General features: G+C 37.2%; 1 protein-coding gene across 1 annotated transcript; it reads left to right on the top strand.

Moving 5' to 3' along the window:
* Window positions 1-32,256: 32,256 nt before the first annotated feature.
* LOC149259356 (uncharacterized) lies at window positions 32,257-37,633 on the top strand. The gene is made up of 2 exons (XM_089418176.1): window positions 32,257-35,616; window positions 36,684-37,633. Exons 1-2 carry the CDS (start codon window positions 32,994-32,996, stop codon window positions 37,049-37,051), a joined length of 2,991 nt encoding a protein of 996 aa, XP_089274302.1. The 5' UTR covers window positions 32,257-32,993; the 3' UTR covers window positions 37,052-37,633.
* Window positions 37,634-72,089: the final 34,456 nt, after the last annotated feature.

Raw genomic sequence — 72,089 nt, 5'->3', positions numbered from 1 at the left:
CTTTGTGATACCTCAGATTTCTGTGGTGAAATCGAGAAGCTCTGAAGTTTGTGGATAAGAGACTGAACTTCAGGGGATTCAAGACTTAATTGTTCTAGAGTATGATGGGTTTGAGCAGTGGTACTTGATTCCTCTTCTTCTTGTTTGGATACTGGAGAACCAGCATGCAATTGGGAAGTACGAGGAGATACGGAGGGAGAATTACTCTTAGAATGGCCTGCAGATTTAGGTTTGCTTGCCATTCACAGTTGAGGCCCTCCTTCTAGCGCCAAAAATGTTGATGCCCCGAAAATCGTTGTATCAACATTGGGGGATAACCATCCGGTCCGGACCTTAGTACGGCTCCTTTTCCGTTTGGAATGGTGGCTCCGACTGGGGATAATGGGACCAGTTTCCCAAGAAATGGATAAACAGGATGAATGAATGATTGGTTGACTAATCTAATGATAGGCGAATAACTTAATCTATCGGCAAAATAAAAGAACTACTACTAATCCCGGGAACTATTGTATTTTTTAAAGTGTAGCGCTTGATGATCTATGTTTATAAACAGGCATGTGGATGACTCTATTCAATAAACATGGTCTTTTATTCATTCAAGAATTACTCTGCTTAAATCGTTAAACAAAGGGATTAGCGCAATATTGCTACACTTTATATATCATCGATACATATATGATCAAAGGAAAAGCATCCCATAAACATCCAATAGTGGAGGGAATAAAGAAATGTTGTTAAAACACATACATATATTCGATAATAGCAAAGGCAATCAGATAACAATTCATATGAAAAGAATGAATTCAGACATAGATAATAGTACCATATGAGCTGTTAGACACTCCCAATATCAATCGCTATTTGAGATTCTTCTTCCAACGCAGAAATACTTTCAAACAAAGACAGTAGTGCACATTTGCATAAAAGCTTCCTTGTCAAAATTAGAATAACTGGTCCAGTTTTATAAAAGAATATGGCTGAAGCACAATAGTGCGACTTCATTCTTTAAGTCAAGTACAAAACTTTACGACCCTTTCCAAAACAATGAAAGGGTCTATAAATACTTAATTAAGCTAACTATCTATGAAACTGAAATCCTACTTAATTGGTATCAATTGATTTTGATCATATTTTCCTCAGCAACCTGGCAGTCGGCGGCATGAATCATCAAGTAGGTTGTTTGCCTTTAAATCTAAGCTAACTTATCGCAAGCATCGGCTCCACTTCGGGTGGTCTGTTGAGGCGAGAGCTAAGCTGGGCAGCATAGGTGGCATCCTGAATATCGGGGATAATATACCCGATTGCATCTGTAAGGCACTTGAGGGCGGCTCTTTGAGTGTGTGCTTTTACCAAGAAGAACCAATAGGTGTCCCATGTCAAACTGTTAATTCCAGCAATTAATCTCCCCTTTTCCTCTAGATCTGGATAACATGACTGCTCCAATGTTTTCATTGCTGTCAATTTTCCTGGCGTGCATTGGGAAATCATATTTGACAAGTAGAGTGTGTTATTAACTAATTCAACCAAATTGCTTGTAGTTGATTTGCACCTTGAAACTACCCTCTCTGCTTTCATTAACTGGGACTGCCATTCTGTGAATAATATATCTTTATGTGACTCTAAAATTCTTGGTAAATTCGCCGCTTGTCCCTGATCAGTATCTTGCCAGTCAAGAAATGCAGCTATCGTTTCTTCAGCTTGATCCAATTCCGTCCTAGCCTTTTCTATTTTCTCACTTATTGATGCCGTCAATTCACATAGTGGCTCCGCCTGGGCGATTTGTTGACATAGAAGCTTAATTTGGGCTATCAATGTCGTATTTATCTGTAGTGCTTCTACTCTGAATTCAGTTATTTGTGGAACGCCCTTTGTCTTCTCAAGCTGTGCTGATAGTTGAGCAATTTGCTCATCTTTTGTTTTCAGCATTTGCTCATTTGTTGCCTTCAGTGGTGCCAAAGCCTCTGAAAACTCTTTCTGCTTCTGGATTGCGCTGTGGTCAATCCTTTGTTTCTCTGCCTGCAATTGTTGAGTTAGTCGATTGTTTACTTGTTGTTGTGTCAACAATTGTTGTTCTACCTGCTCTGCTTTCTGCTTTGCTTCAGTTAGCTGTGCCTGTAATAAGAAGATTTCCTGGTCTTTTGTTTTCAATAAAAGACTCACCTCCGATGCCTTATCTATTGTTGCTGCCGAATAGGCTCCAGCATATTGTGACAGTTTTTTCAGGTCATCAGAGGGGTCAAATTCCTCCTTCCAAACCACATTGCCCGTGACCGTCTGTTCTGGGAAAAGGGAAGGTTGATCAGTCCTTCTTCTCTTCCTCTGTCGTTTTACTACAGCTTTATGCCTCGGGTTGTAGAAGACATCCAAGGGAGGAATCTCTTCTATCTGCAAAATATTTTGATCGGAGGGGTCTTTTGGTATTATTTCTACTTCTTTTGAAATGGGTGGGCTGTTGGTTCCACTTGGAACCTGTTGTGAAGTGGTTTCCTGTGTGTCTGCTGCTTTCGAAGTTTCGGTGTCCTTTGAACATTCTAGACTGCTGATAATAGAATCAAATTGCTGCCATTCCTGGAGCAATTTTGGATCAATATGAGTATCCACATTTACTTCAATGTTGGTCTGTTTCTGCTCTTTAGTCTGGGTCTCCTCCCGCACTTTCTCCTGCTCTTTAGTCTGAGTTTCCTCCTGTGGTCTTTCTTGTTCTTTTGTTGTAACCGGAGGCTCCTTTGACTGTTCCCGTTCAGGCTCGCTTGACGATGTTGTTGGGGTTGTTGCTAACAGACCTAGAGGCAGAGTTTGCAACCTCTGTTCCCTAAGTATGTTGAAATCAACCAACCCTTCATCTTGATATTTCATTCTGGAAAATGCCTTAACCTGCATTATTGACTCAACTGAGGAGAACAGGTCATCGAACATATCTTCTTTATGATCAAACTCTGCCAATTTGGCCTGTTCAAGTGCATTATAGGCGACTTTGTTGGGATCAAATTGCCTATTAGGGAGAGTTGCTAGAGTTAATGATTTCATCTTTGTGGCTTCTTTCTCTGCATGTTTGAGATCATGCAAGGTGTAGACACCGCATCTCAAAGGAAAAGAGGGCCAGCCCTGCTTCTTATTTTTCTTGAGAGTCTATGTAACACTCTCAGCAATGATCTGATAAGCTATTTCCCTCGCCAGCAGTTTATCAGGTATGTATAAAGGAAGGACATGAGGTTCGGCTTGGCTACCGAAAACTCTTATATAAGTGAACTTTTCCTCCCCGAACCATCTTCCTACTGATGTTAAGTCAATCCCGACTTGGTAGGAAATCTTGGGAGCAGGTTTATCAAAAATAGAGTAATGAATGGGTAACATAAAGCCATTGCAGACTTGGTATAAATGGTGCTTATAAGAGGATTTCCATAATTTCTGATGGTATATGTGAATAGGCATGGGGTCTTGTTGTGTCCACCTCCAGCCGAGCACAGGAAATTCAGAGTTAAAACACAAGGTATCTAAAATATAGGCACTGTAGTAGAATGGGGGAATTAACCTTTCAGTAACACGGGTCTTATTTCTAAACTCAAGAACAGTTGTTGCTAGTTTATCTGAGAGAATAGTGGCCCAATCCATTATTTCACTGTTACACGCCGCTTCCATCAAGGGAACCATTTCTATAGTGAAATTAGAAGAGTCGTGCAACCCCCACAATCTACACATCATTATTCCAGCATAACAATAAGGAGAACATAGGGAATCAACCGAGTACTTACCAGAAGATTCATGTTTGTGTTTTGCCGGATTTTGTCTCCAATCCCGAATGGGTTCGGATTCAACTTCATTCTCTTTTCGGAATTTCTCCAAAAACGCCTTGTTGTACTTCTTCTCTGGCTCAGGCAAATGATACATTTGCCTTAAATCATCAGCCTTGAATGACCCGAAAATTCTCCCGTCTCTGGTGCAGAAGGTTCTGTCCATGATCGGGATTTCCTCAATTGCCCATCGCACTACATCCGTATATGGGAGAATTTGTTCCCGAGCTGCTATCCGATGAAGGAAGGAGTCATCTAAGTCTTTCAAAGTACCATCAGATTTCCGAGTTGAATCCACAGAGGCTTGTACTGTTGTCACTTTAGGTTCTTCGACTTCAATTAGATTGTAGGTAATTTGCCAAGTAGTTCTGCCGAGACTAGAACATGTAGTATCAGATATCAATCCTTTCTTTTTATTTGTTGGATCAGTGACGGCTTGTCCTGTGGCTCACGCAGCGGAAGCGACTGTGGTTTTCTTAGACTTCTTCCCCATTCTGTTTGAGTTCTCTGCTTTGGAAGAATTCTGCACAGGAGTGAAAGTAAACGTAACACAGAGAATTGGTAATGAAAATCCAATATGAGAAAGGTAAATTGGTCAATGCGTGATGAGGGATTAACCTTTAAAGTGGCTGCAGATACAATCTATGAGGAAGATTTCAGGACTTACTATTACATTAAATGGCCGTTTAAAACCTGCCAATCCTTTAAATGCCCATCATATCATTAATCGGCCGAATGATTTGTTTAAGCGTGCCTTAGATGTTTTGGCGGTTGAGCGCAGGTAAATCATTGCTCGACAGATCAAGCTTTTAATATGAATTGATCGTAATATCCCTCTGTTTTAATGGCTTTTTTGAAATTGGCGCTTTATCGCAATCGGGCATCGAGGAAAACTTAACTTCTTAAATTGATACCTTTTGAAATCCCCGATCGCCGATAGCGATATCGCATCGCATCGGGGTGAATTACCTGGGGCGCTTTAAGAACATGCATAGTATATTGCCGATAGCGATATCGCATCGGCAAAAACCAATGGGCCGTTTAAGTATGCTTCCTATGTCATTGCGATATGCGATCTTGCGATCGCTTTATCGCAATGATAAAAGATTGATTATTTGTATTATTAAGATCAAAATGGGTTTATCGAAAAGGTTTTCATAATGTTTTTCATTTTGTTTTCGGACCTTTTTTGAATAATACAATATTGATACCAATCAAAACTAAAGGGACCCATTTCATATGATAGTTTTTCTAAATAAATAATGATATGAAATGGGGGGTTGTTGTAGAGCACAACAGCAGGCAGGGATGATAATTCAGTTGGACATAGCGAAAGCCTATGATAAACTTAGCTGGACGTACATAAGAGCAGTACTAAAAGCATATGGCTTTGACTATAATTGGATTAAGTGGGTCATGGCTCTTGTTACCACTGCTAGCTACTCAATTCTTCTCAATGGCTCTCCCTCAAAAACCTTCAAGCCTATAAGAGGTCTCAGGCAAGGTGATCCTCTTTCCCCTTTCCTTTTCATCTTAATGATGGAAGGGTTAGGTAGAGCAATCAGAATTGCTAAGGAGGAAGGAAGAATTCAAGGTCTGAGACTCACTCGAGGAGGGGACACGGTGACACATCAGCAATTTGTGGATGACACTATGCTTCAAGGCACACCTACAGTCAAGGAATGCAAAGAATTCAAGCTAATTCTACATGAGTTTGCTACGGCAGTAGGTACTGAGGTAAGTCTTACTAAATCAAAGATTTTCTTTTTCAATACTGATATTTCGATTCAAAGAAATCTTTCCAGAATTTTTGGCTTTCAAAGAGATTCATTGCCCTCGAAGTATCTAGGAGTTCCCCTCACTAATAAACCATTGCACAAGGACATCTGGGAGCCTGTTTTAAATAAATTGAAAGACAAAATCAGTGGGTGGACAAATGGAGCCCTAAATCTAGCAGGAAGGATGATTCTCACTAAGGCTATCCTCCAAACCATCTCTATATTTTCAGCACAAACTAGGGTCAGTATTCAAATAAGAAACATTCAAAGAGACTTTCTCTGGGGGAAAGGTGAAGAAAAGAAGAAATGGGCCCTGGTGGCGTGGGAAAGGGTATGCAAACCTAAATCCCATGGAGGCCTAGGTCTACATGACCCAGAAATTCTAAACAAAGTTCTGGGAGCTAAAGTTTGGTGGAGATGGCTAAAGGAAATACAATCCCCCTGGGCAAAACTATGGAAGCAAAAGTATGCAATGAATTGGTAGGACACGAACCTCATAAGAATGACAGGACAAGTAAAAGGTTCTCAAGTTTGGAACAGGGCCTGGGAGAACAGAGCCCTAGTTCAAAAACATAGTTTCTGGGAGATCAGAAGCGGAAATTTGGCCTGGTTCTGGGAGGACAATTGGCAGCAGGAGGGCAATCTCAGTAATGAGGATTTAGCTAGCATCCAAACAGATACCATCAGCAAAGGATTAAGGAGGGTTAGTGACTTTTGGGATCAATCAAGGAACAATGGAAAATGGAGAATTTGGAAACTTCCAGTTTACAATGAGATGAGCATGCTGAATACTCAAGCTACAACCCTCAAAGGTCTTTTGGAAAAAAGGCAAATCTTAATCTCAACCTCGGATGATCAATTAAGATGGGGAAAGAACAAGGCAGGTCTCTTCACCCTTAAAGAGGCCAAAAGAATAGCCACAGGGCTTAACCTTCCAAGCACTGACAAGACTTGGAAAGAACTCTGGGATAACCCTCATTGGATGAAGGTCAAACTGTTCAAGTGGCTGGTTCATCAGGGCAAGATTCTGACATGGGATAATCTAAGAAAAAGAGGCTTTGTTGGCCCCTCAAGATGTCACCTGTGTGGACAATAGGAAGAAACCACAAATCATCTCCTCAACAGATGCTCCTACACTACCACACTATGGAACTGGGTTGGAGATGTCTTTGAGCAAACAGACAGGAATGAAGATGACATCATTGCTACGCTGAAAAACTGGCAGAAATTTTTTTCAGATAATGATACAATAAACTCAGCCTGGGCGTTGACTCCAGGGTTCTTAATCTAGAATGTATGGAAGGAGCGCAACAACAGGATTTTCAAAGACAAAATGGGCCTGGTGAGCAACATCCTAAAGCTAATCCTCAAACAACTCAAGGAGACTGTCCACACCCTAGGGGGGTTCTTCTACTGGAAAACCCATAGGACACAGAGAGGCCAGAATCCTGGAAAAGTTGGAGCTTAAGGTTCATCTCCCCTAGTGTCCTCTGCAGATCAACAAGAATACCTCAGAAGGTAAGGCTTTCTGGCAACCCCCTTCTCAAGGTTTTTTAAAATTTAACATAGATGGAGCCTCAAAAGGAAATCCTGGAGAAGCAGGTTATGGAGGGGTCATGAGAGATGAGGAGGGAAACATACAGGTCATTTTCTATAGTTATCTAGGGAAGGCAACCAACAATATGGCTGAGCTCATGGCGATGGAGCTATGCTTGGAAATATTGCTCAAACACAACATTCATAATGTCATCATTGAGGCTGACTCAGAGTTAGTAATTAATTCGGTCAAGCGGATAAGTGCAGGAGCAGCACCAGAGAAAATCTCAGGTCACTGGTGGCTTCTGCAAGTCTACCAAAGAATTCAATCACACCTAAGAATTCTAAGAACTCTTAGGTTTGTGCATGTTCACAGGGAAGCCAACAAAGTGGCGGATTGGCTTGCCAATGAGGGGGTTAGAAGCAAGTTTACTGACATGTGCTGCTGGTGGGAGGAGGTAACGGATGACAGAATGAGAGATGAATGCTCAGCGCGGGCCCTCAGCGACAGACAACAATATCAGAATAAGCAACGAGACAATATTTCACTTCATGTCAATGAAGCTTAAGTATTTCTCAGAGGCTGAGCAATGTAAGTTCTCACAGGAATCCTGGACAAAGACAGTCATCGGGCCAGAGGATTTCTGCTCAAAAGGAAAAAACTATGAGGAAATGGGCTACCGTGAAGAAGGACATTCCATGCACGAGGTGACCCTTCTGGGCATGTCGTCCTCGCGTAACACATTGGAGGATAGAGGATCTGGGAACCGGAATCAAAAACTGCTCAAGAGAAACCACCCACATCGGGCACCCCTTGACCCGAAAGCGGTTTTCCCGGATGGTAAGTGATGCCACTTAGCAAGCGACGCGTGGCGGGGGAAGAAGAGAGAATACTGCCCTCATCGCGCGGTATTCCTCGGGCTTATTGGCGAAGCGATGTTGATAGTGGTCGTCAGATCTGGAGGGGGGAGATCAATGGCCACAGTTTGTCATGCAAGTTTGTGGGTCTGGAAGGTCAAAACCGCTTATGGTTTACCACCTTCATCAGGCGCCCTCAAAACAAAAGATGGTTTACATGGAAAGCCAGCGATGCCACTCAATGAGCAGCACGTGGCAGGGGACGGGAAAGGAATACCACCCTCATCGCGCGGTATTTATCATGCTTTTAAGCCGCGCGATATGGACACTAGCCGTAGGATCAGAGGGAGAAGATCGACAACCAGCATTGGTCGAGCAATTTAGGGGTTTTTCTGCGGGCTACTGCTCCGCGCGTTTTGGTTTTAGTCCGCCGGATCAAAAGGAGACAGATCAACGGTGGGTCCATGTGCATGCTTAAGGTTCTAGGGCTGTCTTGGCCTTGGTTTTAGTTTTCCTTTGGGCGGGTTTTTCGAGCACGTTGTGTATTTATCCCTCTTCCTTTGTGGGGGTTTGTGCCTCTGCGCTCTGGTTTTAACCTTTGTAATTTATTTTCTTTTCTAAGTCAATAAAAAGACTGTCTCTTGCTTAAGCAAAAAAAATATGTCACTTAAATTACAAATATCATCCATAATAATATGATTCTTTCATTGTGAAAATCAAAATAATTCAATGTCTCTTAAAAATGTTATTTCTGCCTTCACACTTTTGTATCACATAGATAACAAATATCTTAAATAATAATATGCCCCTTTGATATCTTGATTAATAATATGTCACTTAAATTACAAATATCTTCCATAATAATATGATTCTTTCATTGTGAAAATCAAAATAATTCAATGTCTTTTAAAAATGTTCTTTCTTCACACTTTTGTATCACATAGATAACAAATATTCAAAATGTTCTTTCTTCACACTTTTGTATCACATAGATAACAAATATCTTGAATAGTAGTATGCCCCTTTGATTGTGAGAATCACATGTTTCATATCTTTTAAAAATATTATAGAGTGAGATATAAATAAATAAATTTGATTTTTTAAAATATAGTATAGTAAAATAAAATTGTATTTTAAATATTTTTTTTAATTATTAAAATATTTAAAAATAAAATATATTTACCAAAATAAATTAATGTTATGTATTTTTTTGAATTAAATTTATTTAATTTTATTTACTTTGAATGGTTGGTCCTCGGCATGGGAAAGATTCTAAATTCCCTTCATTTGAGTTATGGTGACTATGGTGTGGACCTCGGTGTAATTGGGCTCGAGGAGCTAGTCTGTGGAGCCTTTTCCATGAGGCGTCAGACTAACCTTGGTTTATCTTTGTATATCATCTCAGTTGGGCACGGGATGCTGATACACAGTTCTGTGCATCGATGGTGATTGTTCCATTCCACCCTTAGTTTCTATGGAAGGCTTGAGCCTAACAAAGTCCGCCTCTTGCTTTCATGTTCTGCTATTGTGTCAGGTCCTCAGAACTTTTGTAAACACCCTGATTACGAGAAAATAATTTGGTTCTGGATTTTGGCTCGTTTTGTTTGGTTGATGGCTTGCGGCTCTGTTGTTTGGTTGATAACTCAAACGGCTCGCCCATCCATTGGAGCTAGCTCTTTTGAAAGTGGGGGCCGAGGATGTAGTCGATAGTTGGGGAAATGAGGAGGCAGGGATTCATCCTCAACCAGGAAGTCAAGGAGAAGCAGTAAAAAGAATTATGCTCAAATCGTTAGTGAGGTAGCCTAGGCTTATCATACATGCACTCATGCCCAAGTTAAACAATTGATATCAACATGGTAAGCTGAACTAAATCAACAGGGAAAAGTTGAAGTACAGATTGACAATTGGTGTGACTTGGTTCTAGACCCGAGACATACCCGAGGTCGCACCACTCAATAGAAACAAATTGTCCATCTCTACTGGCTAATAAAAAGTATTGTGGCCAGAGCTATCATGACCTCTCCAGCGGGATATATCAAGTTTTATCCAAGTTTTAGGAAATTCAAAAAATAAATAAATAAATAAAATAAATAAATAAAATATAATAAATAAATATAATAATAATAATAATAAATAAATAATAAATAAAAATAAAAAATAAATAAAAAAAAAATAAAATAAATAAATAAATAAAAACAAAAAATAAAAAATTTCAGCTTATCCAATTCCAAATTCAGCAACAGAATGTTCGTCCGCATCGAGCAACACATTTTGTGTCTTCCCCAATGTGAATTACCAAGTTCTAGTGTAAATGACCCAACTCCCATGGAGTCCTAAGATGAGTAGTAGTTTGCTTGGATATGGCAATACCTATTTTTGCTTAATTTTCTTGGATTCATATGGTGACTAGTAATCTATACTATAGTTATTTAGGTAATAGATGGTTTCCAGATATTCAGTTTTATAAAGCTCAGTTAGAGAGACTTAAACTATTGTGTTTTTGGATGACATATAATGTGGTTCGGTGGCTAACAAACCTAATTTCCCAATAGGCAAATTGAAACCACTAAACATCTTTTTATAGTTGTAACTTGCTTTGATGAAAATGAACAAAAGAAAATGTCATATCAAAAAATTTTATTAAAGATTTCTTTTAAAAATTATAAATTTCATTTATATAATTATAATTTAATTACCAAATTCCAGTGTAAATGACCTAGCTCCGGTGGAGTCTTAATATGAGTAGTAGTTTGCTTGGATATGACAATACCTATTTTTGCTTAATTTTCTTGGATGCATATGCTGACTAGTAATCTATACTATAGTTATTTAGGTAGTAGATGGTTTCCAAATATTCAGTATTATAAAGCTTAGTTAGAGAGACTTAAACTATTGTGTTTTTGGATAACATATAATGTGGTTTGGTGGCTAACAAACCTAATTTCTCAATAAGTAAATTGAAACCACTAAACATCTTTTTATAATTGTAACTTGCTTTGATGAAAATAAATAAAAAAATGTCATATCAAAAAATTTATTAAAGATTTCTTTTAAAAATTATAAATTTCATTTATATAATTTAATTTACAATACCTAATGATGAATTTATTTATATATTGGAAAATATATTTTAAATAATTAAAATTCACAAATTTAATAGCCATTTATGTCACCTACTTCAGGAAAAAATAAATAAAAACGACAAAAATTTAAAACCAATTATATCACCTACTTCAAAATAGAAAAAGAAAAAGGAATACAAGAGAACATCCATCACTTCCACTGCTCCCATTAAAATGATAACTTTTCACCGAATAATGATAACTTTTCACCGAATTCATGAGAAATTCAACAAGAGGACAATAAACTGTTACAAATATTAGTGTTAAAAAAAATAATGAAAACCCCCTTTTAAAAAATAAAAAAAAAAAAATAATCAGTGTCACTGAAATGCCACATATCAGTGTTGCTAGACCCGACCACATCACACATCTCTTCAACGGGGTCCCATTCCCGCTATGCAGATATTAATAATTTAATATAAATTCCATTTTAATCAATGTCATCTTGAAAGAATCAAAGTGAAAAGTAAGCATGGCGTTAGGAAACGGTCAAAGTTGCGTGCGAGTTACGTTACTTCTTGTCTGCGCGCAGCCCTTCCAGTAGACGTTGACGGCGGATAGAAAATGAAGTCAGCGATACTGTTTGAACCGTTGCAAAAGTAGACATTTGATAAATAAATAGGCTGTAGTTTAGCTAATTTGAGGAATTGCTTGGAAAGTTATAAAAATTTTGGTTATATTTAAGAAAATCGGGTAAAGATTTTTGTAAATCCATGTTATAGTTGTTAAACTTCAGAATTTTAAGTGTTTTAGACTTTTTTGATGGTGTTGAATCTATTTCCACCATCAAAAACACGATTCAAACATTGTCAACATTTTTAAAAAAAAATTTTGTCTACATTCCAACCACTTTCGACCATCCAGACAATTCCTCTGCCGCGATAAACTGCTCCAATAAAATAAAGACAAATAAACCATTTGAAACTCGCCATTTTCTTCGTTGACACGTCAGAAATATATATTCGAATTTAGGGGATATTATTTTAAATGGACAAAATCTCCGATGAGTTCTTTTTTATTTCATTCAAGAAAAGTTTTCTTTGTACATTCATTTCTTTTTGACCTTTTATATTTTTTTAAGTGGTCAAAATCCTTGGCAATAAAGTTTCCGCGTGAGAAATTGCTTCTTTTATAAAATGTGAAAGGCCTTTTTTTGTCTTTTTAATCATAATTATATTTGACTGTTGAGGATTTAGATTTTTTATTTAATTTTTAAAAGTCCACGTGGGATAAAATCATCCAATTATTGTCCTTTTTCAATTTTGATAAGAATGAAAACCATCCAATTATTGTCCTTTTTCAGTTTTGATAAGAATTTTTTTGGTAGAAATATAATTACATTTGACTCCTGGGGATTTAGATTTTTCTTTAATCTTTGAAGGTCCAAGTGAGAAAAAACCATCCCATTATTGTCCCTTTTTAAGCAATAAATCGAAAATTTATTATAATTTCTTTAAAAACTAATCAATATTATTGCCTTGCTTAAAATTATTACAATTTATTAAAAAAATCTATTTTCGTTTTAATACATGTCTTAACTAACATATGTATAATAAGAATTTAATGCATAGTTTAACTAACATGTATATAATTTGAATTTTTAGATCTAAAAGTAATTTGGGTCATTTAAAGTTCACACAAAAAAATTTTAGGGGTTAAGTTTATTTATTATTTAAAAATATAATTAATTTGAAAAAAATTGAGATTATTATATTTAAATTAAAAATATATAAAAGAATGATATTTATGGTGTATGGTTTATTTGGTAATAAGGTTTTTAAAATATCTATTCTTAAAAATAAATATATAGATCATCTAGATTTAATAATTTGAGAATAATCTTCATTGTATACACAATTTAATTGATGAAATTAAGGGTTTCTAAATAGTTTTTTCATTTCAAAACTTATGGGATGTGTTTGCGACCTTCACTCTCATCTGGGTTTATAAACTCTCAACATTACATTATTTTTTTTGTAAAATAAGGTTTTTTATTTTTATTTTTTAAATTAAGGTCTTTTATATCAATATTGAGTAAATATAAATAACAAAAGATTTTTTGTTAGTGGTCTATAGCTAGGGAAACTATACTAGTAGCATAAATTCAAAATTTTCTTGTTAACAGTGTTATGGATAATCATATTGTCTTTCAAAATATAAATCAACAGAAAATATAGATTACTAAACACAAACATTATAACTCCCTGAGTTGTGCTCTTCTTCAATTAACAAGTTGGCTTTATCATAATCCAAGAGGGGGAGGCTTCAACATAATCTAGGAGGAGGATCCACCTAAAAGGTGGTCGTTGTTCACTTTCAGTATCAGAGGATGAATTATCATACATCCCCAAAGCCTTTGCCAACCTTGTGATTTCTTGTCCAACTTGTCTACCTTCTCCATTATTTTAGGCATACAAATTATCAACTCCTTATGTGTCAACTTTGTCAATGAGCAGTGTGCCATTAGTATTCTCATGTACCAATATAAGTTGAATATTTCCATATAGGAAGAGGAACAAGCCATGGTTGAGATGCCCACGTCAAGGATCCAATCCCTAATCTCTCTTTCCACATACCTATCAGGAAAAATGATATCTAAAATAAGTATCTATTTTGTGTCACCTATTCTTCCACTTTAGAAATGACTCTATGTACCACTTTAAGGATAATATTTCTATATCTATCCACTGTGCCATGGGAAACTGACTGCGCACAAATTTGACCCATAATGGGAGGTGATTTGGGGGTAGCGGGGACCCAAGTGTGACCTCTTTCGCCACTACGATAAGGTGTTGAAAGGAGATGCCTAACTATCTCTTAGATTCAAATTAAACACCACTCCGGGACAAGAAACATAAGTGTGAGCTGAAAGATATTGATTGACACATAGAGGGAAAAGATTGATTGATATGTAAACTATTGTGGATATTCCACTAGACAGATTGTTATAACAACTCTGATAAATTATGTAAACTATCGTGGATATTCCACTAGACAGATTGTTATAACAACTCTGATAAATTATACTTTAAAAAGCCAAAATCTATGCTAATAGGGTTTATTTCTCTTTATACTTATGGATCTTTATATTAGTGTTTATTGTGCTTGCATGTAAATCAAAATTTATGTGAAATGAAAACTTACAAACCACGATTGATGCAAGATATATCCAGGGAAACCCTTGTGGGAGAAACCGACTAGAAGTTGAGGCCACTCTCCTCTCTTTCTTTGAATAGAAAACGGATGCGAGTACAAAGAAGTATGGTTTGTGGCTCACGGGCTACTACAATGCACAAATCCTCTCTTTGTGCTCTCTCGTTATCCCTTGTGACTATTTTTCTCATCTATGGAACAAGATACACTAAAAAAGAATGGAACCCTTTTTCCTCCTAGTGGCCTGGCTATAACACAGCCTTATAGCCTAGTAGTGGTTAGGTTAGACTCATTCATATCTTAACCAAACTTACTATATTGATTCTTCTAAAGTCTTTTTCATCATAATCACATATTATGGGGGTTGACGTGACATCCTCACGAATTATGGTAGCAAAAATAGGAAGGTCAATTTCCAAGTGGCATAACATTTGCATACGAACTTTGATTTGGGCAATTCTTTTGTTGTTGGAAAAAATCCTTTGTGTAGAATATGAGAAAAAAGTGTCACACTCTAGTGACAAAGTATTGCCCCCAAAAAACGTCGTTTGATGCCTCAAAATGCACCTGGAAGGTTTCAAACCCCAATTTTCCAAATTGGTTCTTGCTAGTAAAAATGGTCCTATGAGCTAATTCCTCTATTGTTTCCTCTCTAAGAGTATCGATATGGATGACAAATAATATAATGATCCAATCTGGATCATCGACTATAAGTGGGGTTGGGGGAACACTAATTGCAATGGGAAAACAATGGATGAAACTCCTGAAGGAAAATACAAACCCCAAAAGCGAGTTCCCAACAAAAATATGAAGGTAATAATCCAAGAATGGAGGTCAAGTGAAAATGAGTTCAACACCTAAACTCAAGAGCCAACATTGATTTGTAGAAATTATGATGTAGATTTGCAGTTGCTCATAAAATTTTAACCAAGATCACAAGACACAAATCTACTCTACTGCCATATGGAAAGTAATTCACAATCTAGAATAAAAATTTTAGACATGCAACAAGTATTTTTCCCGGGGAAAGCAAACCGTTAAAAACCTCAATGCCTATTTGCATGTAAATCATAATAATAGAGATGTATTATAATTGCTTTGCTCAATTGAGCACAACCTGCAAGTGCGTAACCTATCTCTCTGCTCACTGAAAGGCTCTGACCCAGACTAAGTCAAATCTTGCCTCCGCTTGAGCTCCTATTTCCTTGTGTTGTTCCTTGAGGAATTAGGCCCCTATTATTTAGGAAATTCCTCAAATTTATTGCACACTCAAGACTAGTCTACAACTAATGTTACAATTCCTTAGAATCTCCACCAAGCCTGGGGAACTCAAATTCTCTGCATGCACTAGCTATTTTGGTTCGATTGATCAATTAACTGGATGATCACTAAGTTTGACTGAAATCCCACTATTTAACTGACGTTCCACTAGTTCCTCCAAAAGTTGGGACCAGTTTAACTGAAAACAGCTAGAGATAGCTGACCTTGATTGCTACAAATTAGGAATCACACATGCAGAACTAAACTCTAACTCCTCCAACTCAAATTTACTGAGTAAACTGGGTGACACAAGACATGCCAGACAAGTTCACATCATCCAAGTTGTCTGCTAATGTGGAAATTCGATTTTTTTCTCAATTTAACCAAAGCAAAATCAAATTGAGAATTTCTTGTTGCATTTTTCAACGTTCTATATAATGAAACCACACTAGATAACAAGCCTAGAGCGGGCATATAAAAAACAAAATACTAGGAAACTAAAATTTTGTGATAACACTCATGTCATCACATTGCTAACTATAGAAGTGCTCAGGGTTATCACGCCCCCATGGCCAACACACGAGTCCAAGCCCATCGATTCACTGAGCTGTGAGGCACCAACGAGGTTCATTGTAAAGGCAAGACCTACTTACAACTACTTTCTCCCTGACTACGCCTACAAGCTCACACACTCAACATGTGGTAGCTACTTTGCTTGCAAAATTAAACATTTCATCTACTTACACAAGTGTACAACTTCTTCATTTAACATTATGTTTGTAGCAATTATAACAACAACATAAATAAACCATGCATAGTGCGGTCACAAATAAACCAACAATAATAACCAACAAGGCGTGCAACAAGATTCACACTTGTAAAACTTCTCTTTATATTATCTACATAATTATGTTACGATGGGAAGGTTGGGCCGAGTTCCCCAATGAACTCCTAGCCACAACGTTCAAAACTTTAATAAAAACAATCCCACAACTAAAATAGGGCATCCGAAGGATTTTCCCTTTACAAGCCAACAAAAAATGCAAACTCACACAATTTTTCCACCTTAGCTTGCCCAACGTGAGTGCATCTTTGATTTGGCCCATTTACTTTTGCTCCTTGACTCTTTTATTGCCTCAAATTTGCCTCAGACTTCGCTTTTATTATGACTTGTGATTCTATGATATGCCTTCCTCCATCACATAACTTCTTATACTTGTCTTTGCAACTTCAGTTGGCGGCGGTCGCGCCTTTGGTTGATGCCCATTCCATCTCTTAAGCCAACATACTGACTCGTTCTATCTTTTCCCTTTGGTTTTCTTCATGCACATGACACGCATGTCACATGGGAATGCCACCCAACACCTCGTCTTCATGCGGGTGCGTCTTGGGCACATTAATACTTGGTTTTTCCTTTGGTCACATGCAATCGTACTAAGGTGTTCCAAATGATTTCGTCACATTTAAACACATTGTTTCGCTCGCCACACTTGGTCCATTGACCCAATGTACAACCCTAGTGCGCACCTGTCACGTTACACGAATTGGGTGTGCACAATCATGTTTCCATCAAGGGCACTCTCAAATTCCCAATTGGGCACTCAACTCACCATGGGGCTCGGGTTCCTAACATCCTCCCCCACCTCAAGCCATTACCATCCTTGACAATTTGACGCTTATGGCAACGTTTGCATCAAATTATGTGATTTTCTTTCTTCCACCTCCATAGCGAATCTTTTATTTCCCAACTGTCTTCCTCTGGTGCATCCTTCCAACGCACGAAGTACTCCGTCTTCATGCTACTCTCAACTTTGGTAGTTCTAAAATCCAAAATATTCTCCAAAATTGTGTTCCGTCACTCTACGATCAGGTTTGGTCCACGCGGTGGTTCTACTCTCTCAGGGTCACCTGTGTCTAATTGACACTTATTCAATTTACTTACATGGAACATAGGATGCTTGGAACACATGTGATGAGGCAACTCCAACTTGTATGAGACCTCCCCATTCTTCCTCTTCACCCGATATAGACCCTTGAACTTCCTTTTCAAAGATTTTGAAGTCCCCGTTGGTGGTGAAAACTGATATTTCAACATCCTCAGAAAAACCATATCTTCGACTTCAAATTGGGTGTCTCTTCTATCCTTATCTACCCATTTCTTAATTCTGTTTATTGCATTTGTCAAGTGCACTTGTGCTAATTCCAAGGAATCCTTCCGGTTATCAAGAAATTATTTGCATGCAGACTCTTCATATATCCTTGCGGTAACACGATGTGTGGTACGATTCACATTTTCCCATTGAATAACTCAAACAGACTGTACGATGTCCAAAACTCTTTTGTAGGTTATAACTAAATTGTGCTCTATCTAGCAAATCCGTCCAATTCTTTTGATCAACCCTCACAAAGGGTCTTAAGTAGTCCTCCAACAACGATTTGATGCATTATGTCTACCCATTTGTATGTGGATGGTAACTCGCACTATGAAACAACTCCGTTCTGACCAACTTGAACAACCTGGTCCAAAACTTCCTTGTGAACCCCATATGTCTATCAGAAACTATACTCAACAACATTCCCCAATACTTCACAACTTTCTTACAGAACAACTCCATTGTCTTGTTTGCTCCACATGGAATCTTTGTTGGAATGAAGACAACAAACTTGGAAAAACGATATACAATGGCCTCTCTAGAATTGACAAAAGCTCCAATAACCCTCCCTGTCGTCTGGTGTCTGATTTTTCCTATTGAAAAATGATGCAATTTTGCACATATTCCTCCACATCCTCTCTCATCCTCCCCTAGAACTATCCTCTCTCTAGTAACACCAAAGTTTGATGCTACCCTAGGTGGCCAAACCAAGAAGAATCATAACATTCCTTCAAGAGTTGTCTCCTAATTCCTAATGACTTCATAATGTAGAGACAGACACCATATAACAAGATTCCATCTCACACAAAAAACTTTCTTATCTTTCCTTCCTTTACCTACTTCATGGCATTCTTCACTTGAGCATCTATCTCTAGACTTGCACGAAGTCTGCTTTGCAACTCATCATTCATACGAATCTAACTCTCACTTGGTTTAGAACGGTCTTATTCATCCTTAGCCAACTATGCCTTTCTACTGAGGGCATCTACCACGACATTGAGTCTACTCAACTTGTACTCAAGTTCTACCAAGAAATCTTTCCAACAAGCCTACTTCGTTAGCAACTTCAGCTGAAATTCAAAGTAACTCGTTGCAACATTGTCAGCATTTGACAACAAACAATTTTCCAATCAAATATTGTCTCTACACTTGAAGACAATGGATGATCGCCGTCATCTCTTTCTCATGAACTAGATATTGTCGCTTTCTTTCTTGTAATTTCTAACTCTCATATGCCACCATATGTTCATCCTGCATGAGCACTCCCCTGATCACAAAGTCAGAAGCATTTGTGTGCACCTCAAATGGTTTTCAAATTTACGCAACTTTAGTATCAGTGTTGTCACCATCCTCTTCCTCAATTCTTCAAAGGATTCACGACATCTCTTTCTCTAATTCCATCGATTGTCTTTCTTCAACAAGTTTGTTAGTGTAAAGGTGATCTTGGAATAACCCTCGATAAATTCTCCCTGATAGTTTTCCATCCCCAAGAAAACTCTCACATCATGGAAATTATTCGGTTCCTTTAATCACACAAACCTTCTCCGGGTCCATCTGTATGAACCCTTGGCCTATCCAATGTCCAAGGAATGAAATCTCTAATTGGGAACGCATGCACTTCGACTACTTCAAGTACAAATGATTCTACCTCAGTTCCTCGAATACCAAAGCCAAGTGCCTCTTATGATCCTCCATGTTATTTGACACTGTACACCACTATGTTGTCTAGGTATACCATCATGAACGAATCTAAGTATGGACGTAATACATCGTTCATCAAAGTGTGAAACATTGTAGGAGTGTTACATAATCCAAATGGTATGACAAGGAACTCAAAACTACCATACCTCGTCACTATCATTGTCTTCTTCTTGTCACTCTCTGTTATTTGCACTTGATAATATCCATGCCTCAAGTCTAGCTTTGAAAACATTCTATCCTTTGCAAGATTGTCAAAACAATCTGTTGTGAGTGGAAGGGGATATTGGTTCTTTATCATCTTCTTATTCAAAGCACGATAGTTGCAACACATTCGTAACTCACTCATATCCTTCTTCTTTTGAAAAAGCATTGGGGCACCATATGGAGACAGTGAAGGATGGATGAAGCTTGCATCCATCAATTCTTTCAATTGACACTTCAACTCCTCCAAGTCTAGCTCAAATAGTCTATAATGACCTTTTGCTGGAAGTTACTTCCCTAACTCTATCTCAATATGATGGTCCACTACACGTCTCAGTGGAAGTAATTTCAACAATTCCTCAATTATTAGATCTGTGTCCAACACATTAGAAATATCGTTTGGAACAGGCGTCCACATCCCATCATCTTCCCCAATATCTTTTATGATTGTTGCATACGCCTCATCATTTGATTTCGACATCGCCCTACTCATACTTAGTGCAGAAACGAGTTGCACCTTTATCTTCATTCTCTATTGATGGGTAGGTAAAGTTCACATCCATTCTTTACAAACCAGAATTATCACATATCTGTGTGGTATGACCACAGCTTTATGACCTTGCAAGAAGTCTTGCCCCAGTATCACATCGAAGTCATTCATCTTTATCATAGTCAATTCTAAACATCCCTTCCAATCTGCAATTCGAACTAACACATCACTTACCAATCCCAAAACTCTAGCCTTGGAGTTCACTGCCTTGACCTCCACCTTCTTGTAGAAATTTCACCTGTAGAACAAACTGATATATGCAATGTCCTAAAGCATAATACTTGTTCTACTTCTACAAAACATTAAGCGGAAGCATAATCGAATTCATGAGCAACATCAAGTAGAAACATGCATAACTGATCAAGAGAAATCAATCACACATAACATATAATATATCACTGGGGAAAGCACCAGCATAAAACCCCAACACTGTATTATCAATCAAGTGGAAATCCTCTTCAACATGCAATAAGAATAAGCTCAATAGCTATCCTGCGCTCTCTGTACTCTGATGATCCTCAATCAGAAGATGAAAATCATGGACTACCTAGGCCTCAATATATAGGCCACAAGTCCTCCAATCTCCTATAATAGATCCTTCTCCATGCAAGGAATACTTACTAGAAATATCTAAGCATCTAATAGTACACTGTCCCACATCTGATCTCAACTAGGTCTCTGATAGAACTAACATGCAACAGTTATCCATGAGTGAATTCTCAGTTATCTAAAATAATAGTTGTCACATGCATGCAAGAATTAACAAACTATATTTTATTATTTTAACAACTTGTTAAAATAATCTAACTGGACTTGACTAGTAAGAATTAAGTCAACTGATTCTCTCATTATAGAACTCATACTTATTCCCTCAATCAGTGGAGGAAATTAAGGATAAATTCCTCAATCAGTGGGACAACTCATGTGCATGCTCACAAAGACTTCAAATTAGAATTTCCTTAACTAATTAACTCAACTGAATTAATTAATTAATATTTCCAACTGTTGTTAAGACCAAAATTAATTTTACTTCCTATATGTTGGGTTGTGTTATATTCTTTCCACGACTAACCTACGTAGTGAACGGGGGGGTTAGATGGGGGGGGCCCCCCCTTCGTTGTGCCGATTGCGAGCGGTGGGGTCACAAGGGGGTTTGAGGGGGGCGAGTAGCCCCCCTCTACGGGGTCCGGGGCAACGCCCTGGGAAAAATTTTTTTTGGACCCTATATTAGGTTGGGAAAATCTACCTATGGTTTTCGGTCCATGGTTTTGGATGCGATGGTTTTCGGTCCATGGTATTGGATGCTTCAGCGTGTATAAATATGTATTGTAACATTGAAAGGAATATAATGAAAAATCAAGCTGGTAGTCCCGGTTTTGGGATCCAGGGGAAAATCTCTGTGTATATGTGTTATGCTCTCGCATTGTTTATTTTCTGTGTTTTAGAATTCATATGCAGGCAATTTCTGTACAGGGTTAAAACCTACATTTGGTATCAGAGCTGTTTTGGCTTCAAGGGGATGCCTTTGTTGCTGAGGGGTTTCGCTCGGGCCTGTGGTAGACCCTGTTCAGTGGGAGATCTGCGAGATCGATTCTGGTGGTGAAAGAAGATGGCGAGCAGCGGAAAGATAGAGATCGAGAAGTTCAATGGTCAGAGCTTTGAGTTGTGGAAACTCAAGATGGAGGATCTGTTGGTGGATAAAGATCAGTGGATCGCGGTAGATCCAGGTACTAAACCAACGGGAGTGACTGATGAAGAATGGAAGAAGTTTGATCGGAATGCAAAGAGCACAATACGATTGTGTGTCTTAGATTCAGTATTGCTGAATGTATCAGAAGCTACGGCGAAGGCTTTGTGGGACAAGTTAGGGACTTTCTACCAATCTAAGTCTTGGTGAATAAACTGTTCCTGCGGAAAGAACTGTATAACCTGAGGATGAAACATGGAGACTCGGTGACAGAGCATCTGAACGCATTTAATACTATGGTAAGTCAGTTAGCGACTGTTGATATTAAAATTTCAGATGAAGATAAGTGCATCGGTTTCTTGTGTTCTCTACCAGATTCGTGGGATAGTCTGGTTATTGCAATAGGTAGCAATGCAACTGCTTTGCAGTTTGATGAAATAGTCTCAGCCTTGCTGATGGAGGAGATGAGACGGAAAAATATGGAGAGCCAGAATGGTGATGCCTTGTCTGTACAAGGACGGTCCTAGATTAGAAACAAAAATAAGTCATCGAGTGGGAGATCTAAATCTATAGGAAAACATGTAAAGGTGGTGTGCTGGAAATGCGAAAAGGAAGGGCACTTCAAAAGGGATTGTAAATCTAAAGCTCCTGATAAAGGAAAGGGATCTGATGATGCTCCTTCTGCAGAGGCGAAAACCACCTCACATGAAGGTGGGGATGTGTACTTGGCTTCTTCAAGTACACATGTAGATCATGAGGCATGGTTGATTGACTCAGGTGCATCCTTTCACTTCACTCCCCATAGAGAGTGGTTCTGTGAGTATGAGAAATACGATGGTGGTGATGTCTTCTTAGGAGATGATAGGAAGGCTAGAATCATTGGTCGCGGAAAAGTAAAGTTGAAGTTGCAAGGTGGAAGGGTTAGAACACTTCTGGGTGTTCTGCATATTCCTGCATTGGCCAGAAATCTGATTTCTGTAAGCAACTTGGATGATGCAGGTGTAAAAATAGTGTTCGAGAAGGATACCTGCAAGATGGTTCGGGGAGCACTGGTATTGATGCGGGGAGTTCGGACTGGAACTCTGTACAAACTGCAAGGTAGCACTGTTGTTGATGGGTGCAACAGTTCTGCGGTTCCTGAAAGTGGAGCTGAAAATCTAGTGGTCTCTGGAGAGAAGACCATGCTATGGCATCAAAGGCTTGGACATATTGGAGAGACGGGCCTTCGAATACTTCATGGTAAAGGTATGGTAGAAGGTATGAGTAATAGCTCTCTGGGTTTTGATTTCTGTGAAAATTGTGTATATGGGAAGCAGAATCGGGTGAGTTTCCCCTCTGGTGCTAAGAGGGCGAAACATATATTAGAGCTTGTGCACAGTGATGTGTTTGGACCTATGAAGGTTCCATCACTGGGTAAGTTTGTGTACTATGTATCATTTACAGATGAATTCTCAAGGAATAGATGGATATATTTCCTTAAGAAGAAATCCGAAGTCTTTGACAGGTTTAAAGAATTTAAGACTCTGGTGGAAAATCAGACAGAGAAGAAGATAAAGGTGTTGAGGACGCAGAAAGAATGAACAAGACGTTGATGGAAAGGGCAAGAAGCATGCTCAGTGGTGCCAGGTTAGGACAGAATTCTGGGCAGAGGCGATGGATACTGCATGTTACTTGGTCAACAGGTCACCTTCATCAGCGTTGGAGGATAAGACTCCACAAGAAGTATGGACTGGTAAGAAACCCTCTCTTTCACATCTGAGGGTATTTGGATGTGATGCATATGTACATGTTCCAAAGGAGAAACGAACCAAGTTGGATAGTAAATCTGAAAAGTGCATCTTTATTGGGTATAAGGATGTTTTAAAGGGTTATAAGCTTTGGAACCCAGTAACAAGGAAGGTTGTGTACAACCGAGATGTGGTGTTCAGAGAGGTGAAAGATGTTATTAAACATGAATTCCAACCAAAGGAACCTGAGAAGATAGAGTTTGAGCTAAAGGAGGAAGAATCAGACTCTACAACAGAGGAGGAATCAGAAGATGAAGAGCCACAAACTCCGGCTCTGAGAAGATCAATTCGAGAAAGAAGGCAGCCAGAAAGGTATAGTCCATCTGCTTTCTGTTCAAATTTTGTTTTGTCTATTACTGATGATGATCCCAGAACTGTGAAGGAAGCAGTAGATTCAGAGGACGAAAAACTCTGGAAAGAGGCCATGGTTGATGAAATGGCATCTTTGCACAAAAATGAGGCTTGGGATCTGGTGGAGTTGCCGGCTGGAAGGAAACCCATTGGCAGCAAATGGGTGTTCAAAAAGAAGACAAATGCAGAAGGGAAGGTGGAGAAATACAAAGCTCGGTTGGTAGCAAAAGGTTATTCCCAGGTGCCGGGAATTGATTTTGGCGATATTTTTTCTCTTTTTGCCGAGGTAACTTCTATTAGGTTACTTTTATCTGTTGCTGTTGCTTTTGATTTTGAGGTAGAGCAGATGGATGTGAAGACAACATTTCTTCATGGGGATTTGGAAGAGGAAATCTACATGAAGCAACCTGAAGGCTTTGCGGTGAAGGGTAAGAAAGAACTGGTATGCAAGTTAAAGAAGTCTTTGTATGGGTTAAAACAGTCACCAAGGATGTGGTATCAGAAATTTGATACATTTATACGGGGACTTGGCTTCACCAGAAGCAAAGCAGATCACTGTGTGTATTTTAAATTAATTGGTGACCATGTTATTTATCTGGTCTTGTATGTGGATGATATGTTGCTGGTTGTAAATGACAAAGAAATTATCCAGGATTTGAAGACCCAATTGTCCTCCAAATTCAACATGAAAGATCTTGGTGCTGCAAACTATATTTTGGGCATGGAAATTAAAAGAGATCAGGCAAAGAGGAAGCTCTGGTTAAACCAGAGGAAGTATGTCGAGACAATACTGTAGAGGTTTAATATGCAGGATAGTAAACCGGTGAAGGTTCCTATTCCTCTAGGTGTGAGGTTATCTGCTGAACAGTGTCCCAAGGCACAAGAAGAGGAAGAGGACATGTCCCATGTTCCATATGCGAGTGCAGTCGGTAGCCTGATGTATGCAATGGTCTGTACTAGACCAGACATTGCACATGCAGTGGGAGCATTGAGCATGTTTATGTCAAAACCAGGAAGGAGCACTGGACAGCAGTGAAGCGGGTTTTCAAGTATTTTCGTGGCACCAGTGATTATGGTTTGTGCTACCAAGGAAGACCAGGATTGAACAGAGTGTTGGATATTCGTGGCTTTGTTGATGCAGACTAGGTTGGAGATCTGGATCAGAGAAGATCTACAAGTGGGTATGTGTTTAACCTATTTGGAGGTGCAGTCAGTTGGATGATTTTAAGAAACAATCTGTAGTGGCACTATCAACTACAGAGGCAGAATACATGGCAGCCACTCATGCAAGCAAGGATCAGTTTGGTTGCAGAGATTGTGTTCAAGTATGGGGTTAGTACAGGGAGCTATAAGAATAGACTGTGACAGCCAAAGTGCAATTTTCTTGGCAAAGAACCCTGCTTATCATTCAAAGACAAAGCACATTGATGTTCAGTATCACTTTGTTATGGATATGATAGAAGACAGAAAGGTGTTGCTGGTAAAGGTGGACACTTTGAAGAATACTGCAGATGCATTGACAAAATCTGTGAGCTCTGAGAAGTTCTCTTGGTGTAGAGAAACAATGGGCATTTTCAGGGCTGGAAAAATGACTAAGCTCTCCTGTGGCCCCCTGTGGAAAGAAAACAACAAGTGGGAGATTGTTGGGTTGTGTTATATTCTTTCCACGACTAACCTACGTAGTGAACCAGGGGGTTAGAGGGGGTGCGGTAGCCCCCCCCCCCGTCCGGGGGGTTTGAGGGGGGCGGGTAGCCCCCCTCTCCGGGGTCCGGGGGAGCACCCCGGGAAATTTTTTTTGGGACCCTATATTAGGTTGGGCGAACCTACCTATGGTTTTTGGTCCATGGTTTTAGACGCGATGGTTTTCGGTCCATGGTATTGGATGCTTCGGCATGTATAAATATGTATTGTAACATTGAAAGGAATATAATGAAAAATCAAGCTGGTAGTCCCGGTTTTGGGATCCAGGGGAAAATCTCTGTGTATATGTGTTTTATGTGTTATGCTCTCGCATTGTTTATTTTTTGTGTTTTAGAATTTGTATGCAGGTAATTTCTGTACAGGGATAAAACCTACACTATAGATAGACTAGGGACTGCTATAAATAGGAAGGGACCAAGAAATGCTATTTTTAGAACTTTCTATTTTTAGCAGTTTCACCTCTCACCCAATGTGGCCAATGACCTCACTTGCCAAACTGCTATTTTTAGACATGTTATTTTTAGCATGTCTATTTTTAGCACATTCTAAATTTAGCATTTCTTGTTGCACATTTTTCAACACTCCCTCTCAACAAGAAATGCTTTCTCTCAAACCCGATCTTGTAACTCTGGAATGTTCTGCATGCAACACATCTACCCAGTCTAGTTGCTCCAACAAAACTTGGAACAAAAACACTCCCAATTGACCACTCTGTTGGGCTAGGAACATACTCTGATGCTGAAGCTCTACTTGTTGATGACAAGTGCTCCCTCTCTGAACATCTGCGCTACTACAACATCTCCATGCATCTCGCACCATTGCACACCTCTCTGTGCCACCTAGCACTATGCAAAACACTTGTGCCTCTCGCATTGCTACAACCTGCTAGCTATCCACTGTCTTGGGATTCCCTGCACTGTCACTCTCTCTGCCGCTCCATACACATTTGTCTCTACCCAATTAGTCAGTTCCTACTACTCCACATCGGGGCTCCTGTAGCAAGGTCTCATCGAAGAGATTGGGTACCTCAAGGATCCTGCCCCTCCTCCTTGGGACGATCACTCTATATCGCCCCACCTCCTACCTGGAGGTATGGCTGCATGTGATCCCTCTGCCCACCTGGCTCGAAGTTTCCCCCTACTGGAGGTCTCTGCATGTGTAGATGTCTCTACTCGATATCCACTCAGCTTCCCCTGTTGTGGCTGCTCCAAAACCTCCTGAAGCTGCTGCACCAATCGTGGCTCCTCCACAATTGTCTGAGACTTTTTCTAGCTCTGCATGTTGAGAGGTAATATACCCTCCCTCTCAACCACCAAATCTCCATCAGTTGCCTTGCTGCTCAAGGCTTTGCATGCATCTTGAACCTCAAGAGCATATAGGTTCTTGACCCGTGAACCAATCTGCTTCACCTATCTAGTGATGATGTGTCTAAGGAAAACCTTTCCCTTACTAAAGACTACATCATAGCCTCTGTCTTCCAGCATCGCGATCAACACCAAGTTTCTCTTCAGTCCTGGTACATACTTGACATCAGTCAAGGTAAGGCGAGCTCCATGCTCCCTCTGAAAAATAACCATGCCTACACCTGAGACACTATACTTCTCATCATTACCCATCACTATGAGTATCTAGAGATCTTTCTCCTCCAAAGTACTGAACAAACTCTTGTCACTGGTCATGTGGAAAGAAGCTCCACTGTGAAGAAACCAACCACTTCCCACCATGGATGAAACCATGCATGCGAAGAGTGTGAAATCCAACTCAAACTGTGAAGCAAGTGCCTCACCTTTAGATCCTTCCTCGGATCCCTTCTTGGATTTCCTCCGTGGACAATTTACAGCATAATGGCCCACCTCATGACAACGAAAGCATCGCACTTTCGATTTGTCAACCTTCTTCCCATCATTGGAAGAACTGGATTCAGAAAGAGAAACCTTCTCCTTCCCCTTCTTCACCTTACTTGCTATGGCACAGTTCTCCTCATCATGCATGGATGAAGAACTATCTCTAGTGCTCCATCTGATCTCCTCCTGCATCAAATCTGACTATAGTTGTTCCCAATCTGGCAGTTTCTCCCTTCCATTCACCAAGTCTTGGTAGCTATGCCAGCTCTTAGGAAGGCCAAGGAGTGCTAGGCACACCATATCCTCATCCGATGTCATGACCCCTACACTTGCAAGCTCATCCTTGCATGTGATGAGCTTGGTCAGATACATAGAGATCGTCTCATCCCTTTCACACTTGATCTTTCGAAGTTTGTCCTTCAGTGCCAACTTCCTATGATCACTGTTATTTTGATATAAATCTTTCAATGTTTTCCACATTGCATGCAAAGTCTCCTTCCCATGGAGGCTAGAGACAATGTGATCTCGCACTCCCTCCAAGAGAATTCTCCTAGCTCTAGCCACACACTTCCTCCATTCCACCTACTCAGTCTTGTCAGTAGGCTTAGGAATTTCTTGATCAATGAAATCCTTAAGGTCATTATCTTCCAAAACTGCCTCCATGTGATCCTTCCAAGCTATATAGTTTGAGCTGCCATTAAGGGCATACTCAAGCTTCAAACCGTAGAGCGCCATCGATGAAATAGATGTGATAAGAACTTGAGATGTATATCCCGAATAATAAACTTTGAATTTCTCCTACTAGTATATTGTTCTTGCTTGATCACCTGTGCTCCGATACCATGTAGAAATTTCACCTGTAGAACAAATCGATATATGCAATGTCCTAAAGCATAATACTTGTTCTACTTCTACAAAACATTAAGCAGAAGGATAATCGAATTCATGAGCAACATCAAGTAGAAACATGCATAACTGATCAAGAGAAATCAATCACACATAACACAGAATATATCACTGGGGAAAGCACCAGCATAAAACCCAAACACTGTATTATCAATCAAGTGGAAATCCTCTTCAACATACAAAAAGAATCAACTCAATAGCTATCCCACTCTCTCTGTACTCTGATGATCTTCAATCAGAAAGATGAAAATCATGGACTACCTAGGCCTCAATATATAGGCCACAAGTCCTCCAATCTCCTATAATAGATCCTTCTCCATGCAAGGAATACTTACTAGAAATATCCAAGCATCTGATAGTACACTGTCCCACATCTGATCTTAACTAGGTCTCTGACATAATTGACATGCAACAATTATCCATGAGTGAATTCTCAATTATCTAAAATAATAGTTGTCACATGCATGCAAGCATTAACAAACTATATCTTATTATTTTAACAACTTGTTAAAATAATCTAACTGGACCTGACTAGTAAGAACTAAGTCAACTGATTCTCTCATTATAGAACTCATACTTATTCCCTCAATCAGTGGAGGAAATTAAGGATAAATTCCTCAATCAGTGGGACAACTCATGTGCATGCTCACAAAGACTTCAAATTTGAATTTCCTTAACTAATTAACTCAACTGAATTAATTAATTAATATTTCCAACTTCTGTTAAGACCAAAATTAATTTTACTTCCTATAGATAGACTAGGGACTGCTATAAATAAGAAGGGACCCAAAAATGCTCTTTTTAGAACTTTCTATTTTTAGTAGTTTCACCTCTCACCCAATGTGGCCAATGACCTCATTGGCCAAACTGCTATTTTTAGACATGCTATTTTTAGCAGGTCTATTTTTAGCACATTCTAAATTTAGCATTTTTTGTTGCACATTTTTCAACACTTCTTAGAAGTAAGTTGCATCCCAACTTCTTTTGCTAGACTTGTCTTCATAAAGTTATGCGTGGCTCTTGTGTCCACCAGAGCTTAGACAACCTTCCCTTGGGTATCCAAGTCAACAAAACATAGACTATGAAACTGACCATCCTTCTTCCCAAGAACACCAATCTGCATAGAATCAAAACATACCTCACATCTGTTGCACATCCTCACACCTGCATCTTCATAATCTTTGATACCATCTGTCATGCCCCCATGGACGACACATGAGTCCAAGCCCTTTGAGTCACCGAGGCATGCAATGCTGACGAGGTTCATTGTAAAGGCAATACTTACTTATAACTACTTTCTCTCAAACTATGCCTACAAGCTCATACACTCTTTAGTGTGGTAGCTACTATGCTTGCGGAATTAAACATTTCATCTACTTACACAAGTGTACAACTTCTTCATTTAACATCATGTTGCAACAATTATAACAACAACATAAATAAGCCATGCACAATGCGATCAAGAATAAACCAACAACAATAACCAACAAGGTGTGCAACAAGATTTACATTTGTAAAGCTTCTCTTTATATTATATTACAGAAATATGTTACAATGGGATGGCTAGGCCAAATTCCCCAACAAACTCCTAGTTGCAACCTTCAAAACTTCAATAAAAATAGTCCCACAGTGGAAATAGGGTAGCCCAAGGCTTCGCCCTTTACAAGGCAACTAAAAATACAAACTGGCACAATCCGTCCGCCTTAGCTTGCTTAGGGCGAGCACATCTCTAATTTGTGCTCCTTTAATTTTGTTCCTTGCCTCTTTCACTCCCTTAGATTTGCCTCAAACTTTGCTTGTCTTATGACTTGCGATTCTACAATGTGCCTTCCTCCATCGCACAACTTCTTATACTTGTCTTTGTAACTTTGATTGGACAGTCACGCCTTTGTTCGATGCCAGTTCCGTCTCTTAAGCCAATATACCAACTACTGTGCCCTTTGGTTTGCTTAGTGTGCATAATAGGCTCATCGCATGGGCATGTCGCCCAATCCCTACCTTCATGTAGGCATGCCTTGGGCACACACCACTTGGTTTTGCTTATGTTGCACACAATTGCCCTAAGGCATTCTAATTGATTTCGTCACATCTAAGCATATCGTTTCTCTTGTTGCACTTGGTCCATTCGCCCAATGCACGACTCTCGTGCATATCTATTGTCTTGCATGACTTGGGTGTGCACAATCTTGTTTTCGTCAAAGGCGCTCTCGGGCACCTAGCTGGGCGCACAACTCGCCATGGGGCTCGGGGTCTTGACAAGGGTGAAGACAAGAGAAATTGCAAGCCTACAATGCCTTCTTTGCAATTGCAGTGCCCTGGTTGAAGCAAATTCCAAGCTGCCTAACTTCCAACTAAGGATGAGTACCAACCCTGAATGCAAGGCTATGCCCATTCCCTAGTAGACATTGATTCACCTTTTTTCTTAGTTTTTCATTTTAAGGAATACTAAGTTCACAAATGATGGAAACTTCCCACAATGTCTACGCAAGGACAGGTCCTCGAACTGGTATATAAGCTATAGGATGCCCTTCCTTATCATCCTTCTCCCAACCAATGTCATCTTCCTCCATTTTCCAACCCTATTCATATACAATTGTTGTTCATTAACACCTTAGGTTGGAGCTTAGAGTAAGTTGTTGTTCCCGTGACTCCATGCATCTTAGAAACCTCACTTCCATCCTTTCCCATGCTTCCTCCTATACCATACACCATTTATATTAATTAATAAAATTAACCTCATCCTTTCAACACCTTATAAAAAATTCTCAATATTTATTGATAATTTAATTTATATCAGTGTTTATATCCATGTTAAATGGTAATTGAAATTACTCAATTATGATTTACAAACGAAACAAATTCTAAATAGCGAGAGTACGTATAACTTACGAAGAACATGATAGGTTGTAATTTAACTGAAACGATTCTACGGAAAAAAGATAAACTGGAACGATTAAATATTGAGAATATGCCCTCATGCACTCCATTTTATATGGTTCGGACAGTACACATTTCGAAAAAATAAATTTAGGTATTCATTTGTGGTGGAAAAAAAACTGGAAGAATTAAAGATTGAGAATATGCCATCATGCACTCCATTTTAAATAGTTCGGACTAGTTTAATGAGGTTGTTTTTTTTGCGGAAAGTTATAAAAATTTTGGTAATGAGGTTTTTTTTTTCTCGGAAAGTTATGGAAATTTTGATCATATTTTAAGAAAATTTGGCAAAGATTTTTGTAAATCCAGGCAATGCTTCTGCCTTCACAGATGACTAAAAACAACATATCTTGCTATTTAAACTAAAATGATTTAAATTTCAAAATTTTGAATGTTTAAAAGATTTTCAATCTATTTTTACCATTAAAAAAATTAGTTCAAACAATTTTTTTTCGTAGTGTTATTAAAGAATTAATTCAAACTCAGTTGTCTATAATGCGACTTTTTGAAACCCTTTCCGGCGGGTTTTTCCGGTCGTAATCCGGCAGGAATTTATTGGAATCGCAAGTTTGATAGCTAGTTTCTACACAATGAAAACGTCGCAGGGGTTTTCGAGGGTGCTGAATCCAAATATGCAGTTAAAAAACCATTTTAACTGCAACAAATCAAGATCTAACCTCAATTTCTTCCGCCGGATTCCGTCACCAAAATCTCTAAAAAATCGCATTATAGACAACTCCAATTCAAACACTCTTTTACTCTTATGATTAAATTAAAAAAAAAACCATCTAAGTAAACAAAATAGAAACAAAAATATTTTCAGAAATCATTTGTGGATTTAGCTGCCTAAAAGACAAAAATATTCCCAGCTTAGCCCACGTAGATTTTAATTACAGACACTATATCGAATTTAGCACCGGGTCTCAAAGTCTTTCTTTCTGTACATATTATATCGATGATGGTACTGTGTGTGTCGCTACCTTCAAACTTTACCGTGCAGCGCAATTGACGACGGCATTGAGTGGAGGGAGCGAGCCAATCCTGGGCGTACCTACCTCCAATGACCATGGTGGGTCTGCCTGTCCACTGTCCGATCGACTATTTGTCCATGGCCAAATCCCACATACTCTCTGAGACAGCGTACGATTGCAGTATCGTATTTATCCAGTCCCACCAAATTTGAGAGCAGCTACGTTTGTCGCCGTTATATCCTCGTTCTGAGATGATTCCCATTCAAATCGCCAGATTTGAGACATCAGGATAAAGGCTTCTGTCTCATGAATTTGCCACATGTTAGTGGGCAAATGTGCGTTGATTCGATCGAGGACATGTTGTTAGTATCTTGGTGGACGGATTCTTTTACAGGTGAAATTGGGAGCATGATCCGGGCGTATAGATTGTACTCTCTGATGAAAGGGGGTGTTTGTGAATCGTAATCGGTTACATTGCTAAAGCCTACTCTGCAGCAGATTATACCCAAAAAATCATTGGGGTTTAATGTTGTTGTATGGGCCCTCTGAAACTCCATGGCCTTGGAACAACTAATGCTAAGGATCATTGATGTGGGGACGAAATAATGGAACTCCTGAGCATTTTCTGCTTTTGTGAGGTACTAAAATTCTGTATGATTCCGTTGCGCTGAAACCAAGAACTCTGTCTGTCTGATCAGGCTGTATCATGGCCTACAAGCTTTTGAGATTTTGGCTTGAATTTCAGGCCTTACTAGTCCTCTTTCCACTGGCTCTGAGTGTCTCTCAGGAGGGCTTGGTTTTGCTGGAAGTGAAGAAAGAACTGAGTGACCCCAATGGATTTCTTGGTAACTGGAAGGCAGAGGACGATTCTCCCTGCAAATGGAGGGGTATCTCATGTGACCAGAGCTCAAAATCGGTGGTGGGGATTGACCTAAGCAGCGGAGGTTTAGTTGGGGTTTTTCCTAGTGTCGTTTGCAATCTTCCACAGCTGAGAAATCTGTCGTTGGGGAATAACAATATTGGTTCAATATTACCTCGCAACCTTTCCATGTGCAAGCAGCTTCAGCGCTTGAATTTATCGCAGAATTTTTTTGTGGGGAACCTTCAGGACTTTATTTCAGAGCTCGCAGAGCTGGAATACTTGGATCTCTCGAGTAACAATTTCTCTGGTTCGATTCCTGCAGGCATTGGGAAACTGCCAAGGCTTCAAGTACTGAACCTGTGCTGCAATCTGCTAAACGAGACAATCCCAACATTTCTGGGAAATCTCAGCAATCTGCAGCAATTATTGCTGGCATACAATCCCTTTGCCCCTGGTGTGATTCCTCCGGAGTTGGGGAAGCTAGCAAAGTTACAGAATCTATGGGTTACTTCTTGTAATCTTGTGGGTAATATTCCGGATGCTATTGGCAATCTGCTGTCTTTGACGAATCTGGATCTGTCTTGGAATCAGCTCTCGGGAATTATTCCAGAGGCCATCACAAAGTTGAATCAAATAGTACAGATTGAGCTCTATCATAACAACTTAACAGGAAGGATTCCTGAGAACTGGGCTAATCTTGTTTCTCTCAGACATTTTGATGCCTCAACAAATATGCTTAACGGGACCATACCTGAGCAGCTGGCAAGTTTGCCACTTTCGTCCTTGAACCTGTTCGAGAATAATTTGGTAGGCACCATTCCGGAGGCTATTGGGTATTCTCCAACTCTGTCTGAGCTCAAGCTGTTTACCAATAACTTGAATGGTAGCTTGCCTTCGAATTTGGGGAAATTTTCCGGCCTACAAACGCTAGATATTGCAGGAAATCGACTGAGTGGCGCTCTTCCGCCGGATCTTTGCAAGTATGGGAAGCTGCAAACTTTGAATATCTTTAACAACAACTTCACTGGGCAGTTGCCTTTGGAATACGGTTCATGTTTGAGCCTTCAAAGGGTGAGAATAAGCCACAATGAGCTCATGGGACAAGTGCCTAGTTCATTCTGGGGTCTCCCTCACGTTTATTATCTCGAACTCAGTAACAACAAGTTCGAAGGCTCGATTTCTTCTGAAATTAGGAATGCCAAGAATCTATCAGCGCTCTTGATATCCGGTAACCGTTTCTCCGGCACCTTGCCTTCTGAGATAGGGCTCGTGGGTAATCTTTCTGTAATTGATGGTAGCAACAATCAATTCACAGGTGCTCTTCCAGTCACTTTGGGTTCGCTGAACAAATTGAGTAAGTTGCATCTCTTCCAGAATCAGTTCTCCGGTAGCCTTCTCACTGACATACTGTCATGGAATGAGCTTGCAGACCTAAATCTGTCAAATAACAGATTCTCGGGCCCTATTCCTAAAGAGCTAGGGGAGCTGCCAGTTCTGACATATCTGGATCTTTCTGTTAATGCCTTGACAGGAGAAATCCCTCCTGAATTGGGCAATTTGAAGCTTAATAGTTTCAATCTTTCGGATAATCAGCTAACTGGCATTGTTCCTTCTGCTTTCAGTCTCAGTTTTTACAAGTCAAGTTTAATGGGCAATCCTGGGCTTTGCAGCAATGATGGTCTTAAAGGGTTTAAATCCTGTTCTGACATGGAGAATAGCGGGAGAAAAAAGTGTTACAGTTGGGCATGGCTGCTCCCTGCACTGTTTGCTTTGGCTGGGGTCATTTTTGTTTTAGGACTGGCCTTGTTTTATAGACAATACCGTCAATACAATAAAGCTAAAGTTAAAGATGTGTGGCGAAGCAGTAAGTCTCCCTGGATGCTGACCACGTTTCACCGATTAGGTTTCAGAGAATATGAAATTCTGGATTGCATAGACGAGGAAAATGTGATTGGAAGTGGTGGATCAGGAAAAGTGTACAAGGCCACACTCGGGAATGGAGAAACTGTGGCCATCAAGAGGCTGTGGAACAATGGAAACGCTGAAGGCTCCACCTCCTGCAATGATAATGGATTCAAGGCAGAAGTTGAAACTTTGGGAAATATTAGGCATAAAAACATAGTGAAACTCTGGTGTTGCTGTGTCAATGATGATTCTAATCTTTTGGTATACGAGTACATGCCTAATGGCAGTTTGGGGGATCTCCTTCATGGCCCCAAAGCTGGTGACCTTAATTGGCCTACACGTTACAAAATTGCAGTTGGAGCAGCTCAGGGTTTGGCTTATTTGCATCATGATTGTGTTCCTCCTATCATCCATCGCGATGTGAAGTCCAACAATATTCTGCTAGATGCTGATTTTGGTGCTCGTGTGGCCGATTTTGGACTTGCCAAGGTCCTTCAGAGCTATGAGAAGGGAATCGATTTCATGTCTGCAATTGCTGGATCCTATGGTTATATAGCTCCAGGTACATAAATAAATACATATGCACAACTTTCTTTCCATTACAGACACAGTTTTAATTGAAAATAAAATTTACTGTCCTTGTCTCACCCCTGTCTAAAAATTATAATTTGGGTTTAATAACTCCAGATTAACATTTTGAGGGATAAAACACCAGGTGCAAGCTTTGGCAGCATACAAAATTTAGGATCAAGATATATCTTTGTTTATTTATTTACTTAGTTCATTACCTTGGTTCTGTATGCCCAATAAATTTTTCGTCGCACACTTGAATGGCATGAATTTCAAAAATTGAAGTACAAGTCCCAGGTGCTCCTGTGTTACTAGAAGCATTATCAACAACCCAAAAAGAATACTAAGAAGTACCAAGATCTAAAATTCTCTTATGATTTAGAGTGGCGATTGCATTTGAGATGTGTGGCTTCCATTGCTCCTTTGACTCTTAGAGTGTAACTTACCCAGATGTCAAGGTAGTATATTTTCACGACCGTTTAGTTATTTGATTTTTTTCAATATGATTTTAAGCTGGCCAAGCTCAGGGTTCAAAGGTAATCCTGTGCTTATCAAGCACACATTCTCACCATGACTTGAGAATCCTTACACAGGCTTTTAACAGTTCATGAAAAGTTAATATCGACAACTTCTAATGTTACCCTTTGAAAGACATTGAAGTCTGGGCCTGAAACTTAGGTAGTTTAGTATTACAGATTGCATATTTCAAATCAAGTATATTTTGAGAACCATGAATTTGTTTTGTTAGAAGTTGTAATCATGACGTAATAGGGTGCTTTTTAGAACTTAGACGGAGGCTTCGAAGCCATAAAGGAATTCACCTGGGTATCTATCTTCAGTAAGCAGGCCTGCATTGTGAATTTTCATTTGTTCCCTTATGATGCATAGGAGCTAGACAGGGTTTGGACATACAAAATTTGGAAAACCAGATCTCTTGTGTAAAATCTCTAGTATCCTGAAGCAACTTAGAGTTGTGAAGTCTTTCAAATGAAATAAAGAATTTATAATCAGGATTGTAATCTCAGAACTCAAAATTAATCACTTTGTCGTTTGGTTCAGAATATGCATACACTCTCAAGGTGAATGAGAAAAGTGACATCTACAGTTTTGGAGTGGTGCTTCTGGAGCTAGTGACGGGCAAGCAGCCGGTAATTCAGGATTTTGAGGAGAGTAAAGACCTTGTAATGTGGGTGCGCACTAGAATTGAGAAGCAAAATGATGGGTTACAGGACATACTGGATTCTAGAGTAATGGTAGATTGCTTCAGGGAAGAAATGGCTGCAGTCCTCAAAGTGGCTCTTCTCTGTACCAGTGCTTTGCCCATCAATCGGCCATCTATGAGGAGAGTGTTGGAGTTGCTGCATGAGGCTGGCCAACTGCACAATGTTAAGGATGTTGTTACTAAGGATCTAAATCTATTTCCATAAGCTTTTTTTAGGCATAACTATTAATGGACACCAAGTATTAAGATCCAACGACATGTTCTGGCTCTTCTGGCTCTGAATGAGAAGCTGGGCATGAGTTGATCTCTAGTAGATCCCTGCAATTTTCTTTTCTTTTCATTGTGTGCATTTTAGAAGTTCCTATGAATATAAAACTCCTCTTTACACACTCTCTCTTCTCAGAGTGTGCATCTTGAAATAATTTCTGCTTCTTTCAAAGTTCCTCTTCCCTCTTTTTTCTTGTTATGGTATGGATCTTGAATTGCTTTCTACCACTATGAGAGCACATCTCCCTTTTTTCACCGTAGAAGTTCTATATATTCTGTCTTAAACGTGAGCTGTTGCTTAGTTCTCTACTTTTGCCAAGTGAGAAGTACTTGGCTTTTGTAAAACAAATTAGAGAAAGGTGCAGCTGTAGTTCTCTAGTTTTGCCAAGTGAGAAGTACTTGGCTTTTGTAAAACAAATTAGAGAAAGATGCAGCTGTTTAATTCTGTGCCTATTTGACTGTGAAAAATGTAAGCTAATGTGCTTCAATGGCAGAAAGACAATTATGTTGTACATCATCATATAGCTTTGTATTATGTTGAAGGTTTTATGCTTGAGAATCAAGTTATTTCCTGAACAACATTAGATTTCTTATGTCAAATGAAATAGTTATAATTCTTATAGCAAATGAAAATAAGTTGTTATTTCAATATGAAATGAAAAATGATGGTCACAAATTTCAAATGTCTTATAAATTTGAAGTTTTGTAACAAGTTTTGCTCTTGATTTAAAAAGTATTTAAGCATTTCCGAAAAAATAAATACACAAATAATTTATTTAAACTTAGTTTAATCTATAACGAAGCATAACAGATTGAAAGTTCAGTGTGGTGATTGTTTACAAGGATGTATTTTGCGAATCGAGTAGTATTACATTTCTAGCGTTTTCTCTTAAACAAGACTCTTAAAATGGTGTTGAATATCAATAATAAGTAGTGCAGTTATTTTCAGAAGTTTCAAATAACGGTGAAGACCACACAGTTACATATCTTACACTAGAAAATAATGTCATGCTGCCATTTATATTAAACAGAAGGCTAGGAGAAATTATATTGATATTATATTGGACTGTGGAGATATTTGACTATTTCAAGTTACTATACAGTATAATTTTCACAATTTTTATATCTTGTAAAAAAAGAATTTAAAAAATGATCATTTACCGTGATATTTTAAAATTTTAAAATTTAATTAATATTGATAAATTTGGAAGAAAATGAATTAAAATAAATCCCCGTCAAATAAGAATTTATTTTATATTATTATAACTTTTTAAATAATATTATTGATAAAGAGGATTGAAATAACACATAATTAGGAAAAATTTTGATATCTATGAATTTTTGTTTTAATATTGAATACTAAATTTTTATTCACTTAACTTTAGTCGGATTTTATTGATGTTATCTTAGTATGTAATATACCATTGGTAAAATAATTAATTAAATATTAAAAAATCAATTTTTTATTAAATATTTATTTATTTAATATTTTTGGTTGAAATCTGGTGAAATTGTGATTTTTTATTATTTAAAATGATTCTTTCACTGCATAAATGGATTCAACACTCTGAAACTTTTTGGAGCACTTGAATTGTGGAGCGTTTACATCTCAAATTTGTGATTCCAACAAATCTCTCGGACTTTGGGCAAATTCCACAAGGAAGTTGAATTGTGGAGAGTTTTTACATCTCAAATTTGTGATTCCAACAAATCTCTGTCGACTTTGGGCAAATTCCACAAAAAAATATACCCGTAAAAGCTCCAAAATATAACAGGTAGACTAAGAAAACACTTTGGGCAAATTCCACAAAAAAATATACCCATAAAAGCTCCAAAATATAACAGGTAGACTAAGAAAACTTTAAAGATGATAGTTAATGTTCACTTAAATTAGATTTAGTCTCATTGGAGCATAAAAAAAATTAAAATATTGCTTGAATTTTTCTAGAATTTCATTTTTGTGCTTTAAAAGTTAAAAAAAAAATATACACAAGTCACTATGGTTTTGATGAGTTAAAAAAGTTAGAAACCGTACAATGCTTTGTTTCATATAGAGATTGTGAGGGTGTTCTATTGTCACCAATATCGATTTTCTTCTTGCTGGTAGCAAAAAGAGAGATACTTTTGATTATCTAGATTGCAGTTGATCACTTCTTCATAGTGTCTCAATTTTCCTTTGTCCTCTAATTTTTTATTACACTCCAATTTCTCCTTATAAACGCAACCAACCTAGATCCATCTTAACCTCAGATCTATCAAGCATCAAGAGAGATCAAATCTCTCGAGGTGAAAATCTTTTTTTCAAGTGCAAAACTTGACGAAAGGTTTGCACCTCGAAAGATTTGATACTTCTCGGTATTTGATAGATCTGGGTTTAAGATGGATCTCGGTTGGTTTCAATCGTGTGCGATCACATAAAATTTGTTGAAAATCTAATTATTCTGATAATTTTAAATATGTTAAATATGTCTAAGATTAATTTGGTCATTTTTAATTTTTAATTTGCTAAGTTACCTTAGTTTGTTGAAATGATAGAGGATGTTAATAACTTGAATGATGAAAAAATAATGCATTAAAATTTTTGAATGCAAAATGACAATCTAAAAGTGTTGAATGATAGAAAATGAAAATAATAAGAATGTAGTCAATTACAAATAGTTTTCATTGTGATCAATCTCAAACTATTTGTTTCTATTGTTCTTATTTTCACATTTGTTAGTTTTTCCATCTTTTCATATCGATCATATGAAAAAGGTGTTTGAAATCATAGACCATTTAAATCTTTAACTCGACGATCCATTGTAGTAAATGTCATACTTTGTTTCTCTTTCTCTTCAATATTAGTAGTAGCTTTCTCCAATTTCAACTATTGTGGCTTATGGAATGTTAAAACCTAAGTGCGTGCCAAATGATAGTTGTTTTCTATTAACTCGTTTGAATGCAAAGTGAATAATAATATTGAATGATGGAAAATTGGAAAAATACGATTGTAGTCAAATTACAGATAGTTTACGATTTCAAGAAGCAAACTTTTCAGGTAAATGAACATTTTATTTAAGATGAAAATTCAAGTATTTTTTTGATGGTTGAATTACTATAACACAAATGCATGTCATCAATAATTTTTTTTTTTTTGCTTACACTGAAATCAATGTATATTAAGAATCTAATTACTTTGAAATTAATGTAAATCATACATCTAGTTACATCAAATAGAAATCAACATCTACATTGAAATGAATGCATCTAGTGCAAGTAATCAAATAGGATTAGAAAGCAACATTTACATTGAAATCAAGGCATCTACTACAAGAAATCAAATAGTATTAGAAATCACACTTACACTAAAGTCAATGCATCTATTGTAAGCAATCAAATGTGATTAGGAATCAATATCCACATTGATATAAATGCATCTAGTGCAAGCAATCAAATATGATTAGAAATCAACAACTAAATTGAAATAAATGCATTTAATGCAATAAATCAAATAGTATTAGAAATCAACATCTACACTGAAATCCATGCATCTATTTCAGTGAAAAATAAAATCATATCTTTCTAAATCCAACGGCTTATACCTTTTGTAAAAGCCTTACTTCATTTTCCTTTATGGTTAATAATGTTCAATATGATATAATATCGTATAATATCTATATTTTCCTCTGTGTATCTCTTTCTTCTTCCGTCTCTCTCTCCCTTCCACCTCTATGTCTATCTCCCTTCCTCTCTCCTTCTCTCTCTTTGTCTCTCTCTTCTTGCCCTTCTTTCCCCCCACGATCTATGTCTATATCTATATTTCCCTCCATCTCTCCTTCTTTGCCTCTCTATCTCACCCTCCTAAACGTACACATTCTCTGCATATCTATCTATCACTCCTTCCCTCCCTCTCTCTTCTTTCCTCTCTCCCCTCTCCATCTATATTTCTATCTCACTTTGTATCTCCTTCTTTGTCTCTCTATCTCACCCCCTAAACATACACACTCTCTTTCCATATCTATTTCTCTCTATTTCCCTTCCTCTTCCTCTCTTCCCCTTCTCTCTCTCTACCCCCTTCTACCCCTCTCTCCTTGTGTCCCTCTTCCCTCCTCTCCTCTTTCCCTCACTCTCTTTCCATCTCTGCCTTGTCATTCCCTGCCTCTCCACCTTTCTCTCTCTATGTCTTTCTTCTTCCCTCCCTCTCTCTCCCCCTCTAACTCCATCCTTCTCTCACTCCCTCTCTCCTTCTCTCTCTCAAGTCCCCTCTCCCTTCCTTCTTGTATGTCCCTTTCTCTTTCACCTCCCTCCATCTCCCCCCCCCATATCTCTCTCTCTCTACCCTCCAACTTTGTCACTATCTCCCTCCCTCTCTCCTTCTCTCTCTCACTTTCCCCACCCTCCATCTCTGTCTCCCTCTCTCTCTCTTTCTCCTCCTCCTCTCTCTCTCCACCCTCTCTCTCTCTCTCTCTCTCTCTCTCTGTCCCTTTCTCTTTCACCTGTCTCCAGCTCTCCCCCGCATCTCTCTCTCCTTCCCTCTCTCATTCTCTCTCTCAAGTCCCCTCTCCCTTCCTTCCTCTCTGTCCCTTTCTCTTTTACCTCCCTCCATCTCTCCCCCCCATCTCTCTCTCTCTCTCTCCACCCTCCAACTTTGTCACTATCTCCCTCCCTCTCTCCTTCTCTCTCTCACTTTCTCCACCCTCCATCTCTGTCTCCCTCCTCTGCCTCCCTCTCTCCGCCCTCCATCTCTCTTCATCTCTCTCTCTCTCTTCCCTCCTCTCCTCTCTCCATCTCCCCTTTGTCATTCCCTCTTTCCTCTCCACCTTTATCTCTCTATGTATTTGTTCTTCCCTCCCTCTCTCCCCCCCTCCAACTCCATATCTCTCTCCCTCCCTCTCTCAAGTCCACTCTCTTCCTTTCTCTCCCACCTCTCTCTCTCTCTCTCCATCTTGTGTCTCCCTCTTTTTCTCTTCCCTTTCTCTCCTCTCATCCTCTCTCTCTTCTCTTCTCTCCTCTCTCCCTCACCCTCTCTCTATCTCTTCCTTGTCACTTCCTCTCTCTCTCCCCACCTTTATCTCTTTATGTCTTTGTTCTTCACTCCTTCACTCTTCACCTCCAACTCCATCTTTCTCTCCCTTCCTCTCTCCCCTCCCCATTACTATCTCTGTCTCTTTGCCCTCCAACTTTGTCACTATCTCCCTCCCTCTCTCCTCTCTACTCCCCCCACTCTTTGCCTCCCCCCCTCTCTATGTCTTTCTCTTTTCCCCTCCCCCCCTCCATCCATATAATTAAGAATCGTCACTTTTGTGTAATCAATAATATATGTAAGGCCTAATAAATAATTATAATAGAGATGATTATTCTTATAATATATTTGAACAATAATAATCAATAGTATTTATTACTATACCGATAATAATATAAATAAAAAAATAACCTATTAAAAAAACAATAGCATGTGAATTTTACATTATAGATAGACCAATTTCTTCTCATCGAATTGGTAGCTCTTTGCATTACATTTTACACGTTTTACATTTTCGTTATATTTTACATTTTAATTTTTTATTGTGAAACTAGTTATGGTTTTTGGGCCTTGGTATTGATAAGCCATGGTATTGTAACAAAGACTATTTACAAGTTAATCATATCCATGGTAAAGTGGGGGTAAATATCCATGGTTAATAATATTGTTATATCGTAAGTATTAAGTTTTTATATGCTTATTAATTAAATTTAAATATGGTTACATAATCATTATTTCTCCTGGCCAAGGCAAGACTTGTAATTGACCTTTGCACAAAGTAATAACATGTGAATATCTACATTACATATTTTATGCTATAATTTATGGATATTGTTGCAATATTCATACATGATTTTTATATATTTGTTTAATGATTTTTTATGCTTTGCAAGAAAATTATCCAAAAATAAAATCCTTGAAAATAACTCATACTCAAGTAAATAACATATTGACCATCAATTACTTCCCACCATAATTTAAGCAAGCCTTTCAGGGAAAATTTTAAGAACCCCCCCTAAATTTATAAATATAATAAATGGGCGAATCTGCATGGTATATAGGAAAAATGGAAGGCGATTTTATCAATAATATAATATGTATGTATAATTTTTTGGCGAATCTCTCAGCAGGCATGGCGAATATTTTACTCAATTATAAAATCTTGTAAGATCTTGGCGAGTCTTTCACTAAATAATAAAACTTTGTAAAGTCCTAGTGAATCTTAGCATAGGCTACATGCTGGTTTAATTCCCCCATTTAAATAGGCTACATTCTAGGTGAATACCATGGGTCAATACCATGTGCCATTTTGGTGAATACCATGGGTCAATACCATGTGCCATTTTTGTTTTTATTAATTCTAATATTAGGGTTAATAGTGGTTTTGTGCATGGTATTAATAACAATCTAGTCCATGGTATTTGTCCCATAGTATTTTGGCCATAGGTTTCACCTAAATATAACCCATTTTTTGAGTGTTCGTAAATATAAGGTGACTTATGGAGTAAATATAAAAAAATGTTTTATTTGTTTACCATACCTCTCGTTTATTTATATTTTTATTAATTTACCATACCTCTTTTACAAATATGGTATTTGGCCCGTAGGATTCACTTAAATAAAACCTCTTTCTTGAGCCTTCATAAATAGAACGAGGGTTATGGACTAAATATAAAAAGAGGTTTTATTTATTTACGATACGTCTAGTTTATTTATATTTTTATTTATTTACCATACCTATTTGGCCCATAGGATTCACTTAAATAAAACCTCTTTCTTGAGCCTTCATAAATAGAACGAGGGTTATGGACTAAATATAAAAAAAGGTTTATTTATTTACGACACTTCTAATTTATTTATATTTTTATTTATTTACCATACCTTTTGAGTAAGTATAAAAAGACGTTTTATTTATTTACCATACCTCCACTTTACTTATATTTTTATTTGTTTACACCCTTACATGTATATAAGGTGACTTATGGAGTAAATATAAAAAACCTTTTATTTATTTACCATACCACCACTTTATTTATATTTTTATTTGTTTACACCCTTACATGTATATAAGGTGACTTATGGAGTAAATATAAAAAATGTTTCATTTATTTACCATACCTCTCATTTATTTATATTTTTATTAATTTACCATACCTCTTTTATAAATATGGTATTTGGCCCATAGGATTCACTTAAATAAAACCTGTTCTTGAAAATGGGCGAATGGATTCACTTAAATAAAACCTATTCTTGAAAATGGGCGAATGGAAGGTTGTAAGTCCTAATTTCAAGGGCTAAATTTGCCTTTTTTACCCTCTCCCTTAAAATAAGGTGGGCTATTTGAGGTGATTTGTAAAAATTTACTATGATACAAAATATTCGCCCACTAAAAATTTAAAACCCCTTAATTTCGCCAAAGGGCGAACATTCGCCCCTAAAATTATCCTTGAAGCCTTTGCATAAAAATGGATAGGAATAATATGTAAATAAATATACTTATGACAAGTTACTTCCCACCATTATCTATGCTTAACTCAACACTTGTGTATTAGTTATCCACTTCACAACTCAATTTATTAGTTCCTGCCAAAGCAAGACTATAGGATGATTTGCATATCAACCACTATTATTTTAGCATTAACCAACGTAAGTTATAATTATTTACGCAATTGTTCCAAAAGCATAATTTCTAACTTAAGTTGGAGGACTAAGTTGCCTTGCAAAACAAAATTACAATATAACAAATTGAATTTTATTATTTTTATTACTTTTAACTTTTTATTATTAAATGAGCCAACATTTAAATGTTTACCATTGTTTACAAAGACTACAACATCCCCCCATAATGGGCTCTATATCACTCTTAACCTTTTTTTTTTTTTTAATTGAGCAGACATATAAATGTTAAATGTTTACAAACATTTATGCCTAGACATCTCTCCCTAGCACAATAATATTTTTTATATTATAGATATTTTGCAAAGTAATTTTTTCCTTCCCTAATGTTTTAGCCAAGTTTTACATCTTTATTCCAACCTTGTTTGAGTAGTATGTGGTTTTAGTTGGAGTTTAAAGCAATTTTAGGAAGCATCTTGCTTTCCATGTTGTTTGATTTGTTCTTGTGTAATTGTTTTCAAGTTTTTGTAGCTGGAATTTGTAGATTGGAGGTTCAGATTCACCACAGTGGTCATGTTTGATCTATAGAATTTTCTGCAAATTCTCTACAAATCTACCTCCGAGATCTATGTAGAAAATCTAGTTGTAGATTAACTCGATAATGCAATATACCAAAGAAAAATACTATAATCTACTTCTACTATCAAAATTGCTTTGTGGAAGCTTAAAGATCTAGCTGAATCAGAGCTGAACACATATAACCAGAAGAAGAAGAATCAATGCACATGAAACACAAAAGAATACTCTAGGGAAGCCTCAGCTAAAAGCCCTGCTATTTGTATTATCATACAAGGTGGAAATACATCAATATTACACAAAGCTTTAGCTCCCACAGCTAAGTACAATCCTCCTGGATGTTCACAGGAAATCAAGGCTTCTCACAAACCTTCTCCTCTGCCCTCCAAGCCTCCTATTTCCTTGCGCTATTTCTCCTGGGTGATCCTACTGTTACCAAGTGTAACACTAATCACTCACACTGATCTCACACCCTATAAAACTGCACAATCCTCAAGGAACCTTGTTCCTCTGCATGGATGAGTTTCCTTTATAGGAAAATTCCTCCAACTGATAGTACAATGTCCCTGTCTTTAATCTCAATCGGGTCTTTCTCTGAATAGACATGCATGAGTTATTTATGAGAGAATCCTCAGTTATCTGGAGTACACTAGTTGCATGCATGCATGCATTAACTGACTGAACTCACAATTAGTTCCTCAAACTATTTGGAACTAATTTAATTGGACTTTACTCAATTAACTGAGCTAAATAATTACAACCCAAATACAACTCATCCTTATCTCCTTAATTAAGGGATAACTTCTTTAATTTAAGGGATAACTGTTGCATGACTTCATAAAGACTTCTAGCTTGAATTTCTCCAACTAATTAATCCAAGATGAATTAATAATTATTTTTCAAGCAGCTGGTGAGACTAAATTCGAATTTTAATTCAAGGACAAATTAAAATTGGAATATACTGAATGCTATTTTTAGCATTTCTTTTTGCTATTTTCAACATGATCATCTACATTTCAGATCCGAAAGAGGTTCCATCATCATGACACAAAAGCCCGGGGGAAATAATATATATATATATATATATATATATATCTATATATGAAATGAAACGAGGTAAGGAAAGCGTGTTGACACTATATATATATATATATATGAAATGAAACGAGGTGAGGAAAGCGTGTTGACACTAAAACCTAAATGTAAAACCTAAGATAAAAACCCTAAAGGAGAATTATAAATGTAAGTATTATCTTATATTAATATAATAATCATAATATTATTAACATTACAATTACTAGCCCATGTGATGTAGAACAAAAGATGATAGGGTGTTCTATTAAGGCATTCTGTGGGGAAAATGTCATTGGTTTGAAACCCCATCGGAAAAAATATAGCCATGCTATGGGCTTGTGTGGCCCACACTAGGGGCGATCCCCTGTGATTTGATGACTTTGATGCCCTTGGGTCATGTCTACTCATGCCATAGGTTAGGCATGTCAATCATATTAGAACTCATATGACCTGACAAAGAAAAAAAAGTATTGCAATTACTATAATAAAATTATTATTATATAGTATAATAATAGATTATCCTTATTCTATATATATGTATAAAAGAAAAGGAGGGGAAACATAATAAAAAAAGAAAAGGAAGAAAGGAAAGGACATGGAAAATACGGAAGAAGGGGTTGGGAGGGTTGGATTGAGAAGGGAAATGGGGGAGAATACGAAAGTCAAGGAGTAAGGGAGGATAGGAGATAGGGGGAGGATAGGAGATAAACGAAGTGGAATATGAGAGTGAAAAAAAGGGAACAAGAAGCAAAAAATTAAGGTTTCCTAGGAAGGTTTATTATTGTGCATCAAGTACCTAGGTACAGTGGTACTGTTAATGGAGAAGAAACTTTCATCTATGAGGATAAGATAGGGTGTATTTCCTTTCTCCATGAACTTCTAGAGATGCTATATACCCAAATTTGACAATTATATAACATAACAAGGGTGATGAAAGCCTCAAAGAGAATTTTCTTCTCATCTCATAAGCAAAGGTTTTTTGACTTACCTTTTTTTTTCCCAAATCCATAATAAACTTTTGACCCATTATTTATTCTTTTCTCAATGCCATAATTCTAATTAATTTTATGATGAAGATCAATTTCAAGATGTTTGTATAAACTCATTTCCTCCAAGTTGTTGTTGCCATACACAAAATTAGTGTAAGTAAACTTTTTTGGATTTAATTATCATATTTTTTGTTTTGCCAATGCTAACAGCCATACCTATACTAGAGCATAAATCCTTAAAATATTTTAGTTTCTTGTCAAGTTAATAAAAAATCTTCACCATAAAACATTATCCTCCATATAAAGAAAAATGATACTATTAAGAATCAAAATAACACAACTTACTTTGTTCAAAAAACCCTTTAACTTATTAATATATATGCCCAAAAAAAACAAAAAAACAAAACAACTACTATACTTAAATCATATAATACAATTAAATTCTTTTATTCCTAAACTTAACAATAATTTTCTTATACAATTTTATTATACCAACTCTCAATTCAAAATGAAATATTAACTCTTTATTCTATTCCAAAGTCCTACGGACCCTGTCAAAAGCATTTCCCAAAAATAAATACACAAATAATTTATTTAAACTTGATCATAATCTTACTCTATAGCAAAGCACAATAGATACAAAGTTCAACATGGTGATTGTGTCAAAAGCATTTCCCAAAAATAAATACACAAATAATTTATTTAAACATTACCATAAGCTTACTCTATCAGAAAGCACAATATATACAAAGTTCAACATGGTGATTGTTTGCAAGGATGTATTTCGCGAATCGAATAGTATTACATTTCTAGCATCTTCTCCTAAAGGAGACACTTAAAATGTGTTAGAATGTGCATTTATCTTTAAAAAGTACAGTTATCTCTAAAATTCCAAATAATGATGAAGGCCACATAGTTATATATCTTACACTGTATAAAACAATATTACTTTGGCATTTATATTAAATAGAAGGCTAGAGAAGCTATATTTATATGATATTAAATATAAGGCTAGGAGAAGTTATATTGATATGATATTAAATAGAACGCTAGGAGAAGTTTTATATATATGATATTGGACCGTGGAGATATTTAACTATTTTAAGGTACTATATATTATAGTTTTTATGATTTATATTTAATAAAACAATAAAATAATTAATCACGATTTTATAATTATAAATATATTTATTTATTTCTTAATGGTCATTTTTTAAAGTTATTTATATTGTTTTAAAATATCATATTACAATATATCATTTATTACAAATAAGTACAATACGATAAATTACATTTATTACATTTCTGGTATTGATCAAGGATTTTCCTTTTCCTTTTTCTTTTGCAGATGTTAATACATATTGCAGAATTATTAGAAACGACTATAAGGGAGAATTGACATCATTTTTTTAGGATGATTCCATTCTTGAAGGCTTTTCCATATTTGTCATTTCCTTGTTGTTATCCAATTGATCTAGCTCGCAAGTACATTTTTTTCTCTCTCATTATAGAAGCCACAATTATGGTTGAGTCTTTTTCCTTTCCATTTAAAGGATGGGTCTCCTCTATTAAGGGATGAGATGGCGATCTTGTGGCTGAGCTGAGTCTGGAGGATTTGATTTGGCAATAGATGTCTTATGTTGCTAAAGGTCGTCTTGATTTTGACCTGATGTATTCTTGGAACCTTTTTCTCCCTTTTGACCTTTCTCTCCACAACTCATTTTCCTCGAATACGAGGGGGAAAAGGCCATTGCAAAAAGGGGCATACATTTTGAAGATGGTAGTGGAAAGTGGTATTTTCATAATCCAACGGTTGTGTAAAATCCTAGTCACTCCACTTGAGTAGGATTTTATTCGACAACCCTTTACTGAGGTTCACTTTGACACATATGCAAACAAACGTGAGAATTCCTTTTGAAAGCCTTTCAATGTTTATTTTGATGAAGCGGTTTATTAAATTTCCCACATCTTTTAAGATATATGAATGTGTCAAATGGATGGGAATGTTAGAAATCCTTACCCATACTGGAGTTGTCAAATACATCATGGAAATAGAATTAAAGTCAGGAAACCATGGCTACAAACAACCCAAAAACTAGGGTCCCTAGTAAGAAAACTTCTATCGATCCTCTAAATTTTTGAAGAACACCACACATGTTCGTCATAATTTGCAACCACGAAGTTGGTTAAAACATTTTTCACTTCAAGAGATGGGGTATCCGTTGTCTTATCCACAACAAATGTTAGACCTGATAGATATTTGGGGTTCGAAGATGAATTTACTGGATTGAGGAATTCATTAAAAGTCTTGGGTTAGAAGGAACAAGTTTCCCCCCATCCTTTGGCTCCACCTCTCAATATGCTGATTAGAGAAATAGAGGTATACTTGGCTATTCCATATTCTCTAGGGGATTTTAGGTTCTTAAGCCACCTTTTGCCATATATGAGCTGAAAACTACTATAAGAGATTCACAACTAATCCTAGATTTTGGCAACGAGTGAAGAGATGAGATCTGAGGCTTTGACCAATATGCAGAAATAACCTCCTGAGAATGGTCATACAAATATTGGAAAATTCACCAAATTTGGGATAAAATCCTCATCTAAACTCTTGGAAAGATTTTGAAGAGAATAAGAACTCCTATGATTGGCCATACCTTGAAGTTGGATGGATTTCTTCAGACCCTCATGAGAAAGAAAACTAATTCCCACTAAAGGTGCAACTTCGTCGATTTGAAACCCAACAATGAGATTCTCATTCACATATATTATAAATATAATTAATTATGATATAATTAATTTAAAATTGATTTAATATTGATAAATTTTCAAGAAAACGAAAATAAAATAAATGCATGTCAAAATACCGAAGTTAAGTAATTTTATGCAAATTTATTTTATAATATTATGATAAAAAGGGTAGAAATAACAAAGAATTTATGTAAAATTATTATTAATATCGATGTTAGCCTTAGTATGCAATCTGCAATAGATAAACTAATTAATTAAACATTACAAAGTTCTAGTTTATTTATTAAATATTTAATTAAATCTAATTTTCATATTGGATTATCTGCAGGTGGTAGCACAATTGGCAAAAAACATGTTGGGAAACCCTTGTGTATTGAAGTAATCGGAAGTTTAATCCCCCCAGACATGTCTCACCAATTGAACTTAAAAAAACAAAATAATATTAGATTCGTTTAATTATTATATGTTTTGAAGTTTTTGATAGAAACATATTTTTGTGAAATCGCCATTTTTTGTTGTTTAAAATGTATTTTTGATTGCATATCAACACCCTAAAATACCCCGAGGCGCTAGGATTATGGAAAGCTTACAACTCAAATTTGTGATTCCAACAAATCTCTATCGGATTTTGGGCAGATTCGAATGGAAAAAAAGCCAAAAAAAACTCCAAAACATATAACAAGCAGGCTAAGGCTTACAGATTTAATTTTAATGATGATAATTAATGTTCACTTAAATTAAATTCTGTTTTATTGGAGCATAATAAAGTTAAGTTATTGATTGATTTGTTTAGAATTTTAATTTTGTGCTTTAAAAGTTTTTAAAAAAGTATTCATAAGTCATTATGGTTTTGATGAGTTTAAAGGTTTGAAATTGTACAATGCTTTGTTTCTTATAGAGATTGTTAGAGTGTTCTTATCTCACCAACATTGATTTTCTTCTTTCTGTTAGCCAAAAGATAGCCACTTCTGATCTTCTAGTTTGCACTTGATCACTTTTTTTTTAAGTGTCTCAATTTTCTTTTACCCTCTAATTCTTTATCACACCCGAGTTTTTCCTTATAAATGTAAAATTTTTATTTTTTATTTATTTATTATTATTTTTTTTTTTTTTTTGTAGAGTGATTTTCCCCTTTATTTCCCAATGTTTTATCCAAGAGTTGGCATCTTTATTCTAACCTTGTTTGAGTAGTGTGTGGTTTTAGTTGAAGTTTGAAGCAGTTTTAAGAAGCATCTTGTCTTTTATGTTTAATTTGTTCTTGTACATCAAGTACCTTGTTATAGTTGTGCTCTCAATGGGTAAGAAACTCTCATCCATTATAATAAGATAGGGTGTATTGCCTTTGATTTCGAAATTATAGGTTGTAATCGTTTATGGATTTTCTCTTTCTCCATGATTTTATAGAGATGTTGCAAACCCATATTTGACAATTATATAACATAACAAAAGTGACAAGTGCTAGATAATTCCATCATTTGAAAATTTGGTTACATTTAAATCATCAATTCAAGTTTGTGAACTTACGAAGTCTAATGTAAAATATATGTAAGACCTAGTTTCTAACTTACCTACTGAAAATCACTTTGTAAACTATCTATCATTAACTAAAAAACAAAGTTTAACTATAAAAAAAATGTAATTTAAAAAATTCAATCGAGCACTAGCTCTAAATGACTTTAAACCATCAGCCTATAAAGATTTCTTGTCATAAATTACATAATCATTCAAACAAGTAATTCATTTAATCATAGTTTTTGCAATCAAATCAAAGAATTCTTTAATCACTTTAATAGTTCATGCAAATAGCCTTCACTATGCATTTCTACACAAACCTTAAACAATGAGAATTTAAAATAACTAAAGTAACAAACATTCTGTTATCTCAAAATCAGGCCCTAGAACGTTGCAGACCAGGAAGACTTCAAGTAACTGTTTCAAACCTACTTTAGGCTGAGGTTTAGCCTCCCCAACCTGAGAGGGCTCTCTCAAAGGATGAAAGGTTTTTTGATTATGATCAAGATGGTTCACTCTTGTGAAACAAATAAAAAATGAAAATGGTGGAAACACAACTAACAAGTATCCATTAGGCTTATGGAGTCATATACAATTCAGTATTAACAGTAGGGTTGGCTTTGCATAGAAGTCAAGGGATTCAGATTTCATCACACCAAATATATAGAAGGCAGTTTACGAGTATATGAAGGAAATTAGAGCACTGTTAATGATTTCTAAGTAATCACATACTCATAACACTGTAGATAACATGAAAAGACAACAAAAGAAACTATTTACATTGAACTCTTTATGATTCTTGAGAAGCATAAGCCAGTATTGTATTACCAAAAAACAAAGTCTTTACATAAGCCAAATATCAGAGCTTTTTTCCATAAATTTCAAACCCCTGGTACATTGCTCTTTCTCCTATATATAGAATTCTTTTACAAGGCTCAGATTCCTCCTCCAACATGAGGGGAACTCGAATTCTACTTCTTATGACACCTATTCAAATTTTAACTACCTATTAAATGTAACAAACTGCTAACTAGACTTTTTAGAGATCTAAGTCAAATAGGAGTCTAACTCCATATCATGCTAATAATAGCCTTAATTACAATCAATTCTCGTTCTTTGACAAGTGGTATTTTTTAGTTTGGCTGTGGTAGGTGTTTGTAGCTGCCTGCTAGCCCTTAATGTCACATATTCTCCATTGCTCCTGAAAAGTAGGAAACTGCCCCTGTTTACCTGCTTTTGGTTTTCCTCAAAGATACTCGAAACCAATGAACCATGCCCTTCTTCTTTGATTATACAAAAATATATTAGGATGCCACATCCTTGATGTGTTGTCAACCTTTTCCATGTGTGAAGACAAGACCTCCTCCAAGCTGTCTGATATATCATGAAATATAGTAACTCTGATCACTTTATAACAAAAAGTTTAGAGTTTGAATATAGGTCTCTTCCACCTGTTTCTTCCTTTGTTGAATGTTGACACCTATTACATGATCCTTTGAAAAGATTCCTTTTTCAAAAATTTCCCCTCGGTCCCTCAAAATTGGTTGACTGGGTTTTAATTATGTAGCTACAGCAGTTTCGTAGTGCGCTATGAAACTGTTGTGCGTTAGGCATCATTTTCAGCAGTTTCGTAGCATGCTACGAAACTGCTGTGTAATCACCAAAACACAACCTAATACCAAAAATATGCTATCTTGAGCTTCTTTCTTTCTGCTGGCTTAACTGTATCTTTAAGTCCTCAATTTGTTTCTTCATGACTCTGATCCCAGCTCTCAGGTTTGTATTGACCTTTCTGATGAATTGTGCTTCCTTTATTGCAGGGACAGTCCAGCTACGGAATTGAACATTACAATCAACCACCTCGGGTATTTGAAATGTTTTGTCCTCCCATCGAGCTTGCATTTGGTTAAAATAAGCCTCCTTGATTGCAAGTTCCTGGAGGCTTTCTTCAGTCTAGCAATTTCAAAGTTTTCCAATTCCAACCTCCTTTTCAACTCTTCCACACTATCTTCTTCTTGAAGGGTAACTGCTTTGCCTTTATCTTTTCCTTCATGAGGCTGTGTTACCTCCCCTGTTTCATCTACTCTTGGCAGTACCTCCTGTATGTGTTTAAAATTCCTCGTTATGGGTCTTCTTGGCTTAAAGACAAATTGATCAACCTGATCATCAAACTTGAGTTTTTTCGAGGCTTTGACTCTCTTAGCCTTGTCTTTTCCTGACTCTATCAAATCTGCTTGAACCAGGGGAGATTCTTCAATATCGATGACTTGCAGTAAGTCATTCAAGTCTCCCTTTGAAACAGGACTTTCCTCAATAATCACTGACTTGCCTTTTTCCTTAGCTACCTGGCTTCTAGTCCTTCTTCTTTGGACTCCTTCACCTGTGTTTGATTCATGTGCACCTTCTTTGACCTGAGTTTTCTCTTTAAGGGACTGCTGGGGTGTATCTTGGATAGTCAGTGGCTTGGTGGATTCCCTTACTTGTTTCCTAGCCTTCAACTTTGCAAACCTCCTGGATCTTGTTTATGCCTGATGACCAGTTGCTGTCAGAAGATATTTTGCAGCTTGAGGACTGAGACCAGTCTCGTTCTTGAAACCAGACATGAATATGAATGTGGGCCAGTCCCTACCTACTCTTTGGAGTTCATGCAGAATGATCAACTTAATTAAACCGTGGTGAAACAATGAGGTCTCACAGGCTTCTTTCCTTAGCTGCACCTTATCACACATTTTGCTTAAGCTACGAAATAAGTAAAAAGGTAAATCAAGGGATATCTTTCCTATAAAATGTAGCAGAAGCTTGAAATGATATGAATACACCTTATTATATCTCCCTTCATAGGTAAGGTACCTCTGTATACAGGTAAGCAGATTGGCATATGAGTCCTTGACATAATTTCTAGGCACAGACTTGTTTAAATCTGAGTCAATGTACTCTGGCTTCAGAAATTCTTTGTAGGGGGTCATATCAAATTTGAAATTCTTAAACCAAGTTTCTTGTCCCCTTGGAATCTCAGTAACTGTGGATATTACCTCTGGTGAGACTTGCAATTCGAGCATCCCGACCTTTGAATTCAGCCCTGTGAAATTCAAAGCAAATTACTTGGTGATTTGTGCATGACCTCCTTGGAGTTTCTCACAAAAATTCCAACATCCAACCTACTTGAATGCATGCTCAACTTCTTTGTTTTTCAAGATAATGTCCACACCTTCAGGTTCATTTCTCAAACATCTGCCTGATCTGTGGTCTTTTCTTTCTGCAGATCCCTCCATGAGACTTCAGCGTAATGAAGGTTTGAAATACTAGCGCTGCTCAATCTTCAATCTCTGCCTTGCTTGATAACAATGCATTCAAATTGAAAACTTGCAGACTTGTTCCTCATGCAACGAATACAATCATAATTAAGATTGTGAATACCTGGCTTCTCTTGGAACTTGCAATCCGAGCGTACCAAGGTATCTAGCGGCTGTAATGATGGAGATAAGCGGTTGGACATGATATGTGGAGTGTATAAGCTGACAATGAATGATGCAACCATAACTGAACTTGACAGATTTGACAGTTAGGAAAGATTTGCTACGGATTGCACGAATCTCTGATTTTGTAGTGCAACCAATGTAAAATCTGAATTATGCGCTACGAAATCACCTAAAACATGTTGCACTGCGAAACTTCTTAAAAGGATTTATGCGCTGAGAAAACACTTCAAAATGATTTATGCGCTACAAAATCACCTAAAGAGCTTTGTGGCACATAGTAACCTTTGAACAAAGTTGACACATGGTTATGAGACCGGTGATGAATGAGAATGCATAGTTGACCTTTATTTAAGTATACCATCAAGACTCCTAAGACTCAAACTCTAAGGCAAACAAAAATCAAACTTAGACTAGCACCGACCTTTACTATCAAACTAATGTGAGAAATTTGGGCATTTGAATTCTTAAGTGATAACAGTGGCTCCACTTGGGATAGTGTGCTCCTGTAGTACATTAAGAACTCGCAGGTCCAGTGCTTTATCCATTTTATGACAAACATAGATTTTCTTGACGAGCATCTTTTTCCAGCTTCTTGGGCCTTCACCTCAGGCTTAAGCTTTCTGTTAAGCTTGTCATTATTTGCACCAAAAGAAAAACTGATAAAACGGGTATATACAATGTTGTGAGAAACTGGTAGGATTTTGATCAATAATAATGCTTTAGGAACCTGCCATTGATAGGTCCTCCAGCATATGATTTTCCATTAATTTCTTGCAAAATGTAAGTGTTGTTTCCATGAAAATCAGAAATTTGATATGGGCCTTTCCACAAATTTTCAAATTTACCGTGCTTACCTTTTTCTTCAATTCTAGCTTCCCATTTCAACACTCTATCATGGATCTGAAAAGTAACTTCTTTGATCTTCTTATCAAATGTTCTCTTGATTCTGTTCTGACTTTGTTGATGACTGTCATACACCTCATTTCTTTTCTCTTGCAAGGCTATCAGCTGATTGGTCCTTCTTTGTACAGCGTTTGGTTCCTCCTCTAATCCTTGAATCAGCTTCATTACAGGTACTCCAAGAGATGTTGGAAATATGGCTTCAGCACCGTATACTAACTCATATGGCGATGTTCCAATGGATCTCTTTGTACACATCCGATCAGCCCACAAAGCATATTTCAATTTTAAATGCCAAGCTTTCTTATTTTCCTGCAGCAGCTTCTTGATGATCCTCACAAGGCTTTTGTTTGATGATTCGGCAAGGCCATTTCCTTGCGGATAATAAGCAGTAGAGTGTCCAAGAGAAATGTGATACTGATGGCAAAAATTAATCATCTTCTTGGACTTAAAAGCTTGAGCATTGTCAGTTATAATCTTCATTGGGCAACCAAATCTTGATAATATATTATTTTCTAAGAAAGAGATAATCACTGAATCATTTGCTTGCCTTGTTGGGACCGCTTCTATCCATTTGGTAAAGTAATCAGTGGCTGTGAGAATCCAGCGATGCTGACCTGATGAAGGAGGATGAATTTCCCCTATAAAATCCAATCCCCATTACTGGAAGGGCGCTTCAACATATATAGGAACCAAAGGCAATGGCACAAGCTTCCTCTTTCCTTCAAACACTTGACATTCATGACATGTAGCTACCTTTTTATAGATATCTTTGAACATAGTTGGCCAAAAATATCCAGCCCTCAAGACCTTGTTTGCAGTAGCTTTCCAATAGTGATGTCCTCCACAATCTCCCTTATGGAATTCATCAATTACTTTATCAGCTTCTTCTTCAAGGAGACAATTTAACAATATCCCTCCTGCATCTTTCCAAAACAAATTTTGGTCATACACAAAATATCTTAAAGATTTCAGCTTGACAAACCGGGCTTTGGATTTTGAAAGATTAGCAAGGGCTTTATTATGCTGCAAAACAAATGCTACGTCCTTGTACCATTCTGAAACCAATATTTTTTCATTTATGTGGACCAACTCCTCTTCATTTCAGAAATTTCTGAGATCTCTGTACTCAAGTTAATATCAAGACAGTCCAAATTTTATTGTGTCAGTAGCTTGGCTAAGCCTTGACCCTTTACCAACTCATGGGTTTAATCTCAATGTCATACTCTAACAATTTTGCTATCCACTTGCCCCTTTTTCCATCTGGATCAGCCTGTGTTAGAATATCTTTTGTAACAGCATTTGGAACATAGGCAACAATGTGAGAATGCAAAACATAGATTCTGAAATCCTTTATTGCTTTCACCAAGGCATAAGCTTGCTTCTCTAGGATATTATACTTCAGTTCAACATTTGCTAATGTCTTGCTAAAGAAAGAAATAGGTTGTTCAGTACCTTGACTTCCCTTTTGCAGCAGAACTCCAACAATTGTATCCTCAGAAGCAAATGTAAAAATAAGGAATTCCTTGGTAAAATCTGGGCTGATAAGTAATAGTACTTGTGTGAGTGCCTTCTTGATCTCCTCAAAAGACTTCTTTGCTTCAGCTGTCCACTTAAATTCCACTCCATTTTTCAACATCTTTGTTATACTCTTGACAACTTCAGCAAAGTTAGGAATGAATCGTCTAACAAAGTTGACTTTCCCAAGGAAGGATTGAATCTCTTTCCTACTTCTTGGCAGATCTAACTTTTGAATTGCACTAACTCTATTAGGATCAATCCTAATTCCTTCTTCAGAAATGATATGACCAAGAAGTTTGCCAGAGGTTAAAGCAAAAATGCTTTTGGTTGGATTAAGAGAAATACCAAACCTTCTACATTTCAACAAAACTCTTTCAAGGTGATTCAAATGATCTTCTTCTCTCTTTGAAAAAATTGTGATGTCATCAAGATAAACCACCACTGATTTATCCTTTTCTTCAGCAAAAGCAATATCCATTGCTCTCTGGAAAGTGGCTCCTGCATTCATGAGACCAAAAGGCATCTTGGCATACATGAATGTTCCCCATGGCGTTGTGAAGGTTGTTTTCTCTTGATCATCTGGATGAACAAGAATCTGATTGTACCCTGAGAAACCATCAAGCATAGACATCCTTTGTGAACCAACAATGTTTTGCAGAATCAGATCCATCTTGGGAAGAGGATAATTATCTTTCAATGAAGCTTTATTCAGATTTTTGAAGTCTATACAAATCCTGATCTCTCCATTCTTTTTCCTAACTGGGACCAAATTAGCAAGCCAATTTGAGAATCTGATTGGAACAATAATCTTAGCATCAAAAAGTTTTTTCACTTCCTTTTCAATCAATGGCATAAGAAGAGGATTAATTCTTCTTAACTTTTGCTTGAAAGGTTTTTCATTCTCCTTAATAGGAATGGTATGCTGTATAATTGAGGAATCATATTGTTTCAAGTCAGCATAGCTCCATGCAAAAACATCAATGAACCTTTTCATCATCTCAACATATTTAGTCTTCATATCAGCTGAAAGAAATTTCGAAATCTTGACCATCTTAGGTACAACTGAATCTCCTAAATTGCATCTTTCCACCTCTTCCTCATCAGCTTGTAATTTTGGGGCTTTGAATACATCGTTTTGATCAAACAATTTCTCAAGGGGAATGAGACCTTTTGGAATTAAGTTGTTTTTTAATTGTAAGACTTCAGACTTTTCCTTTGATTCCACAAACATGTTTTGTTGATCCATTTGAGTGCTCACAAATTCTTCCTTTAACTCAATGAAATTCTTTACCTGCTGATCATCCTCAAAGACCTGCTAAAAAAGGCACTAACTGCGGACTGGACCTTCCTTTAGGAGAGGAGCAGCATACTTCAAAACACCCGGATGTTATCTGGTATAACTGGTCGGTGACGAACCTCCACCTCATACTTTTCAGAAGAGTGCATAGGAATAATAAAAAGACTGGCAGAAACAACAAGAGAGTCTGCAATAGAGTTTTGGTCTCTGGTTTTGATACTAAAAGTATGAGCCTGAAACTTTTCCAACATACCCAACACTAAGTTTCTATATGCCCTCATCCTTACATCCTTGGTTTGATAAGCACCTTCCACTTGTTTTATTATCAATTCAAAATCTCCACAAACATCAATGTTTCTAGCCTTCAACTTTAACAAAGCTTCTAAGCCCAAAATTAGAGATTCATACTCGGCCATATTGTTAGTGCAATCAAAATTTAGCTTATAGGAGAGAAACTTACTTTCTTTATCAGGACTTGTGATCCAAATCCCAGCTCCTGCCCCTTCTCTTCCTGCTGATCCATCAAAATATAATGACCACCAACCTATTGTCTCATTTTCATCTTCTTGCTGATCTCCTTGGCACTGGTTTCCTGAAAGCTTATCCTCTGATTACTCTCTAGCTGACTCATTGAAAAGGATGGTCGATCCGAGACCAGTGTCAAATGAATAAATGGGAAAGCTTTGAGGTTTATCTTTGCTTCTTACCATATAATCCATTCTGGTCTCTCAATACAACCTCCTTTGCTCACCAAAAACAAGGATAGTAGCATAGGTAAGGTCCATCTACATCGTGCCCTTGACTTTTGCTGCCCACGATCTTGAAAGAAGCATCCCAAAATTAGGTGGAATGTCAGCCACAACAATGTCCATGACAATTGTTTTCGCTGGAATTTGTGTGAGACCCACAACAACATCTTTAATCAAACCAATGCATTGAACTCTTTTTGAATCAAAGGAAAATAAATCCTTATATGGTCTAGTTACCTCTAATCCCAATCTTTCCATGATCACCTTGGGCATAAGATTATGAGATGCCCCTGAATCTAACATAGCATTATGTAAGGTCATATCATGAATGCTAATGCTTATGTAGAAAGGAGGAAACTCTTCATTTTGTTCATCTTCAAGTCTTGGACCCAAGTAAATAATAGGATTATCTTCTTGTACATTTAAGATATCAGCTACTCCTGGTTGTGAATTGAGCATTTCAACAATCTTACTTCTGTATTTGTCTACCTTGAGGATTTCACTAAAGGGGACTGATATCTTGATTTTTGCAATCTCATTCTCAAGGTTAAAAACAGAAATAGTCTTCTCAATTTCTTTAGTAGGGGATGGAGCTTGAATATCCTTTTTGCCAGGTGGAGAATCATTTTTACCTTCAGCAACCTTTGAGTTGTCCTTCTTATCTTCAACAGCCTTTGAGGCATCCTTCTTGGGCTGTGCTTTGCTTGCTGTAATGGGCACGTTTCTATTCCTGAGATTGTACTGCTTTTGCATCTCAAAGATAGCATGCTGATAGCCCCTTAAATAGGCTGAAGGTTCTTCTCCTGGTTTGGTCATACTGGACTCATAATGTTCTTCCTTAGTCAAGAAAATCCCTGACACTTCTTCATGAAGACAATGGATGGACTCCTTAGGAATTTCAGGTTCATCTTCTTCATCCACCAAATTTTGCTAGAAAGGAGGTCTTACTGGAGGATCTGGCTGTTGATTTCTGTTTTCTCTTGGCCTTTGCTGATTTTGAGGTCTTCTGAACTGAGGATTCCTAAATTGAGGTTCTTGCTATGCTGGAGGAGCAGAGGTATTCCCAAGAGCCAACCAATCCATCAATTTTTCCATGGTCTTCATCATTGAGTGAAACTTATCTTCTAGAGCTGAAATGGAAGGTTTCTCTTCTTCTTTCAGTTTAGATTTTGCCATCTTTGATTTCTTAGCAGTAATCATGTTTACTTCCACTTTAGTTGCATCATTTTGCATGTTAGCAAGAGTAGCAGAATCCCTTTCTCTGAGTAACAGAGAGAAGTCAGAGTCAAATGCTTCAGCATATCTCAGTTGTGCCAAGGCCCCAGGAGGTTTCAAATGGACTGGGATGGAATTGTATATTTTATTAAACCTCTTGGAGAAGTTTTGGACGGTTTCATCAGGAGCTCTTCTAAGATTGTTGTATTCAATAAGAGCTTGGACAGGGTTAGTTCTGTTTCCCCATTTCCTTAGAAAACTATCTTCAAACTCTGCCCAACTGTGAATGCTTCCAGCTGTAAGAGCCTTAAACCATTTTCTAACCTCTCCAATGAAGGTTTGTGCAAACAATCTTAGCTTCACATCCTCATCATCAACTTCCTCTCTGTCAACAAAATCATTGAATCTGTCTACATGTTCTTCTGCTGTGATTTCTTCATCCCCACCCCATGTTGGAATTCTAGCAGCATATTTGCTGGGAAGGTCATGTAAAACAACAAGGAGGGCTAGTGGAGCATACCTAGCAGGTACGACCATAATTAATGGAGGAGTAGTGATGACAGGTACTGTAGGCACAAAGGAACCAGAACTGATATGAGGTGGATTTCCTAGTGTCTGAGAGCTACTAGGACTAGCAGAGGCAGAGGATAAAGTGCTGATACGAAAATGACTATTTGGAATTTGCAAACCACTGACAAATGTACTCCAATTTGGAAGGGGTAGACCAGTTTTAGATTTGAGTAAGACTTCAAAAGGATCAAGCTCTTTGAGTTTATTTAAATCTTCCTCTTCTAGCAACAATTCAGAAGTAACAACCTCCCAAAATTCCTCATCTTTTTGTGACACTAAGGACGAAGTATCAATACCTATTTTTTGTAAATATAGAATAATTCCAATAAGTTCTTCTTCGTTTTCAGATCTCAACAACACCTCATGAATCTTATCATCAACATTTTTGTCCTCAGGACTTCTTGAAAATTCAGAGAGCAAAGATTTTGAAAAAGATGGAGTACCTGGTGTTTCAGTAAATCTTTGTCTGCTCCTTGAAATGGTGTTTGGATTGTCCACAGGAGTAGGTGGATCTGGGTCAGGATTTCTCCGTGTATATCTCCCTCTCGAAGCCACCTTTTAAACTTTGAAGATGTATGGAGTAACCAAGGTATATTGCAGCCTCGAAAAATCTTCTGAGCTCCTGCTACCTTCAGAAGTTCAGTCTCTTGATTTCGGGAATGAATAATCTTCAGGCTCCCGGCAGACGCACCAAAATGTTATCTCAAAATTAGGCCCTGGAAGGCTGTAGACCAGGAAGAATTCAAGTAAATGTTTCAAAACTACTTTAGGCTGAGGTTTAGCCTCCCCAAACTGAGAGGGCTCTCTCAAAGGATTAAAGGTTTTTTGATTATGATCTAGATGGCTAACTCTTGTGAAACAAATAAAAATTGAAAATGGTGGAAACACAAATAACAAGTATCCATTGGGCTTATGGAGTCATATATGATTCAGTATTAATAGTAAGGTTGGCTTTGCATAGAAGTCAAGGCATTCAGATTTCAACACACCAAATATATAGAAGGCAGTTTACGAGTATATGAAGGAAATTAGAGCACTGTTAATGATTTCTAAGTAATCACATACTCATAACACTGTAGATAACATGAAAAGACAACAAAAGAAACTCATTACATTGAACTCTTTATGATTCTTGAGAAGCATAAGCCAGTACTATATTACCAAAAAATAGAGTCTTTACATAAGCCAAATATCAGAGCTTTTTTCCATAAATTTCCAACCCCTGGTACATTGCTCTTTCTCCTATATATAGAATTATTTTACAAGGCTGAGATTCCTCCTCCAACATGAGGGGAACTCGAATTCTACTTCTTATGACACCTATTCAAATTTTAACTACCTATTAAATGTAACAAACTGCTAACTAGACTTTTTAGAGATCTAAGTCAAATAGGAGTCTAACTCCATATCATGCTAATAATAGCCTTAATTACAATCAATTCTCGTTCTTTGACAAGTGGTCTTTTTTAGTTTGGCTGTGGTAGGTGTTTGTAGCTGCCTGCTGGCCCTTAATGTCACATCTTCTCCATTGCTCCTGAAAAGTAGGAAACTGCCCCTGTTTACCTGCTTTTGGTTTTCCTCAAAGATACTCGAAACCAATGAACCATGCCCTTCTTCTTTGATTATACAAAAATATATTAGGATGCCACGTCCTTGATGTGTTGTCAACCTTTTCCATGTGTGAAGACAAGACCTCCTCCAAGCTGTCTGATATATCATGAACTATAGTAACTCTGATCACTTTATAACAAAAAGTTTAGAGTTTGAATATAGGTCTCTTCCACCTGTTTCTTCCTTTGTTGAATGTTGACACCTGTTACATGATCCTTTGAAAAGATTCCTTTTTCAAAAATTTCCCCTCGGTCCCTCAAAATTGGTTGACTGGGTTTTAATTATGTAGCTACAGCAGTTTCATAGCGCGCTACGAAACTGTTGTGCGTTAGGCATCATTTTCAGCAGTTTCGTAGCGCGCTACGAAACTGCTGTGTAATCACCAAAACACAGCCTAATACCAAAAATCTTCTATCTTGAGCTTCTTTATATTTAAACATCCTTTTCAATTGCTCCAAAGCTTTTCAAAACTGAGTGGAAATGTATGATTCTTCAAGAAATATTATAACAAGGAAAACCATCAAAATTTGAAACATAACCTTACTTGATGTGTGACTTCCTTAAGGAGATTCTTTCTGCTGGCTTAACTGTATCTTTAAGTCCTCAATTTGTTTCTTCATGACTCTGATCCTAGCTCTCAGGTTTGTATTGACCTTTCTGATGAATTGTGCTTCCTTTATTGCAGGGACAATCCAGCTACGGAATTGAACATTACAATCAACCACCTCGGGTATTTGAAATGTTTTGTCCTCCCACCGAGCTTGCATTTGGTTAAAATAAGCCTCCTTGATTGCAAGTTTCCTGGAGGCTTTCTTCAGTCTAGCAATTTCAAAGTTTGCCAATTCCAACCTCCTTTTCAACTCTTCCACACTATCTTCTTCTTGAAGGGTATCTTCTTTGCCTTTATCTTTTCCTTCATGAGGCTATGTTACCTCCCCTGTTTCATCTGCTCTTGGCAGTACCTCCTGTATGTGTTTAAAATTCCTCGTTATGGGTCTTCTTGGCTTAAAGACAAATTGATAAACCTGATCATCAAACTTGAGTTTTTTTCGAGGCTTTGACTCTCTTAGCCTTGTCTTTTCTTGACTCTATCAAATCTGCTTGAACTGGGGGAGATTCTTCAATATTGATGGCTTGTAGTAAGTCATTCAAGTCTCCCTTTGAAACAGGACTTTCCTCAATAATCACTGACTTGCCTTTTTCCTTAGTTACCTGGCTCCTAGTCCTTCTTCTTTGGACTCCTTCACCTGTGTTTGATTCATGCGCACCTTCTTTGACCTGAGTTTTCTCTTTAAGGGACTTTTGGGGTGTATCTTGGATAGTCAGTGGCTTGGTGGATTCCCTTACTTGTTTCCTAGCCTTCAACTTTGCAAACCTCCTGGATCTTGTTTCTGCTGATGACCAGTTGCTGTCGGAAGATCTTTTGCAGCTTGAGGACTGAGACCAGTCTCATTCTTGAAACTTGACATGAATATGAATGTGGGACAGTCCCTACCTACTCTCTGGAGTTCATGCAAAACGATCAACTTAATTAAACCGTGATGAAACAATGAGGTCTCACAGGCTTCTTTCTTTAGCTGCACCTTATCACACATTTTGCTTAAGCTACGAAATAAGTAAAAAGGTAAATCAAGGGATATCTTTCCTGTAAAATGTAGTAGAAGCTTGAAATGATATGAATACACCTTATTATATCTGCCTTCACAGGTAAGGTACCTCTGTATACAGGTAAGCAGATTGGCATATGAGTCCTTGACATAATTTCTAGGCACAGACTTGTTTAAATCTGAGTCAATGTACTCTGGCTTCAGAAATTCTTTGTAGGGGGTCATATCAAATTTGAAATTCTTAAACCAAGTTTCTTGTCCCCTTGGAATCTCAGTAACTGTGGATATTACCTCTAGTGAGACTTGCAATTCGAGCATCTCGACCTTTGAATTCAGCCCTGTGAAATTCAAAGAAAATTCTTTGGTGATTTGTGCATGACCTTCCTGGAGTTTCTCACAAAAATTCCAACATCCAACCTGCTTGAATGCATGCTCAACTTCTTTGTTTTTCAAGATAATGTCTACACCTTCAGGTTCGTTTCTCAAACATCTGCCTGATCTGTGGTATTTTCTTTCTGCAGATCCCTCCATGAGACTTCAGCGTAATGAAGGTTTGAAATACTAGTGCTGCTCAATCTTCAATCTCTGCCTCGCTTGAATGGTTGCCTCGCTTGAAAACTACCTCGCTTGATAACTGCCTCGCTTGATAACAATGCATTCAAATTGAAAACTTGCAGACTTGTTCCTCATGCAACGAATACAATCATAATTAAGACTGTGAATACCTAGCTTCTCTTGGAACTTGCAATCCGAGCGTACCAAGGTATCTAGTGGCTGTAATGATGGAGATAAAAGGTTGGACATGATATGTGGAGTGTATAAGCTGACGGTGAATGATGCAACCATAACTGAACTTGAAAGATTTGACAGTTAGGAAAGATTTGCTATGGATTGCACGAATCTCTGATTTCGTAGCACAGCGAATGTAAAATCTGAATTATGCGCTACGAAATCACCTAAAACATGTTGTGTTGCGAAACTGCTTAAAAGGATTTATGCGCTGCGAAAGCACTTCAAAATGATTTATGCGCTACGAAATAACCTAAAGAGCTTTGTGGCACATAGTAACCTTTGAACAAAGCTGACACATGGTTATGAGACCGGTGATGAATGAGAATGCATAGTTGACCTTTATGTAAGTATACCATCAAGACTCCTAAGACTCAAACTCTAAGGCAAACAAAAATCAAACTTAGACTAGCACCGACCTTTACCATCAAACTAATGTGAGAAACTTGGGCATTAGAATTCTTAAGTGATAACACATTCACTCAACTAAATTTAAAGGAAATTCATAACAAAGAATAGGCAACACATTCCTTGCATAGGGGGCTCTATTGGATCAGTAAAGCATTGCTAGAAAACTCTTATAAGCTTTGGATTGTTAAAAACTTTAGAATATAAAACAACTCATAAAATGCATTTGCACAGGCGTATTAACTCCCAAACAATAGAGATTGTATTAATATTAACAAGGGTAATGTTTTCAGAATTAAAGATTATTTCTCAGCATCCATACTAAGGAAATTTATACAATTCAAATAAACATCATTACGATCTATTGTGTAGGATTTTGGAATAGTCTTAATATGATATCAATTTTCCAATTTTGGATCCATGGAATTAGAAATCTATCGTTAGATGCATGAATTTATCATGCCTATTATCGTTACCTAATATGACTTGATCACTGTTGAGTCCATGTCCTCTGCCACATCTCATGCCATCGGTTCAACTGCTCTGCTGCCAGTCCATGTCCTTTGCCACCACATGGTTTCCATTGACCATGCATTCGAATTTGCTGCTATGTTTCCTTGGAAAGCACTAGAACAAAATCGATAGGTGGAGAAGCTTGAAGTTTACATTTGTAATAATCTTCATCTTTCGATCTCCCTTTACCATCCTTGTACCCATTTCCATTTGTGACTCAATTTATGAAATCAATAAATGCCTATAAAATTATACTTAGCTATATAATTGTTAATTTGTAGCTATATCATTTAAACTATTTTTATAAAAGAATATATGAAAATATATGAAGAATAGACATTGTTTCTTAAATATTACTCGGTATATGATCTTGTAGCCCAGAGCATGATTTTTTTTGTTAAAAAAGATAACAATAAAGTGTAACATAGTTGATATAATAGATTTCATAAGGATTATGATGAATATAATGATGGTAGAATAGTGAGAAAAAGAGTTCACTTTGAGGGTCCAACATTCCCTCACACTATAGGTTTTACATGTACTCATAAGAGTCAAAATTTCAAAATTTTGAAGTCTTTCATTGTTATTCCAAAGTTTTTGTGGCTTGGATTAGAATATCCAAATTGCTATTTGACATCCTCTGCTTTTTAATTGAAACTTACCATCTAGGATTCTTCATCAAAATTTTAGCATTTAGGATTTTAACCTTCATATGAAGTCTTCTGTTAACTTATTTTATTTTTTGATTCTTTTGATACCACATCTGCGTTCTTTCTAACATCCTATGATTATGATTCTTTGATATTTTATTTTCATTCTTTATATGACAGTCTCAAACTTCTAATTCTTTGATTTCCTCTTTTAGTTTTTCTATCACCTATTTTTCTTTAAAAGCAAATGGTGGTGGAATGTAAGTAGAGGGGGATGGTACCCGATAAAAAATTGATTATTGTGTATCCTTCTCTAGGGATTCATTGTAATCGTAGATCTCATGTTGTGCAACATCAATTTCTAGGCTTCTTAGTTTTAGCTCAGGATTTTGTTATGGTGACGATACAATGACTTTAGTTATTGTCTTCTTGTTGTTGTTTTTCTTAGAAACAAGTTTATCCCTTGGTATTTTTCTATTGATTTTTTAAGAGACTTGTTTTTCTAGTATACTCCCATGTTCCTTGTTCGACTCTTTCACTTCAATCATTGTTGTTGGCACCAATAGTGTTTGGTTGGAATTAATGTCAACCTTGTAGCATTTGTTTGATTGGTTGTAGATGTTTGGCTATCATGTGTTCAATTGGTTGTAGATGTTTGGCTATTCAGTTTTGAGTGTTGAGAGCGGAATGAAAAACCACGGGAAATTACCAAGGGTTTTGTCCATGGTATTTGGTGTGAGAGCTTAAATGGTTAATTAATTAATTATATTTGATATGGTCATCATGGGGTATGGAATGAATTTAATGAATTGATTTAGTTCATTTTGTTAAGAAGGAGAATTGGATATAAATTTATTATGTAAGTGATGGAGAGTGGTGAGCTATAGTGCATAATGATGCTTCTTGTACATTTGTAGCATTGCTTAGTGGTTAGAGAGTCACAATTTGGTTGTAGAATTGAGATTTTGTTGTAATGTTCATGTTGAGAGGATCATTGGGCCCAGTCCGAAAATTTTGAAATGAGGTCTGCATAGAGGTTGAGGAGGTTGGGGCCTCCGACAAGTGGTGGCTTGCCAAGATAGGAGTATGGCTTCTTGTTGGTAGTGACCAACAATCAGTTGACAAGAAGTTGGCGCTTCCTTGTTGTTAATGGCCAAAAAAATATAGTTGGGGTTGTGTCTCCTAGATGGTAGTGGTTCACTGATCTATGTAAAATTTTCTCAACAAATAATAGAAAAATAAGAGTAGCGCAATAGCAATAGGGTGGTTTGTGTCCCTTCGAGGTTTCCACTAAAAATATTTGTGTCTCCATGTGCATGATTTTATTAATATATGTTATGGTGTTTATGTGTTAGTTTTATGTTGCGTTTATATTGAAATATATTGAGTTAATATTGGATTTTACTAAGTGTTTTGCATTTTGAAGATTTTTTTGAAGCCATAGCATTATTGATTCACCCCCACTCTTAGTAGTGATTTGATTTCCAACAAGTGGTATCAGAGTCAATACATTTTTGTGCAAATTAATCATTGGAAGGTGGATATGGGCGAACCATGGGTTATCTAGATGCTCCACTTCTGAATGCTGCAAATTTCCGAGCATGGAGAAAGAAGGTAAAGTTAGAAATATTTCCCTGATGATTTGAAGTTTGGAAAGTGGTGATAAATGGTTATGGTGATAAAACCCCTTCAAAACAAGCTCAACTATGGGATGCACATGAAAAATGTGTAATGCACAATAATTTTGAAGATCTGGATGCTAAGAAAATAATGGATCTCAAGACTGCAAAAGAGATCTAGGATAGGCTGCATGCACTACATGGAGAAGAAATCTGAAGAAATGATGGAGAAAAGGCTAAGGTGGTTTCAACAAGAAAAGCGTTAGAAAAGAGTAGAGCCAACTCAAAGGGATCTAATGAAGCAACAATAAAATATCCTAAAGTAGAAGCTTTTAGCAAGAAAGGGAGCCAACATCAAAATCAAGAGTTAAAGATTGTGTCAAGAAAAGGTGTAAGAAACGTTAGATGTTTCAGCTATCAAAAACTTGGACACATTTCAACTGATTATAGAAGTAGAAAGATTAAATATTCTTAGCTAAAAAAGGAGCATTCTCAAGAAATCAATCAAGGAAGATCGCTCCCATCAATCATTAGGTATAATGGTTTCGTTTATGGCTATTGTTACTTATGTAATGTTTTTCGACATAAGGCCATGGATTGCAGGGATGATGCAAAGATGAAGAAGATTAGAAGGTAGATCAACAAAATATTTAAGCCATTTCCTCCATTTGTTGGGCACATAAGATGTTTTATTTGTGATAATATTTGGCACATGGCCAAAGTTTTCAAACTGCCCAGTTCCTTTATGTGATCCAGTCAAAAGAAGAAGCTTATGCATAGTAGATTGAAAAGGAAGTCCAACAGAGATCCTTAGACCAGAAATAAACAAATTAGGGTTTGGAAAAAGAAGGAGGAATAAGATACCTCAAAGAAAAATTGAGGTAAACTTAGCCTTAGGGGGGAGCATGTAGTTGAAGTGCATGAGCTCTGTTAGTTCCTGTCAGGCATGTTAATCACCAGTGATCAAAATTACTCTTTTCACTATTGGTTATGGTCTCAGGTCAAATTATAATATTTTCAAATTAAATTCAACATCTCTCTTGGTTGGAAAGGGGTCTTGAGTCAATGTCTAAATGTATAATGTATATGCTACTCTCATAACCATCATGATTTCGCTGAGTCTAGTGTCTCCATTAGGTCATTAGGCTTTCAAGGTCACCAACACTTTCATTTCACGCATAAAATCTGGCATAGGATGAGTTGTGATAAGCAAGTATTTTCAATAAATTCTGATTTCAGATGTAATTTCATGTTTCTATATGTAATAATTGCTTCATAGCTACAGTTTCAAATTTCCAAAAAGAAGGTACACTGTTCAAAAGAAGATACAAAGTCCAGTTTACAAATGTCCAAGGCTGCCAGGTTCAAAAGAATGGAAGTCATGTTTTAAAAAGACATGTGGGGCCCATTATCACTCAAAAGAGTATTATGCTATGTCTATAAAAGCCCAAAGAGATTTATACACATTCCAGTTACATTCTTATCTTACCTTGTCATTGAGCTAATTCCTCCTTAGGTGAGAAAACATGGGTTTTTCAGTCCAATTTGAAAATTTTGCTTGGCGCTGCGCTTATAGACAAAGCGTTGTGTTTCTGGAGGTGGCGTTGAGAACTGGTGCACAGGACAAAGTCTCCCAGAATTGCAAAAAATCACTCAAATTCGAGTTTTCAAGCCTCTAAATCGAGTTTTTTAATCCTTTAAGCTTCATAATAGGTAAGTACACTCCTTTTCATCCCCTCTTCCTTTGGCAAAACAAACAAATGATTGTGAGTTTAGTCCTCTAGGGTTTTCTATGAATTTCATGTTTTGAGCTTGCAAATGATCAGTTGGAGCTTTGAAACCCTAAAATAACTATCCCTATACCTCTATTTGCATGCAACTCATCATCCCCATTCACCAACAAACCATTTCCCTTCATTCCACTTCACGTCCCTACAAACCCTAACCCTAATCTATCAAATTGGGCAGTTTCCCTAGCTAGGACTGTGTTTAAATTTCCTAGCTCATCTCCCTCATTCATTTCCCTTCATTTAACTTCCTAAGGATTCCTAAAACCCCTGTCCATCTCCCAAAATTTCCCTACTCCCATCTCCCTTCCTTAACTCCCTCATTTCACCACTTCAATCACTTTTCACTTTTTTTTTCCCTTTCCTATCACCTAGGGCTTCAAAAATGGAAGGAGACTCTTAACCATCAGAGAAAATAAAACATCATAAAGGGGGGAAGATTCTGAGGTATGAGCACACAAATTGCAATGAGATCAATTCTCCACCATTCATAAGACAATGCTTTGATGATGTCAACTGCCTAGGGTTTTGTCAAAGAGTGGGAGAGGTAAGTTTTCATGAGCAGCTCATTGATTTGATTGCCACCAATTTGAAAGGAGAAATGGCCACCATTGCAGGGATTAATTTCACATTCTTAGTTTATGCCATCTATCTTGCCACAGGGATACAAAAGCATGGGGAGTATTGGTTCAAATTCACGACCTTAGACCTTGAGAAATACAAACCCTTCTTGAAATCACCCTACAAAGAGGCTCGTTCAAACATCATTCCATTCAGATACTTGCTGGAAAAGTATGCACCACGGATGAAGGTTGTGATGAAGTTTTTCACTTGTGAGGGGAGGTTTTCCAGGTTGTATCAATATCACATTAGGTTGCTCATGCACTTTACAACTATGAAACCTATTAACTTGTGTAACTACTTGTGTAGAAGTGTCATTAAAATGTCTGAAAAGGTGCAAACGAAAAAAAAGAGAGCATTACCCTAGCATTTTCCTCCACAGTTTGATAAAGGTTTTAGTCCTCCATTAGTTGGCAGAAAAGAACATAGCATGGGATACCTTTACTGAAGCAGCCTTGCAAAGGCATGATACTACTTCACCAAGCCAACACCAAGACACATCAACACAACCTATGGAGGTAGGGTCATCAAAAAAATCAAAGGAGGTTCCCAAGGCACCTAGACCTGAGGTGACCAAAACATACCAGAGAGGAAAAAGACTTGTGTTTGCTCCTCAAGTTGAGGAAAGGGCCAAGCTTTCTACATCAGCACAACAAGGATCACATTTGCAGGATGAGGAGCTAATTGAGCATGATTTTGACCTAGTTGACTTGGAGGCAACAGATGATCATTCAACCTTGAAACAAGCTATCAAAGAGAAGGATTCCCATATCATGGAGCTCCAGGACAATTTGGAAAGGGCCAAATTTATCATTTATTTCCTTGAGCAAGAAAATGGTCAACCTAAGGTCAAACAACTAATGATGGAAAAAGAGAAATTCAAGATGTTGAGGCAAGAAGTCAAAGGTAAAGCGATGCTAGAGCATGATAAGCATGATGAAAATGAGAAAAAGGTTGGAAGGAAGAGGCCTAGGACAATGGGTCTCAAAAAGGCATTGCAGAAAGAAAGAGACCAAAACCTACTAGTAAAGGATTTGAGCAGTGAAGAAAAAATTGCTATGGAAATCAATGAAGACAGGGAATTTTGGATAGGCAAAGTCAATGGTCATCTAGAGAAGCT

This window comes from Pinus tabuliformis, chromosome 6 (assembly GCF_031772625.1).
Source record: "Pinus tabuliformis cultivar Carrire ecotype Pingquan chromosome 6, CPIR1, whole genome shotgun sequence".
Lineage (NCBI taxonomy): Eukaryota > Viridiplantae > Streptophyta > Pinopsida > Pinales > Pinaceae > Pinus > Pinus tabuliformis.
This window is presented reverse-complemented; position numbering and strand designations above follow the sequence as displayed.

Bases quoted from the DNA above. Each gene is read 5' to 3' on its own strand.
- LOC149259356 (XM_089418176.1), top strand. From the start codon at position 32,994: ATGGCCTACAAGCTTTTGAGATTTTGGCTTGAATTTCAGGCCTTACTA. The intron at 35,617-36,683 runs GTACATAAATAA...CGTTTGGTTCAG, and splicing joins CTATGGTTATATAGCTCCAG to AATATGCATACACTCTCAAG.